Below are 72089 nucleotides of genomic sequence, written 5' to 3'. Positions count from 1 at the left end.
TCTATTAAAGTAAATTTGCTTATTGTTAGCTTAATCACTATGTGTATTTAGAAGTATGTTTGGAAGTGTGAACTTAGGGAACAAAGTAGTCAGAGGCTTTATATTAGGAACAGTAGAAGAAATTTTTGAAAGGTTGTTTTAAAAATTATTCAATGGTATTTTTAATTCTAATAGCAATGAGATGGTGAATTGGAGTTAGATGTATCTAAAGCCTAGAAGTCCAGCTAGCCATTGTGATGGGGCATAAAACATCGATTAGGGCAAGGAAATGGGAATAATGAGGAAGAGACCAAGCCAAGAGACATTTTGGATATGGAAGGAACAGAAGTTATGACCATAGTAGGAGGTGGTGATAAAGGAAGAGTCAAGAATATCTTTTGGACTTCCCTGGCGGCCCAATGGTTAGGACTCTGCGCTTCCACTGCAGGGGACGCAGGTTTGATCCCTGGTCGGGGAACTAAGATCCCACATGCCACACGGCGCAGCCAAAAAACAAAACAAAACAAACAAAAAAAAGAATGTCTTTGACGTTTCCAGTTTATTTGAATTAGTGAAAGATTTTTATACCCTGAGATGTGGAATATAAAAGATGGAACAGCTTTTGAGGGGAAAGATGTGTTTTATTTTAAACATTTTGAGTGTAATGAACTTGTGGGACATCTAGGAAGAAATGCTTGGCAGACATCTGAAAATGAGAATCTATCATCTCATTACCTTTACAGTTAACAGTTAACCATTCAATTAGCAACTTGAATGGTATTTTTGATGAAGGTGGATTGCATCCTCTCTCCCCTTTGCCTTTCTTGAAATTACTCAGATTTTCCTCTAGAGAACTCTTTTCCATTCTCAGCTGAGCTCTTTGAATAGGACTAATCCACCCACCACTCAGTAGGTAAGCCTGGAGGACTTAAGCTCATCACCACATCCATCTCCTGACTTCTCAGGATTGATTTTGTTAGGAAGCTTTGGGTAGCAAGTAACAGAATATTTGACTAAAAGTGTCACAAGAAACAGGAGGTTATTTTCCCTCTCCACAAAAAGATTTCTAGAATAAGGTGGCTCCATGGTTTTTTCCATGACTCAACAAAGTTAGTTTCTGCATCAGCCTCTCTAAGATTCTCATAATCACAAGACAGCTGCCACAGCTCCAACTATTACTTCCTTATATAATAACATCCAAAGAAGGGTAGAGAGATTAGAGATGTCTACCTAAATGTCTCTCTATTATTAGAGAGGAAAATCTTTTCCAGAGGCTTCCAGTAGACTTCTCTAAAGGTTCTGTTGACCGGAATCACTCATGCCCTAAACTAGTCACTGGAAAAAGTAGTAGTATTACCATGATTGACTTAGTCCAGTTATGGTTGGTTCATCCCTGAAGACTGAAGAAGTGGCCCACTTCCCTGAGAACATTGCTGCTCCATTCTTAAACAAAATCGAGGTTCTATTACCAAGGAGGAAGGTGGTAATAACTATTGGATAGGCCACATATAGAGTCTGTGGCACTTGGTGTGTGGCTCAGTAAGCCATAAGTAGACCTTTGCAGGGGCATCCTCCTTACAACCACTTCCTTGCTCTTCCAAGAGACTTAAAAGCATTCTTTTTCTTTGGACCATGTAACATATGGCTCTGATTTCTAAAACTGCTGCAGCCAGTATTGCTGCTGAGGGGAGTGCATCTGAGGACAAAGACAACACACAGAGCAGGGCATAGTTGTGAGAACCACAGCGAAAAACAGCAGGAGCCTTGATGCACAGTTAACTTCTGGATCAAACTATACTTGAAGCTAGTTACATTTCAGAGTGTCCAGTTATAAAAGAAAAGTCATTCTCTATTTTTGCTTAAGCCATGGATTTTCTGTTACATGCAATATGAAGAATTTTTACAATAAAAGGGCTGGGAATTTGGGCAATGAGGCTGCCCACTCCTTTCCATCCTAATGAGGAGTACAAACCTCATTTTCAGTTAAATAGTGTTGAACATGACTGGCGAATTTCTAATACGCTTTCTCTCTTTGTGGCAAGGAAATTTTATTTACTCCAGACAACTAGAGTGATACCTCTGTATTTGAAGAAGGCAATGAGGACAAGCTGGCAATATTGCCCTAGAGACACATAACTTTGAAGTTCTGTAGAAATGTAAATAAACAGACTCTTTTCAAAATCTTCTATATTTATTTAATAGAGCAATACCATTTTTCATTTTCTTCCCTGCCCAAATGATTCTTCCACACCGTACTCAAAGTAAGATGCCCTATCAGAGATTAAATGAGGCATGCATAGCACATACTTTTAAATCCATGATCTGCTCTAATTATTAGGCCTAAAAAATAATGCCTTACTTGTAAACACAAATGTCAGTGTGTCTTATAACCTCTAATTTCAGCTCCAAGCATCTTTGTCCTCTTTGAATGACTGGCAACTTGATGATATTTTATTTTCATCTTTCTTTGAAGAGTGATTTAGTTTAAAATAAGCAAACAGGGAAGCAAAAACTGCTTTAAGCCTGCTTATTCTAAGTGAGCAATGCCCTTGTCCTCAGGGGCTGTCAGATTTATGTCCTTAGATGAACAATAATTACATTAATAACTTTAAGGGCTAATTAGCATTTTATAGTAAACACATTGTTCATCACAGTAAGGGGAGGGACAGCTATATTCTTTCTGCAGAATAATTGCTTTTCAAAATCAGAACCCATTTATCTTACTTCAGCAATACGTGCCGCTAACTGACCAAGTATTTCTGTGCTGATTTTTCCCGAGCCCGAGTCTTGTTAATTCTTACCACAAAAATTGCAGAAATTCAAACAGGGAAAAATGAATTAACTGTAGCTTCTACTTGTGTGAACCAAACAAAGCAACCAATAATATCTTGTCATCTCCTCTTCACACACTTCGCTTTTTCCAAGGCTTTTCCTACTTAATTTTCTGTGGTATTTCTAATGTACGTGAAGTTTGAGACTGTACTTCCTCCCTCAGTCTCCATGCAGTGCAGGCAATTGCCATGGTTACTTCTTTATTGCATCAAGTCCTGGAAATACACTTTGATTTCACTTTAGATTTTACAAGCTCAAAGCTAACTGTAGATAAATCCAAGAAGACTTTTCATCAGGATATTGACCCTCCTCCCCAGAATCCCCCTTAAGGGGTGTTCTCTGCCTGCAGCCACTTTCAGTACTTCCCTTACCCACAGTTGCAGCAACTCAAAATCGACAGTCTTGTCAGAATGAATGATCTAAAATAAACATCCACTTGTCTGCCTGCATTATTAATCCTGACAAGGATACTTTGCTTGTATCAACTGTGAGCCCATAGTCCTTAGAAGTACTTTGCTCATTGCCTTGGTCCAGCAGCAGATGGAGAGCAGATACAAGGCCGGGAGTCTGATTGCAACTGGTTCATGACATTAAAATGAAAATGAAATTCAAATGCAATCAGCAAAAGCAAACCTACTTGCTTTCTCCATCTTGGCAGCCTTCTTAAGTAGCAGTTATCTCATTTAAGCAAAACCCTTGGTCACTCACATTAGAACATCCCTAACAATAAGCACTTTATATACAAAGACTAGATGGGGGAGATGATTATAAATCTCAAGGCCACAGTTTTGCAGACTAGGTTTCCCCTCTGATGTTTTCTTAGCTACTTAATGAACACTAAAAACTTTGATATCTTTGGGATTCATACTGGGAACTATCTTCCAGTACCAAAAACTATTAGTTAATAATAGACATTCTGTCTCTTTGGTCCTGAAGAATATTTTGTAAGTTTTTCCTTACTCTTATTAAACTATACTGTGAGCCTGAAGAATAGAAAGAGAAAGGTTGCTAAGTTTGTGTATTCTGTCTATATCTTAAGACCAAGGAAACCAATGCAGTACTATGAGGGGATTTTTCTATTAATGCCTTTAAGATTTGGTGCCCTCAATAAAGCCATTAAAATTTCGACATTACATTTTCCCAAAGAGCCTTAACAAATTTTTTAAGGGAGCATAATGATGCTTCGAGACTGCTGAAATTATATGTGCCTAGCACAAATTAAGTAGAAATTGCTTGATTATTAGGCTTATCTGATCAATTAAAATAGCCCATTGAAATAAAAGAAATCCACTCTTGTGCTGTAATTATCTGAATTATCTGATTGTGTTACGGTCTGTGTCATTATCATTTTTATACATCATTTCAAGAGATACAGACAGCCTAAAAGCTTGCAAATTAGGTTTTTAAAAGGGAAAAAACCTAACTGTGGATGTTATTCTTGAATTTTTATTTTATATCATATTTATCTAGGTATCTCAGAAAGTCTTTAATACTATGCGAAAACTACTGAGAGGGAGAGAAAAAGGCCACTATCCAAATTTATCGCAAGATCTTCTTTAATTGCTACATGTTCTCTCTCAGACTGACTATTTGCAGTATATATTTCTATTCCTGGGAAGTGGCCTGAGTGTCTCATATTAATTGTGCCTGGAGTATGGTTGTTTCCTTAAAATATATCCCAAGTCACACCTAAGCTGATGTGTCAAATGCCAGTCCTTTAGAAATTAAAAAAAAAAAAGCAAAACTGTTTTCCTCATTATCTACCTGATATTTTTGTCATACTTGATCTAATTCAGAGCTTTTACTAAAGAGAATAAAGATAGTCATCATCAGTGATGGTTAATTTTATGTGCTAACTTGACTGGGCTACAGGGTACCCAGATATTTGGTCAGACATTATTCTGGGTGTGTCTATGAGGGTGTTTCTGGATGAGCTAACATTTGAATCAGTGGACTGGGTAAAGTAGATTGCCCTTCCCAATGTGGACTGTCATCCACTCTATTGAGGACCTGAATAGAACAAAAAGGCTGAGTAAGGAGGGATTCATTCTCCCTGCCTTTGAGCTTTGACATTGGTCTTCACCTGCCTATATATGTATATATGTATCGTATTGGTTCTGTTTCTCTGGAGAACCCTGACTAATACGTCAGCTAACTAAAGTCAACATAATTCTGACAATGAAGCTATGTCATAGTTCTATTGTGTTAAGTTTTAATTTTGAATACTCACAAAAGTATTTAATCTGACCCTGGTAGATTGAACCTGTAGTGAGCAATCTGCCATTTAGCATTTTAGTCTTTTCTGAAGTGAAGAGAGCTCTACTGGCCCTTGAGAATCTGCAAGAAAGGCAGGAGCATCAAAGGAGTAGACTAGATTCCCCATAGACATATTCAGTTTGGCAAAAGGTACACATTTCTCCTTCTTGGGCAGACCTTTACTTAAAGGGAGACCTCACATTTCAAAAATGTGAACTAGGGCTTCCCTGGTGGCGCAGTGGTTGAGAGTCCGCCTGCCGATGCAGGGGACACGGGTTCATGCCCCGGTCCGGGAAGATCCCACATGCCGCAGAGTGGCTGGGCCTGTGAGCCATGGCCGCTGAGCCTGCGCGTCTGGAGCCTGTGCTCCGCAACGGGAGAGGCCACAACAGTGAGAGGCCCGCGTACTGCAGAAAAAAAAAAAAAATGTGAACTAAATAACCCATTATTTGTTGGGACTGGGACTCAGTCTAATCCAAAAGATAGTAAGTGGTCTAATATGTGCAGGTCTCTGGGGTGAAGAGTAACAGAGATCCAGTACACAATTTTTTTCCCTCAAAGAAGGAATTTTGCCCCACAGTGTAAAAACAGGTAAAGAGGGGTAGGGGGAAGGGCAAGACAGGGGAGGGAATTAAGAGGTAGAAACTACTAGGTATAAAATAAATAAGATACAAGGATGTAATGTACAGCACAGGGAATATAGCTAATGTTTTATAATAACTTTAAGTGGAGTATAATCTATAAAAGATCAAATCACTGTGTTGTACATGTGAAACTAATATAATAATGTAAGTCAACTATACTTCAGTTAAAAAAAAACAGGTGACTGACAATAACTGGGGAACCCATAATAAAGTGCTCAAATAGGCACCTGGTTCTCTCCCAGTGCTGTTCTCCCCTTGTTGCTTTGTAATAGAGTTTATATGGGTACATGATTGCCCTGCTAGATATCACATTCCCCAGACTCCTTTGCAGCTAGATGTGGCCCCGAGACTCAGTTCTCTGCAGTGATATGTAAATCGATGTACCAAGTGTGACTTGTACAAGTAATTCCCTAGAACGAAATTACTGGTTGCAGATTTCCTTTTCCCACTTTCCCTATGAGAACCGTAGACTGGAAAAGGGATGTGGGGTGAACTCAACTTTGACTATGTGTATTCTAAGGGTTCCAAGTTGGAAGGAACACATGTCTCTGAATGACCTCATGGAGCAGTCCTGCCTTACTTTCTAATTGTTATAAAAGAGAAGTAAACTTCTATTCTGTATTTTTATTGTTGTTATATCAGCTTAGTCTTTATCCAGAGCAGCTAACAATCCTTGTTAATGGTACGCTAGCAGAATCCCTAGTTTATGCCATTGTCCCCTCTGATACCTCCCCTCCGTAAATAACCAGTTACATGCTTGCACACACCTATTCCTAACCATCATCTCTCTGCTGATCTTTTTGGGTGCTGTTACACCCTGAAATAGCTCGTTTGTAATATAAAGAAATGTGTGAATAAGTTAAAGTTAAACTTCCAAAGAGATATTTGAGACCTGTATTTTACCCATGGAGAAACCATCTGCAGAATAACCTTTCTTACAAAGTTCAAGGCTCAAGGTTTTTAGCATGTTTATTTTCTCTTCTTATTCTCATTCTCTCTTTCTTTGTCTCTCTTTGTCTCCCTCTTCGTCTCTGTCTCTGCCTTTCTGTCTCTCTCACACACACACACACACACACACACACACAGTAGGTATTTTAATAATAATGAATTAGAACAGCTAATAACAAAACCAATAAGAGGCAATTCTTTTTAAAGAAAAGATCAGGTTAGGAAACTTCAGTTTTTAAGAGAATTTGAAGTTTTTAAGCTTCAACACCTAAGAAGCTGTCCATTGTGTTTCATATTTAATACTAGAAATCTATCTCTTAGGTAATACCCAAAATACTACTGGTAGTTTGAGGAAAGGGACTTTCTGATGGAAAAATAATAGATGATGATATTTTATATCCAAATGTAAACTAAGTCTCATAAAAATGTACATGTAAAAATTCATCATGGCTATATAACCCCAATTCTTTTTCTTTAGAAAGGAACTGGTTGGTTTGTAAAAATGCTGCTTTTACAGAGTTGAGTAGTGCTGCCTTATATCTTTTATACATTTGATAGTAAAATCAGGATAAGGAACAAACTGCTGTGTATAGATCTGTGCATTCATTTGATGTGTGAACAGGATCTGCTGGAATAGACTTGGAGGTGAGTTGATTTCACACCTCATGATTGGCCTACAGAGAATATTGGTGGCCCTACTCTATTTTAGGGACAGAGGGCACATGCCAGTGTGCTATTATGAAGCTTCTTTTAAAAATATTTGCAAGCTAGAACTGCATTCCAGAACTTATATTAAAAAATATTCAATCAATGAAGGACATAATTCAAGTCAAAAAATAAAATATGTTTATATGCATTTTATTGGTCTTTAATATGATCAAATGACTCATATTTTCAGCAGATACTTTTCTTAAGTCAGTAGGTAACTCCTTATTTTCTCTGGGTCTGATTTGAGGTCAGACTGCTTCTCTGTTGAAAAAAGAGGCTACAGAGTTAGAGAAAGTATTTATTGGTTTATGACCAATTTATATATGACTTGATTTATATATATTTATAAATATTTGTTACTAAATTATACAGTATTTATCCCACATTTGGGGTTCAGTCATTCCCAACTAACCTAATGTTTTTGCTGTCTTTATAAAGGGTCCACGTTAAAAGAACCTCTTTCAGTATTGCTAAAATCACCTAAATTGGGTGGGCAAAACTGATAAAGAATAAAATAAGATGTTATATCCAGAGTGGATAGACCAGGGAAATAGCACCCTTTCAGCTGTGCTTGCTTTGTGTAGATAGGTACCTAGTGACGTAAATCTGAAATTGTAAGGACATCTCTCCAGACATGGATTAAGACATGTGTGGGCTTTGGACTGGGGAAGACAGTTTCCTCCACATCCGACGTGGGCTCACTTGGTCCCAGATACCAAGGCAAGGAGATGGGTGGTGATTTGCTGGAAATGGGTGATTCTGGTCCCAGCAGATTTAGGGTGGTAGGCTTTAAAATAGTCATTCTAATAGCAGCTGTCGGTTATGTTTTGTGTTACACTTTCTTCTGTTACCCCTAGGCCTTTATTAAAGGCTTGATCTCATTTGTGCAGTGGGGAATCAGAGTCTGTCCCACGCTTTGGAAAGAGCAGCCAGGAGAAGAGTAGTCAACAATTCGAAGAGCAGTTACTGTGGAAGGAACGTGGGCAGCAGAGTGACACTCCCTGTGGTGGAACAGAAGTTCATTAGGGAGCTCTTGAGGACAGCAGCCTGAGAAATGATGGGTGAACCTGATGGGGGCTAATTTCTGGCAGTTAGGTGAAGGAGTCTCATGCAATAGTAATTAGATACAAAATAAGTATAATCTGCTGGGGTCAGGAATATATAGGTTGTGTATGCACAATAAAAGTTATTCCTACTGGAGAGAATTAAAACAACACACAAAACAACAAAAGAAAAACAAAGAAAACCCCCAAACTCCAAAGCAGAGTTGAGTTGGGGTAAGATAAAAGAAGAGAAGACAAAGTAAAGTCCTGCCTTAGAATGAAGAGGGATTGATTTGGCCATGCGTTTATGATGGACAGAGCTGAGAATATATGACTTGATGTATTGGAAGATGCTGCTGTCTAAATCAGGGGACCTCAGACTTTCCTGTAAAGGGTCAGTTAGTAAGTACATTAGGCTTTGCAGGCCAGTCAGTCTATCACAACTACTCAACTCTGCACTTGTAGCACAAAGGCAGCCATACACAAGCCATAAATGAGTGAGTGTAGCTGTGTTCCAATAAAACTTTATTTATGGACACTGAAATTTGGATTTCATATAATTTTTTAATGTCAGAGAATATTGTTCTTTTTTTTCCACCGCAACCATTTAAAAATGGAAAAATCAATTTTAAGCTTGTGGGGTGTATGAAAACAAGCAGTGGGCCTCTGCTCTAAATTAGAGGGTCCTGTTGGGGAGTAATTATCCCTTTGGGAGCACTTGGGAAATTTTAGGAGACATTTTTGGTCTTCTAGTGAAGTCTTTCCTGAACATTTGTATATTGAAATACATGCTACTTTATTATAAAATATTTTCCTTTTACTAATAAGGGATTATCAAATTCAAAATGAGTTGAGCATTTTAATGGATCAACAGACATAGAAAACGTTTTAGCATGGGTATGTGCAACAAAGTAAAACAAAATCTAGGACTTTGAAATTATGGGGAAAAGAGATTCTGAGAAATTCTGGAGAGCTAGGAAAGACAAATGAAAATTAATAGTATAATACTCATTATTTCAAATTTTAAAACAAGTGAAACATCTTTGTTAACTATATCTAGTGTGCACTATTTATATACACACATATTTATACATGCACAAATATCTAGTGAGTGAAAAGTGTAAGGACTCTTATAGACTTTTTTCCTGACTCTGACCTCCAGCCTCATTTTTATCTACAGTGATAGTTTCTCAACTTGCAATTTTATTCCCACAGGGATCTTTAAGTACATGACCTTCAAGTGTGAGGAGGGAATGACTACAATTGAAATATTGTTCTTGTAGTCAGTACATTTCTGAATAGCCATGCTGTTTACAGGCGGCATCCTCGACTGGAATCGTCTATTAGACATGTTGACTTGCAGCAGTGTGTACTCCTATCCCGTAATGAAAGAAGGGAGACCATTTGGAAAATGTAAGGCCAATAATCTTACTTGTCACAAATTTAGCTGTAGGATATAAAAAGTCATTGCTTTCTAGCTCCTAATGAGCTATTTTCATTTGGCCATTTATTAGCCTTTCCTGAACCTAAGCCCTCTGGGCAGCTGTCAGTCATTATTGTATAATGACACATAGGGTATGGGTAAGAAAGAAAATACCTCATTTTTCTCTTTAAAAAAGAGAAAAAGAAGTTTTTTTTCTCCTTATATGCAAGGAAATGTATATTTTATATCCATGTGCATAAATGGATTGCAAAACCTGTGTGGCCTCATTTCCTTGAGTCTAGCCTCCTCAATTCAGTAAATGCCATGCTCCAATAATATGGATGGCAATCCCGACGAAGGTTGTAGTGATTCACTATACAACACCTATAATAAGACAGAAACCATTTCATTATCACCAGTTAATTTTTTTTCAGTAGGAAACAAAAACCCAAAACAAGCCAACCAGCACTAATGAAGAAATACTGGCCCTCTGCTCTGTCTCATCAGTTACAATGGAAGGCACTTTGACTGATGAGAAGAGCACAAATACAGCAAGTTAATTGCAGGTTACTAATTCCCATTTTTTCCCCCCAAACCTAGAAAACACTAATTCAAGAGAAGATGTCTCTTTTTGATGAATATTTCTTGTTCTTAAAATTCATTCTTAATCCAGAAGATCTGATATGAGATTATAGCCCTATAAATAAAGAGTTGAATTTAAAAGGGTGCTTTTGTTGTTCAGTAGATTTTATTACCCATCAGTAATTACTGCTGGAGCTACCTGTCTTGTCTAATATTTTTCTAATTGGAGAAGATTCCTCTGTTATTTTAAAAGAATGTCCTGATGATGGTTTTCAAGTTGAAAATTGATCTGTCATTGAATAGTTATACATTTTAAAGAAGATACTTTCGATGGTGATGCACTATTGGAGCAGCTAATATTGCGAAGAAAAAAGTAATATGGTGATCATATAACATTAGTTATGAAAACTGTCCTACATTTAGAGGTATTAGACTTAACTGGACCCGAAGCATAGATGTACCCACTTTAAAATAATCTAAATTACTAAATCAATAATACTCCAAATGCCTTGTGGAGAAGTACATGCCAGGAAGCAAGCATCCTATCAATCTCAGGACATCCTTAGATAAGATACACTACACTTAAGGTGAGAGACTTTGCGTTTTATTTCCTTAGCACAAAGAACTTACTGAGAAAATCAAAAGAACAAAACAACAGAACAAGCACTCTGTAAAGTTTTAACTGTCCTGTTAAGAGTGAAACCCTTAGTTACACAAATTCACAATTAAGAGACATCTCTTGGAGATGTAAATTTAAACCATAGGACATATATCCCTTTTAAACTATACTACCTGAAACTACTAAACTTAGCATATAACCACTAACATATAAGCTGGATATTTTTAAAGAGAATACTTAATTTGAATATATATTATGTGAAGAGTTATATACTCACATTAGAAGTCTATCCTGTAACTAAAGAGATTAGAAATCCATAGAATATCTTTTCTTCTGATTCAGGGAAGCAGCATGGAGTTGAGCATGAGCTTTGCAGTCAACAAACCTGAGTTCAAAGTCTAGTTCTGCCCCTACAAGTTATTTGAGCTTGGATAAATCATACAACTTCTCTGAGCCTGTTTCCACATTTAAAAATTCTACCTACCCTTATAGCATTGTTATTTGAAATATATGTACCATCTCATGCTTGGTAGGCCTTCATAATAAGCGATGCTGCTTCACTTTTTTCTCTTGCTTTTTTGTTTGGATTCAACCCACAAATTATAGTTTCTATAGAACATTTTCAAGTCCTAAGAACTACCTGTATTTTATGACTTATTTTCAGTAAAATTATTATAAATTAGGCTTATAAATTATTAAATGTGTGGCACAGCTTTTCTGTGGGGCTAATAGAATGGGAAAACATAATTTACAGAATTCCCAACTAATTTGGAACTTATTTGTTTCCTGGAAAAGAATTAGTCCCTATTTTATTTTTTTTTCCAGGATGGCTTTGTGTGAACTCCACATCTTTGTTATCAGTTTTTTCTCCTTGTTGACATTTGAAAAAAGGTTTGCCTTCTTCCCCACAAGAACGTTCGGGAAGTAAAGTTTATTAAATAGTGTACTTATACTTTAAATGCAATTGGTTACTAATTTGTTATTAAGAGATATGATATGTAATATTAGCACAATACATTTTTTTTTAACATTATCTGGTTTTTAGATGTAATAGTATTAACCTAAAACATAAAGTAGTCTTCTAGGACTTTTTGCTATATCCACACATATTTAAAATTTTAACTGTTTGAAAAATATTATATATATTACATCTATCTTTATAATTTCTAGAATTACTTATTTAACCCTAAAAATATATGTTGGCTCTAATTATGTTTACTAGTTGCTTCACTCCTCACTGAAACAGCAGTTCTTTCTACTATCAATTATCTAAAATATCTGAGGCATCAGCATAGAGCAAATATATCAGATTTCCTAACAAACACTTGACATTAAATAAAAAAGAGAAAGTGAGTATGATCAGTAGAATAACTCCCCCCACCACAACTCCCTGGCCAAAGATGTCCACATTCTTACCCCAGAATTTGAATACATTACATTATATAGCAAAGGGGGAATTAAGGAAGCAGATGCAGTTGAGGTGGTTAATCAGCTGGCCTTAAAATAAAATGATTATCCTGGATACCCACGTAGGCCCATAGTAAACACAAGGGTCCTGTTACGGGTTGAATTGTATCCTCCCTGCCCCCCCCCCAATTCATATGCTGAAGTCCTAACCCCCATTACCTCAAAATATGACCTTTTTTGGAAATAGGGCCTTTGCAGAGGTAATCAAGTTAAAATAAACTTATTGAAGTGGGCTCTAATTGAATATGACTGGTGTCCTTATAAAAAGTGGAAATTTGGACACAGGTACAGAGGGAAGATGATGTGAAGACACAGGGAGATGACAGTCCTCTCCCTGTGTCTTCACATCATCCCCTCACAGCCCTCAAAAGGAACAAACTTTGCCAACTCCTTGATCCTGGCCATCTGGCCTCCAGAACTGTGAGACAATAAATTTCTGTTGTTTGAGCTACCAGCCTGACGAATTCAGGTCCTTCAAATGCGGAAGAGAGAGTCAGGAGAGTCATAGAGTGATTCAAGGTGAGAAAGACTTGACCAGCCACTGCTGACTTTGAAGATAGAATGGTCCATGAGCCAAGAATGCAGGCAGCCTTTAGAAGCTGGAAAAGACAGGAAACAGATTCTATCATAGAGCCTCCAGAAAGGAATGAAGGCAGCTCTGCTGACACCTTTATTTTGGGGGAGCAAGACCCATTTAGACTTCTGAACTACAGACCTGTGAGATAGTAAATGTGCACTGTTTTAATTACTACTAAGTAGTAATTTGTTACAGCAGCCATAGAAACCTTATACGGAGAATAAGTTTAATTTCTCATAAGTGTGAAATTTGATTTCCTTAGGATCCTGCTTGGCCTCCTTTTGTTCTGGTTTTGTCTCTTGTGGATTCAGAGCTTTTGGGCTCTTGCTCATTCTTCCGTCTGCTATTTTGGAGAACATGTAAAACATTTTTAAAGGAACTCATCGTGCCTCTTCTCTTCTCACTTTCTTAAGAATTGCAAACTCCTTTAGGATGTTCACTTGCTGTACATAACAGGAAATGTTTTAAAAATGTGCACCTTTTCTAAAAAGGCTAGAGAAAACCTTTATACTAAGACACACAATAGACCCATTTTCTTATTCCTCTCTTCTTCTCTGAAATTACTTTACAATCCTTGATGTACCTGTTAAGTCACACCACAGATGGCCATTAGTATACTAAGAATTAGGAATTGACTTTACCTGTTTGAGTCCTAATATATTCATCCTGTATTCTCACAAGCCTCCTCAGTAATTCCACAGTTTTTCACAGTAATTTAACGTTGTGTAAAGTAACAGTTAATAGATAATCTTCAGGTAAAATACAAGCATGCCAGAAGAGATTTTTTTCACTCGTTCTGCTTTGTTTCACTATTGGAAATGAAATTAGAAAAAGGAATTATGAAAAGTTGTGTGTGTGTGTCCAGCAACGTTATAAATTTCCAAATAGCATTCACATTTTTCTAGACATAGCTGTATAACAAAAGCTTTAAAATTATAATTAAGGCATGCCTGAATCAGAGATGCTGTCTACTCATTACAGACTAATTTCATTAAAAATTAAGAAATACAACTCCCATTATTGTTGTAACCTATACCAGTTGCTATTCTTTTTTTTTTTTTTTGGCCGTGCCGCATGGCTTGCAGGATCTTAGTTCCCCGACCAGTGGTCGAACCCAGGCCCTCAGCAGTGACAGTTGCCATTCTTTAAAAAATATCAAATATCTGTTATTAAAAAACACAAGAATCTATGGGCATGTCCAGTTCTTTGATGCATATCTTGGAGAAATTATGTATGCCACATTCATATTTAAAACATTAATTTAAAATTTCTTAATGACATAACTCATGTACTTTAATAAAGTCTAAGGAAACTCAAAATGGTCAAAAGAAGGCCATAAGGGAAGCAGAAGCCCTTTCCTTCTAACTTTAAAAAACATCCTCAGTATTTGAAGTGCTTACCATAAATGCTAAGTACACTAATGATGTTGGTTTAGATTCCTTGCTTCATACCAAATGGCAGAATGGTTTATTTTTCTCTGGCCTCTGACATTTACACAAGAAATGAATAATATCTAGGATAAGAGAATTCAGGAGGCTAGTTTTAGAACCAAGTGAAATTTGAGAATTTAGTATTACAGATTCATTGATACAGATCTCACAATCATTTATATTTTTGAATGATCATCATGAGGATCAAATTAGATCATGTATATGAAAACTGTAAGAGGTTTAAAATGTGCATTGTTTCAAGTAGTGTTGTTTTGTTTTTTAAGTTGTAAATGTAACAATAAAACAATATTTCTACCAGAAAGTTTTTACTTAAGGAGTTTTAAATACTTTATAAATATTAAACACATAAATCCTCCAAGGTCAATTCCATTTTGTAAGGAGTTGAAGATTTGTGATATCTAGTGTGTGGTCAAACATTGTATCACATTGAAGTGTGACTTTTACTACTTAAGTAGCTTAGAGGTTTGTAGAATCCATGAGTTCCAAGAAAACATTTACTTGCTAAGAGACTCCATTTCCAGGAATCTGTAAACTGACTATAACTACAAGAGTTTCTAGGTTTGGAAAATGTAACATCTCAACTATGTAATCAACAGCCTCCTTTCTCTGATATATGTTTGAGAACCAAAAAATAAGTTTAAAAAAGAGGTGGGGGGTGTGATTCTGAGTTGCCAGGAGAGAGTTTAAAAAATTCTTTCATTAAAGCTCATATTTTTACTCACTGGACCCTTTTTACTCATGGGACTATCACTGGAAATCCATCACTATGCCAAAGCATCTGAAAAAAGTGTGGTGGTCTGGTTTCCCTTCAGATTAAAAATAGCTAAAACTCCAAACCTTGATATAGGAATTAAAAAACCCACAGCGGCTGGGACCAGCTATTAGAGGCAAACAGTCCTGCAATCCCGAGTAGAACCCGAGGGAATCTCTGTCTTGTAGTCCAGCTCAATAATGGATGTTCAAAATGGCGTCTGACTCTTCACTGAGAGAATCTTTGTGAAGGCACTGCAGTCGTCATGGTAAGGGCACTGCTGATTCACTCCACAAGGTTATTGATCACCTCCTCTGTGCGAAACAAAGGTGAATGAAACATACCTTCTGCTCCTGAGGAGCTTATGTACAATGTACTGGGGTGGCAGGCAGATGTGAAAAGAAGTAATTTCTAGATAGAAGGTTATGTACCCTGAAAGTGGAGACAAAATACTATGGAAGCACAGGCTTTCCCTAGTAAGAAATGGGATTTCTATCCAAATTAAAATAATAAAGATAGTTTAGATGCTTAAAGATTAAAGATGGATGTAAAACCTCAACTCTTGCTTAGCTATTCGGAATGACTCATTCCCCAGACATTCCTGTAGTCATAGCTTTATCATGTTTTTTCGTTGGTTTGTTTTTTCCCCTAATAGTTAAGTTACAAATATAATTTAAGACGTTTTAATTAATTTAAAGTAATTATAGAGATGACCATTGTGAGTTGGACTAAAGGTGCAGTTCTAAGCCGTTCGGACACAATCACACTTCGGCACTGCACTGTATAATGTCACTAACACTGCCTTGTATGAAGATGAGCTTTACTAGTACTTTCTTTTCCTTCTTTCTTTCTTTCTGTCTATATTTTCTTTTTAAACAACAACATAAAGAATCACCCAGAGGAGGACTATCCATCTCATTTCATTTAGATGATGAAGTTATACACCATCGAAGACCAATTTTTCCTCTGTAAGCTACCACCACCTTTGATGTAATAAAAGTCTGTTACTACCATCCAGTGGGACAAATTCCCTGACTCTTGATTTAAGTAAGATAAAATAAAATTTTATAGACCTTCTTCATAAATCCACAATAAGTCGTATTCTCTCTGTGACATGTAGCACAAGCCCAGAAAAGTAAGCATCACTTTAAGCCACGTGAATATTCAAGATTTACAGTCTTTCAGCTAAAAGAACAGAAGTAGTTGAAATGTACTGAAGCATGCCTTTTCATTTGTTAATTAAAATAATGCATTAAGGGCTGCATGTTTTTATTTTACTGATGTCTCTTAGGTTTTCCTAATCTTAATTCTTAACTTTGAGAAATACTCTTTTGTTCTGCCCCCTATAAATTAGCTACAATGGAAAGGATATTACAGCCTGCTTGTTATGTTGTTATTTGATGGAGAGTAGAATTCCCTAGTTCGAGAATTTGGGGGTCCCATAGAAAGTACACCACTTAATAAAGAGATTCCAACCCAGGGCTTTGGTAAAAACCTTCCCGGACGTGCCTGGCAGCCTTGCTCTGTCTTACAGCCAGTACTGCTTACCTTCATCCCAGATGACTCTTGGAATGGTTTAAATATGTTCTTTCTTATTACCCAAGCTGGACTGTAAACTCCCCAAAGAGGGAGGAGGCCACATATCTTTGTTTTCTCCCCAATTCAAGCACAGATCTGGGCATGTTAGGGGAGCAGGATAAACACTCGTTAATTAATCATAAAAGGTGCATCTGCTTTCTTTCATTTCTGCCCCTTGGATCATGACGAGGCAAGAACAGACATAGAACTTTTCCAGGGCATTCACACCTTCAAAGTCTCTTGTCTCAAAGGTTTTACCTTCTGCGAAGGCTGGTAAACTATGATTTTGCTCCTAATGCACTTCCATCATTGGTCAAAATTGATGACATTTTGAGAAACTCTGAATAAGTAAATTATATATGCATGTACATATTATATTAATATGTCTGTTTGAGCAAAGATTACTCTGTGATGTCTTCCATGATTACTCTACTTAAAATTGCTGTTTTCCTCTCTCTCACACTCCCCTTCCTCCTCTTTTAATCTGCATAGTGCTTATTACTGTCTGACATATTTAGTTGACTTATTTTGTATTTATCATTTGTCCATCCCCATGAGAATGTAAGCTATTAGAGGGCTGGAATTTTTGTTTGTATCCTTAACACCTAGGATAGCCCTTGGTGCACAGTAGGTGCTCAATAAATATGTGCTGTAAATAATGAAAGAGGCGGTGTTTACAAGTGGAAAGGACACAAGGTCAGGAGACATACAGCATCCATCTAACCTTGGCTCTGTCGATAAATAGCACTTATAGAGGTTCTCCCCCCACCCCACCGCCTCCTGCTATACCAGAGTAGAGTGTTTCTGTGAAACCTTTAGTAAGCTGAAATGGCATAAAGCGGAGGAGCAATTACCTTAAGACTTATCTTGCCAGCAGATGTGCAAAATAAATCGAGATAAAGCACAGATGCTCACACAGTTGAAAGCTACTGCGGCTTGATGCTGAGATGCTGAGTGTAGTTCCTGGGGAGGGAGCTTGGTGGTGCCATTCTTACTGCTGAGGGCGCACGATGCCTTTGTAACTGCTGGCTGCAAAACAAATGCTGAATGCTAATTTGATTTTCACCTTTTTTTTGTAAAAGCGAAAATCCTCTTTGGATTTTTTTAGGTTAGTGACAACAGATGCTAATGTAGGTCTTTCATCAAAGTGAAACGGCTTAAAGAGAACTTTTGAAAAGCCAGGGATACCTGTATTTTTAGGTCTCTGTTTTTCCCATCTATGTAATGGGAAGAGAGGTATGTACGTTATGGATACTTAATACCCCTGCTGGTGTGAAAGTCATGCATAAACAGAAGAGTATTTTTAAACCCTACAATTGAACCATGCCCTAAAATTAAAGAAAAATATTCCTTCCTCATGTTGGTAGATTTTCTTAAGTTTTCTGAAATGTCGTTTTTTTTTTAAGTGATGGTTTTGAGTTATGGAAAGAGAGAAAAAGCTTTCTTAGAGTAAGGGGCCACAGGTCCTTGTACTAGGTCTACCTCAGATTGGCTGTCTGACCTTTGAATGATTCACTTAACCTCTGGAGATGGATTTCTTCTTCTGTAAAATGGAGATTAACAATTAGAAAGGTTGCACTCAAGACCAAGGGAATGTCTGAAAAACATAGAGCTCTGTGCAACTGTAAATTAATATTGTAATTACTATTATTATAGGTCTGAGGATTATCTTAGGGCATCTTGAACTATCTGTGCTGATAGATCAGTTGCTTTTATTTTCTAATCTATTGTGTTCTGATGCTTTTATATAATACAATGAAAGAGACGATAGAAAAATGAAATGGAAAAAAATTGAAAATACAAGCCCCAATTTAAAATTTATTTTTAGAGCTAATACACAAAATATTTCTCTGTCAAATTGCTATAAATGTTTTTAAAGACTCCTGATTTCTGTACTTAGGTGGTCATGAACCATTGCTGGCTGCCATTTAGGCGGCCTTTAATGAGTCTTCTGGTTTTATTACTGTGACCAATGAATGACTGATCAGAGAGGTGCATTTTATTTAATATTATTTTCTGTTCTTAGCTCAGTGGTTGTTAGATTTTCCTTTATGCAGATATTTCAAGAGGCTAATTGACTTAGATGATAAAATTCATAAACAAAATTCAAGTAAATTGAAAAATAGATAAAAGAAACAAAAGTACTAATAGAAAAAAAACCCTGTAAAATCTTCTCGAAGGACAATTTGCCCCTTAGTTTTAAAATCCCAAGTGTACAGCACTGACAACGCTGGAATCTGTTAAATATGGTTGGGGGATGTCCTTAAGCACAGGTATTTACCCCCTTCTCCTTAGCTTCTTCTATAGGCTTCTGTTACCACCGTGCTTCCAGCCAAGGAGAAGGGTAATAACCACAAAGCAGTGGGAAAAAATGAGTGGAATTTGCTTTCGCAAACTAACGGAAACACTTGTAGTCACTATACAGGGCTTGTTAGAGACATTCTGAGAAATAGTCTGAACGACAATCATATGAATTGTCCTTAGACCTTAATGATCTAGTGCCACGGACCCAGACTGAGATTTATCATGCACACTTGCTTGAAAATTCTGAGACACAAATCGTGGTAGCTTCTCCGTTGCTAACATGAGTGTGGCAAATATGGTGTGATTTCTGCAAGTTGAAACTGACATGGCAAGGGAGAGTTTTGGATGTAGAAAAACATTCATGGTTTTGATGACAGCTTAAGGAAACGGTCTCCCACCATTTCTCTGCCTGCACCCAGCCCTGGGGCAGGCAGAGTTGGAAGCGTGTTGGATTTTTTGGCCTGGCTGCGCATTGGTACTCTTTGCTCCTTCTCCCTGGAATGTTCCCACCTTACGCACCAGATAAATTCTTACTCATTCTTCAGATGTTCTCTCTCTTGTGAGGCCTGACTCAGTGCCACCAAGCAGACCTTGTAGGACACCTGTCTCCAAAATGCTTGGCACAGGCTAGCTGCTCCGTAAATCTCAGCCCTACTCTCCATGGCCCCTGCTCTGCATTCCTCTATTACATGCTTGCCACTGGGGGTGGAGGCTGCTTGTGCATCGTTCAAGAGACTAAGAACTTCTACGGCAAGCATTGTTTCTTTCATTTTGTATTCTCTTCATAAATGTTAGTGAATAAAACATTTCATTCATTCATTTATTCATACGCCCATCTATTATCATCAGATTTGGAGAACAGGCTTAATTTTCAGTGCATGAGCCATGTCCCTCCCTTTTCCCCATTTAAATAGTTTGGGGCACCTTTTCTCAAAGTGTTGGTTACAGATCATCTACATCAAAACTACCTGGGGTGCTTGTTAAATGTGCATGCCCAGGTTCCACATCCCACCTACTGAATATCCAATCTTAGTTTAGCGCCATTTTCACTTCTACTTCCATGCTACCACCCTTATTCAGTGAGAGTAGAGCGAAAAGAAAAAAATGATTGCATTTTCAACAAACTCTTTAGTGATTCTTGCACCCTCTAAAATTTGACAGGCACTCCTTTCTTTGGGATGTTGTTAACCATTATTCTATTATCTCTGGCAGAGTTTACCTTGCTCAAGGGACAGCTGCCTGTGTCTGTTGTCACTCTGTGCATAGCGATGGAGCCAGGGCCCGATGCTAAATTCAGGGCATCAGCAGGGCAGCCCAGCGCTTAACCATGGAGTTGGCGCTGCCAGAGAAATAGCTGGAATGACGGATGATGCCTGATTACCAGTGACTAGAACCCATGGCCAGAAAGATCAATTTTGGTTCACCTGTAAGGAACAGCCTTTGTCTTCACACGTGTTTAATTCTTCTCAGTATATCCAAATGTTCTTGTCTCTTTAGAAAGAAACCCCAGGGTTAGGACAACTGGACGATTAAAAAAAAACAAATGTACGTCTCAGGTTTCTCAAGAAGGACCTATCTCAGTTTAGCACTATTTTTATTTCTACTTTACCCAGATAATCCATGCTCCCCACCCTTATTCAGTGAAGTTAGAGTGAAAAGAAACATGAGTTCTTAGAAGATTGGTTATGAAAGGTTCTCATTTATGCCTATGAGGAAAAGGGAAAAAGATTTCTAAGCTTGGTGCAATTTTTTCTTCTTCTTTTTTTTTCCCTGCTCTCCTAGCTTTTTGTCCCTGCAGTGGGACAAGTGAATATAAAGGAAAAATCTACACCAAAAAAAATCTTTAGAAGCTTTGCGCATAATAAGTGTTAAATCTTTGGGATAAGGAAAATTGAGTCCTTCTGTAATGCTCTGCAAAATGCATTATGGGGGAATGCAAAAAAGAGATAGAATAGAAAATTCACATTAAAGTCATTTATTATATCTACCAAGTTTGAGTCAGGGACAAAAATCAGACAGTCAAAAATATTTGTATTCCAGGGTTTAGAGATTTGTTTGACAGCAGGATGTGGAAATTTAATGTTTTAACTGTTTACTTCATAAGGGATCTAGAGATGTTTGTGAAGAATTATGTAGTGTATTCTCTTGGACTTTAAGACAGAAGAGGGTGCAGGACCAATAGTCCCTAGAATACAGAGTCACTCAGAAAATGTGAAAGAATTGTTCATGGCACAAATATTTAGAATAATTAAAAGTAGAGGCTTGTAAATGAAGGCTTATAAATGATGGGAGAATCAAAGTTCCATTGCGTATACAAAACAATCGGAAAGAATTTTCTCAAATACATTTTATGACCAAGAAAATCATGCTTACAAAAGCCAACTAAACAATATAGTAATTTAAGAAAACATGAAATGTAATTTAAAAATTCAGATAGAATCAAGCAGCATTATGCTGTGACTCATTTTAGAGTCAAAGATGAGTATCTAAGAATGCAGTGAAGAGAAGGGTTGAAAATTCAGGATAGGTCAGGAAAACCACTGATCCATTTGTTAAGCCAGAATCAAACTATATTAACTCAGCATCTCCCCTGTGCTAGGCAACGTCCAAGGCACTGGATGTAGCAGGCAAAAGACGGAAAACCTCACAATTATGAGATTATGTTCTAGTGTGGGTAGATAATAAGCACAAAAACAAAAACAATAAAATATTTCAAATAACAAAAATACTATGAAGAAAATAAAGTAATACCAACAACAAAAACAAAAGAAAATAAAGAGAAAGAGAGCAACCGGAGATGGGGTTAAAGCTATGTTTGCTAGAGGGATCAGATAAAGCTTCCTGAAGGAGTTGACTTCAGTGTAGAGGTCTGAATGATGTGAAGGTATGACCCGTGCAGTCATTTGGAGAACAGTCAGGCAAAGGGAACCACAAGTGTTAAAATCAAGAGATAGGAATGAGGAAGAGGTATTTTAGAGACAGAGAGGCTAGGATGGCTGGAGCATGGAGAATGGAGTGAAGGGATTAGGAAATGAAGTAACAAAAATCCCACAACACTTGATTTTCTTGTATTGCAGTAGCCTTGTGAAATTGTCCTAAACAAGATGATGATTACTGGGTGGGTATTCTGGGAATATGATTGTTTTCCTCATTAAAAGTGACAGACTCAGCTGGCATGCAGTACTTTCATTCTTTGAGGTTTCTCTTCCTTCTTGCCTGGCATATAGACGCAGTGCCTGGAGATAGAGCAGCCATTTTGTAACTATGAGGACAAAAGCCCACATGCAAAGGATGGCAGAGCAGGAAGTCAGAATTTGGTTCCTTAATGACTTTGTTGAGCAGCTGTACCAGGCCTGCACTGCCAACCTCTAGACTTTTTGTTATGTGAGAAAAAAAACCCCAAAAACCTCTTACTTGGTTAAGGGTAAAGTGCTTACATCACTTGCTTGTCAAAGTGTTACAGTGTTTAGGCCATTATAGTTGGGTTTTTAATTCATGTAGCTAAAAGTGTAAGTGGTCAGGGCCAGATCATGTAGGGTTTATTTGCCACAGAAGATACTTTTGCATTTTATTCTCATTGCAACAGGAAGCCTTTAGACGTTTTTAAGCAAAAAAGTGATATAATCTAGTTTATTCTTGGACAGTATTCTATCTGCTGTGTATAAATTAGACAGCAGTGAGGCAAGATGGAAACAGAGGGAACAATTAGAAGGCTGTAGTAAGAGATGATGTTGTCCCTTCCATTTGTTTTACGATAAGTATTTTGGTATAGTTACACCTTCAAAAATTAGATGTTGTAATAGTATTATTAGCTAGGCTGTTTGACAGGTTCCTACGTGTCTGGGAATATAGGATTAGAGGCTACTCTTTGTAGCATATGCTTCAAGGACTTGTGAGCAGTTCAGGGATACTTGGATATCTCCTTTTGGCTTGCAGACGTTTAAATGACGAGAGTTAATTAGTGGTTATGTACTCTGTCTCCCTGCCTGATCTAGCTTATCCTCACCATTGTAAATCTCCTTATTTTTTTTCTCTTTTTTTGTTTCCCTTGTTAGGGATCATTAAAACATTAGCCAGAGCTTTCAGCCAAACTAATTGAAGGCCACCTGCCTTAAGGATCATCCTAATGAAAAATAAGGAACTTTGAAAATTGATCGAATTGGGTTTCTTAACTGCCTGTGAATTGCTATGAGCTTGGGAATTAAGGCCCCAAATAAAATGATAACATATATTAATCCCACAAATTATGGATTAGAAAGTTGTTTTTTTCATGTATATCTAGGCTGCAGAGGAAAATAAGTATTTTCTTAAGAGATAATATATGCCTCGTCTTAGTATTGTTATGATAGGTCAATAGAAGAAAGATTTTATTGAAATATTATTTAACTTATAAATACCTAATTACAAATATCTGATTTCAAGATTAAGGAAAAAATAATCTACATGAGAAAAACATGAAAAAATAAGCAGAGGACATGAGTAGGATAATACTGTAGAGTGTCTTTAAAATGTCTTAAAAGTAGAAGGTGGGTGGTATACGCTTGCTACATATTGTAGAGATTCAAGAAATAAATGACAATTCCAAAAAGTTTATTTCAATCATAATTGATAATTATATTTTCAATGAATAGAAGAAGCTTAAGTATTTCCTTCTAAACTTATATCTAGGATTACAGAATTTTAAAGCTGGAGAACTCTTGGGTTCCAGTCTGTCTGTGTAGTCTTTGAGGGGTCATGTCACTCCTTACTCCCACCCAAGTCATCCCTGGGGACAAAGATTGCTCCCTGGATGAATGAAGAAACAAGTGCAGAGATCAGGAAGGACTTGACCAAGGTTCCAGGGCTAGGTAGAGGTGGAGCCAAGACTTGGTCCCTCTCTCCTGGTTTCAGTCTAACATTATTCTTTCATCTCTTTCTTTCAGTCTTATGCTATGATCTTTATCTAATTTTTAGCTACATTAATTTATAGGACTTTTGGTCTGATTTTTGCCCAAATTTATTCATATTTCTGAAGATGAAAATCCATGAAAACAGACTTCCACATAAATCTTTGTTTTATTTTATTTTTATGTGGGCTTGGCAGTGCTACAACATCATCTTCATTTTTTAAGCATCTGCACTTGATTTTGTCTTTCCTTTTTTAAAAAGTAAGGGCTCATGTTCTGTGTTTTAGAGTTTTACAGGGATTTTGTTGGTCCAGTTGCCATAGATGAATGGCAAGTGATAATTCAAGACCACTAGGAGCTGTAGGTTTCCTACAAATTGACACTTTCACAAATAAAGTGATATATGTTGGATAACTTTCCCAAGTAAAATTGCTACATGTATTCTTTCCTTTGTTGGAATCTTAAAATGGAGATACAAGTCATTGTGAGCTTTTCATGTACAAGGAAGACTTTTGTGAACATCCTTATATAACAATAAGAAAGTCCATATATAACAATAAGGAGTCCTTATATAACAATAAGAAAGATACTATATCCAAATTTTGTAAACTCATTTATTCTGCTCATATTTATATAATGTATACATAAATTTTATTTCCATTTGTATTGTGTTTTCTTTTTCTGAAATAAAAAACTGCTGTATTGGTCTATTTATTGAGTGCTGAAAACAGTAAGATGCTTTGAACTTAAGTAAGATATTTGTTGCTTCTCATGATAGCCTCGTGAATTAAATGGAGTAATATGGTCTGAAATTATATAAAATTTAGTCAGCATATTACCGGATTTTTGAAAATAGTGCAGTCAATCTGGGGGACGTTCTCTAGTGATGGGGCAATAGTTCTGGATATGATCTTTTATGGACAAACTTCTATCCATCCTGGGGAGCCTTGGATAGTCCCAGTTAATACTTGTGCCTCAGCATAATTTTTATAGCATTCCATTTCACTCTGAAAAGTGTCCTGGTTTGGTTGACAAATTATATAGTCACTCAATTTATAGACAACACTTAAATCAGGAGTACTTAAAGATGTGCAGGTGACTCAAACCTAGGATAGGATATCTCAAAAGATGCCAGAGTTAAAAACTGAATATCTCGATAAGCTAGATGGATGGGATAAAACAGAAGATATAAACTGTATTAGAGTTTAATGAGGGGAAGGGGGTTGCCTTTAGATCCCTAAAAGTAATCATCTAAGTACAATATGAAGGGACCTTAACTTAAAAGCTGTTCATTAAAAAAAGATCTGGGGATTCTAATTAGCCAGAGGCTCGCATGCTGTTTGCCAACAGTGTGATGTGGCTAATCACACAGCAAGGAATGGTGTCTAGACCTGCACTCTCCAACAGAACTGTCTGCAGTGATGGAAATGTTCCAAATCTGTGCTGTCCAGTATGGTAGTTACGAGGCACATGTGGCTACTGAGCTCTGGAATGTGCCTGAGGAATTGAATAAGACTGAGGAATTGAAGTTTAATTTCATTTAACTTTCATTGATGCGAGTTTAAAATTGAATAGCCACATGTCTGGTGGCTCCTGTATTGGACAGAATAGGTCAGGATCAAGAGAGATCTAATGGGGGTTGTGGTTGGAAAACTGGAGACTAGTGGCTAAAGGGTTTTTGATAGTTTATGTGCGTTTGAGGGACCATTTAATTCAACTGAACACAGTTTTAATGAACATTAAACCATGTGCAAAGCACTGTGGTAGACACTATAGGGTATTCAAAAGCAAGTAAGGTTGTCTGTACAATTATAAATCTTGTAATGTCCTACTGAAACCAATAGGAACACAAGTAAAAAAATCATTAGTGATGGTATTGCAATACAATGTCCATTTTAAGGGAACCCAGGGGATGGAGAAGTGAATACCAACCTATGGATTTGAAAAGGTTTTGTGGAAGAGGTGAGCTTTGAAAAGTAGTCAAAGAGACAGAGATGAGCATTTCGATGAGAAAAGGCCCAGGGTCAGAAAGAGTATGGGAATGGAGAGAGGATTTGTACTGGTGTGTGTTGTACAATAGAGAACACTGTGGGAGAGAAAGCTTGTTTGGAAGCAGATGGTGGAGATGCTAATGCTGCTCTAAACACGTTGGGCTTTGTTCTCTAGACAATTGAATGTTTCTAAGTTTCTAAATTGATGTATCAGACCCTTCTTTTGTAGAGGCACACATCGTGGAGGTGACTGGAAGTGAGAAAGCCATGGAGTAAAAACCATGGGCAGCAGATGAGGGTTACTTCAGTGGAGGCCAACTGGGAGACCATGCTGCTCTCTTTATGTATTTGAAGAGCTGTTATAGCAAAAGGGGTGAGAATTATTCTGTGTAGCATGGGAGGACTGAGATAGGGTTGTGGAATATGAAGGTAGATTTTGGATCAATAAAATGAGTAAATAATGAGCACTTCTATGAATGGAACAGATAACTTGTAAAATGGTGAGTAAGCCCTTGGCCACCGAAGACTCTGTGCTGGGATGTTATAGGGAAGAGTCCATTTGGCTTCCAGATTTTGAGATTTCAAGGGCTGGTCAAAACCAATAAAGGGAGGAGTTAGAGTTGCAAAGTTTTAATTTTGCCAAGTAAGGATATTAAACACTCTTCCCAACCTAAGCATGTGGTATTATCACTATTTAAGATAGGAAAGGAGGGGCTTCCCTGGTGGCGCAGTGGTTGAGAGTCCGCCTGCTGATGCAGGGGACACGGGTTCGTGCCCCGGTCTGGGAAGATCCCACATGCCACGGAGCGGCTGGGCCCGTGAGCCATGGCTGCTGAGCCTGCGCATCCGGAGCCTGTGCTCGGCAACGGAAGAGGCCACAACAGTGAGAGGCCCGCGTACCGCAAAAAAAAAAAAAAAAAAAAAAAAGATAGGAAAGGACATTGCAACACCCCCTGGCCCCCAAAATAGGAAGAACATAATTTTAAAATAAAGCATTTTTATTCTTTATTCCCAAGAAAAGATAGTGGTTACCCTGATTTCACCCCTACACCCATTTTCCCCCATGATGCTATGCATCTCTGAGAACTTCTACCTCCCTCTTCTCCTCTGTAGTCTGGCTAATGCTAATAAACAGTGATATTTAAGTTGAAATAATAATTAGTGTTTGTTTAACTGAGAGGCAGCTAATGCAGTCCAGCAGCTAAGGTAATTACTATTTCTTAAATTTAGATTGGGAAAATCATTATTATTGAAACAGTATTACGATAAGCCCCCAGGAATTTGACAGGGCAGTTACAGAAATGAAATGGTGGTCCAGGTACGGAATGATGTAATAATTAGTACAACAAGTGTCATTTATAAAGCCTCCAGAAATAGTAAAAAGAGAGAAATACCAGACACAAATAGTTATCACAGAGGACAAAACTATCCATTTCTTTATTATCATAAATCGTGAAGCTCCACTGATGCATATTTTATCACAGCACTCTCGCCATATGTGATCTGAAGTTTCCAGGTGTATCCCCAGGGACCACAGTTACTGATATAGATAATCAAGAATTCCTTTTATGCTTCTCTCAACACTGCCACAGCTCAAATTGAAATTAGCATCTTTTACAATGAAATACCAGTTGCTATCACAAACAGAGTTGACAGCTGGAGAGAGAGGCCTGTTTATCCAGTTATTCTTCAGGTCTTCAGTTCATTGTGGTTTATTAAGATGGGTACTGTAAGTTCCCGAATGAAGAGATGTTGAGTTTTTACACAGTGATTATCATTTGAATAAAAGTATTGAGAAGCTGTTCTCAGATGGGATTGAAGGTCAAAGATAAAAAAATCACCCGTATAAGCATCTGATTGAAATGATAATCATTTAATTCTCCCAAAATATGTCTTTCTAAGATTGCTTTTTCTCACTCACATAGTTTGAAACATTACTTTCCATTGTAGAATCATTTTGAGCGGAACTTGGTAACTGCATTGAGCACCAACTGCGTTACAGGAACTATGCTAAGAAGCTTCTATGTGTTATCTCATGACGTAGGTAGTCATGACCTCAATCTTGTGACATAGATAATAGGAATATATTTTAAAGAAAGATATGTCAAGTTACTTGGCCAAAGTCCACAGCTTGTACGTAGATTTAGGCATTCCAAAACTGCTGCTTTTTAAACTACCCCATACAACCTAAAAAATCATTTTTTAAAAATTTAATTTTGCAGTTTTCTAAAGCAATTTTTATATTATATTGGAGCATAGTTGATTAACAACATTGTGTTAGTTTCAGGTGTACAGCAAAGTGATTCAGTTATACATATACATGTATCTATTCTTTTTCAAATTCTTTTCCCATTTAGGTTATTACAGAAAATTGAGCAGAGCTCCCTGTGCTATGGGTAATCTGTTTTAAATATAGCAGTGTGTACATGTCAATCCCAAAATCCCAATCTATCCCTCCCCCGCACCCTTCCCCCTAGTAACCATAAGTTCCTTCTCTAAGTCTGTGAGTCTGTTTCTGTTTTGTAAATAAGTTCATTTGTATCTTTTTTAAAGATTCCTCATATAAGCGGTATCATATGATATCTGTCTTTCTATCTGACTTATTTCATTTACTATGATAATCTCCATGTCCATCCACGTTGCTGCAAACGGCGTTATTTCATTCTTTTTAATGGCTGAGTAATATTCCATTGTGTATATGTACCACATCTTTTTTATCCATTCATCTGTTGATGGACATTTAGGTTACTTCCATGTCTTGGCTATTGTAAATAGTGCTGCAATGAAGACTGGGGTGCATGTATCTTTTTGAACCATGTTTTTCTCCAGATATATGCCTAGGAGTGGGATTGCCAGATCATATGGTAGCTCTATTTTTAGTTGCTTAAGGAACTTCCATACTGTTCTCCATAGTGGCTGTACCAATTTACATTCCCACCAACAGAGTAGAAGGGTTCCCTTCTCTCCACACCCTCTCCAGCATTTGTAGATTTTTTGATGATGGCCATTCTGAATGGTGTGAGGTGATATCTCATTGCAGTTTTGAATTGCATTTCTCTAATACTTAGAGATGTTGAGCATCTTTTCATGTGCCTCTTGGCCATCTGTATGTCTTCTTTGAAGAAATGTCTGTTTAGGTCTTCTGCCCATTTTTTGATTGCATTGTTTGTTTGTTTTTTTGATGTTGAGTCACATGAGCTGTTCGTAAATTTTGGAGACTAATCCCTTGTCGGTTGCATTGTTTGCAAATATTTTCTCCCATTCTGTGGGTTGTCTGTTTGTTTTGCTTGTGGTTTCCTTTTCTGTGAAAAAGATTTTGGGTTTAATTAGGTCCCATTCATTTATTTTTGTTTTTATTTCCATTACTCTAGGAGACAGCTTGGAAAAGATATTGCTGCGATTTATGTCAAAGAGTGTCCTGCCTATGTTTTCCTCCAAGAGTTTTACAATATCTGGTCTTACATTTAGGTTTTTAGTCCATTTTGAGTTTATTTTTGTGTATGGTGTTAAAGAATGTTCTAATCTCATTTTTTTTTTACATGTAACTGTCCAGTTTTCCCAGCACCATTTATTGAAAAGACTGTCTTTCCTCCATTGTAGTCTTGCCTCCTTTGTCACAGATTAATTGACCACAGGTTCATGGGTTTATTTCTGGGCTTTCTATCCTGTTCCATTGATCTATATTTCTGTTTTTGTGTCAGTACCATACTGTCTTGATGACTGTAGCCTTGTAGTATAGTCTGAAGTCAGACAGCCTGATTCCTCCAGTTCCATTTTTCTTTCTCAAGATTGCTTTGGCTATTCAGGGTCTTTTGTGTCTCCATACAAATTTTAAGATTTTTTTCTTCTAGTTCTGTGAAAAATGCCATTGGTAGTTTGATAGGGATTGCATTGAGTCTGTAGATTGCCTTGGGCAGTATAGTCATTCTGACAATATTGATTCTTCAAAACCAGACAAAGACACCACAATAAAAGAAAATTACAGACCCATATCACTGCTGAACATAGATGCAAAAATCCTCAACAAAATACTAGCAATCTGAATCCAACAATACACTAAAAGGATCATACACCATGATCAAATGGGATTATCCAAGGATAATAAAAATCCAAGGAGTTTTCAATATCTGCAAATCAATCAGTGTGATATACCACATCAACAAATTGAAGAATAAAAACCATATGATCACCTCAATAGTTGCAGAAAAAGCTTTTGACAAAATTCAACACCCATTTATCATAAAAACTCTCCAGAAAGTGGGAATAGAGGGAACATACCTCAACATAATAAAGGCCATATATGACAAATGTATAGGTAACATCATACCCAATGGTGAAAAACTGAAAGAATTTCCTCTAAGATTGGGAACAGGACAAGGATGTCCACTCTTGCCACTCTTATTCAACATAATTTTGGAAGTCCTAACCATGGCAATCAGAGAAGAAAAAGAAATAAAAGAATCTAAATTGGAAAAGAAGTAAAACTGTCACTGTTTGCAGATAACATGATACCAGACATAGAAAATCCTAAAGATGCTACCAGAAAACTACTAGACCTCATCCATGAATTTGGTAAAAGTGCAGGGTACAAAATTAATACACAGAAATCTGTTGTATTTCTATACACTAACAATGAAAGATCAGAAAGAGAAAGTAAAGAAACAATCCCATTTACCATCACATCAAAAAGAATAAAATACCTAGGAATAAACCTACCTAAGGAAACAAAAGATGAAAATTATAAGATGCTGATGAAAGAAATCAAAGATGACACAAACAAATGGAAAGATATACTATTTTTGTTGGCTAGATATTGTATAGAGGCAAACTACACATAGTCCCTATGTTCTTCTGATAATATTTGCAGTTAGCATTTATTGTGTTTCCTGTGTTTTAGTGAAGGTGCAAATACTTTATATAGATAATTCAATATTATTCCTTTGAGATTGGCATTATTACTCCCAGTTTTCAAATGAGTGAGCTTGCTTAGAAAGATGAAGTTAACTTGTCCAGGAATTTAAGTAACTTGTTCAGGGAGAGTCAGGAACAGTGATTTAAAGCAACCAGACTCCAACGCTATTGACTAATCCTCCAACCAATGCTGCAGGAGCTTATCATCAGATGGAGAGATGGACACCCCCGTTCACAGAATGTGGGATGGGTTGTGGTCAGTGGTTCTCGATGTATGATCCTGGAACCAGGATCATCAGCTGTACCCAGATTGTCTGATTCCTGAGACAATGCACTTAATATTACACAGCATTGCTATGTTGTGTCTTCTGAGAGTCATCAAGGAATTTGCATTTCATGGTATAGGTAACATGGAATTACTGACAATTACTACCCCTCCGCTATGCCACCAAATCAGGGAGTTCACCCAAACACCAAAATCCTTCTTAGTAGTAAAGAAAGGGTTGTGAGCTACATCAGAGACTGACCAGGTGCTAATGAGTCCCATTTCCTCTTCCTGGGCACACAGAAAGAGTACATTTCCCAGTCTCCCTGTTATCTTTGGGTCATGTGGCAGGGTTCTGGCCAAAGAAAGGCAGCTGGAAGTGGCATTACCATTTTCGTTACTAACTAGAAAACATTCTGAAACATCCTTCACACTTTGTCTTTGCCTCTCTGCTAACTTTGGGCAAAATTCTCTGCCCCCTAGGTGAGGCAGAGCTACAAGGTAGAATCAGCCTGAGTTTCTGAGTCACTGCTTGGAGAGAAAGTTCAGAAGGTCCACCTGACATGAAATTGAACTGTGATGTGAGTAAGAAATAGACTATTACTGTGTTAAATCACTAACATTTGGTGTTTTTGTTATAGCACCTAGCAGATATTACCCTAAATACTATTTACAGCAATGGCCTTGGGCCTTCACACTGCACCCTTTTTCTTTCCAATGCACAACAAGCTTCAGTTGTCCACTCCATAGCTACCTTGACATATCAGCTTGAGACGCCTGGGAGTCCAGCTCTAGAACCAAGGGGATTATTGAAGGGAGTACAGTCTTGTTAGAAAGTTAAATGGCCTGCTAGAAGATGAGAATAGAGGCATGGAGACCACTAATAATTTTAAGCTAGAAATTTAAACAAAAATGACAAGGGATAGAACATAAAGCAGTAGAATGGAGAGAAAAACCTAGATTCTTCAGATATTTTGTAAGACTTAACAGCAATAGACATTGCTAAACAACATGAAATTTAGCGGCCACCTAAGCAGTACAGAGGCACTTTGGCAGGGAAGGGAGAGGGGGCACTGAATGGTATTGGCAAGAACAATGGCATGTGGTCCTGGAATCCAGTCTCAGGTTAGTCAACTACTGTGTGACCACTGGGGAAGTCATTTAAACTCAGTGGGTTCAAATATCGTTCAGGGATTCCTTAATGCTTGAGTCACTCTAAATGTGACAAAACAATAATAAGCTTTATTGGTTAAAATGTCACTTTTAAGGACTGAATGTATATGTCCGCCTCAGATTCATATGTTGAAACCCTAACTACCCAGTGTGGCTATATTTGGAATAAGGAAGTAATTAGGTTAAATGAGGTCATAAGGGTGGAGCCCTAATCCCATAGGATTAGTGTCCTTATAAGAAGAGACACTAGAACTCTCCCCTCCTCTCCCCTCTTCTCCTCTCCCCTCCTCTCTCCTTCTCTCTCTCTATCTCTACTTCTGTCTCTAGACACATACACATGTGCATGCGCACGCGTGCACACACAAAGAAGAGGTCTCCAAGGGAGAGCCCTCACTAGACACCAACTCTGCTGGCACCCTGATCTTGGACTTCCATTTTCACCCCCCAGCCTATGCTATTTTGTTATGGCAGCCTGAGCAGTCTGATATGTGACCTTTGCCCTGATTCTCTAGTCATCCATTTAAATCATCAGCTCATGTTCATTTGTGAAGATATAAACCAGATTACATTGTGGCAAGCTACAGTGTGAGATTGATCAAAACATCCAATTTTGATATTTTCTTTTATCACATGCATGTGGCTATTTAGGAGTTTATATAGCACTTTGGTCTTATTTGGGATGTTGCTGCATTTGGTTTTTAGTCTTGGTTTGGAGAGGTACGGCTGGAATGAACACGTTCTGATTCTCGGTGCAGAACCTGTAGGTGCTGAATCTGTAGATATCCACGGAAAAATTATTGTTACTGTACTGTGTAGGAGAGAATCTCTAAAAAGTTCATGCTAACAACATTGAAAAGGGTATACTTCTTTACATGGTCAAAAACAGAATGGAGTCATTACAGAAGCTGTAGGAAACACTCATTATGAACTCAAATTCCTTCTAAATTAGCCTATTTCCTGGATGTCTCATATTCAGATATCTCATCCTGGGAAGACGTATTTAGAGAAGTACTTGTAAATGAGTATTTCAAACTGCTAATGGTTAATAAATTTCTCTAGTTTTCCCTGGGAAGTGCCAATCTCCAGGACCTAAATCCACCTGCTCATTTTGGATTTGGGTTGGATTTGCTCGTAGGAGGCAGATGGTGAAGGTCAAACAGAAGATTTTTTACCTGGTAGGATACAGAGAACATATTTGCCAGAATGCCACCTGGTGCATGGAATTCGGAGATGGACACCATGGCTAGTTGTTCTGGTAATTCCGATGTTTCTTACAGCCAAGCCTAAAGAGCACATGTTTCAACTTTTGCAGTCTTCAACCTTTAAAGCACAGCCCACATGCAGTTTAAAAATAAGTTTTCTTTCACCAGCATGTCACAAAGCTATACCTATATTCCAAGGAGTAAACATAAGTGTAATTATTCACATGCATTTTTTAAGAGTTGAAAACTTTCCCTTTTCCACACAATTCTACTTTACTGCTCCTTCTCAAGGCCCTTCCTAACTTTCCTTTTTCTCTCCTAGTGCTAGTTGTACTCTTGTGCCCCTCACCTTCTACCTTTGTGGCTCCTCCTTTCCTGAAATGGCAATGACCCTCTGGAGTTCTCATCTTTCTGTGGCTGTGTCGATCAATGAGCTGAGGGGAGTGTGGACTTAGAACATGCCCAGCATCGAGCTGGCACAGCAGAATGTTTCAAGATGGAAAAGAAAAAATGTTGCAGGGATATCATAAAGCACCAGGCCATTGATGTTGATGAGCCCTCACCGTTCAGAGCAGGGAGCTCTGTGCTGTAGAAAAGGAAAATACCGCATCTCTCCTTTGAAGAGGTTATGACTCTTATGGGGGAGAGAAAATATACACCTGAGACAAGAACCATCACTGGTAAAAACAGCATCTCACGTGGTGCAGAAATGTAATTTGGTGTAGGGGAGAACAACAGAGTCTTGGGGGTGGGGCAGAAAAATCTATAGCTAATGGTGGTCTCCTTCAGGAAGATAAGTTTTGAGTCATCTTTTGGGAAAAAGGATCAGACATAGGTCCCAAAAAATGTGGTTTCTTCAAGAAGAGGGGGTGACGAGCAGGGCTGTGGCAGAAACAGGGGACCGAAGGAAGATTAAGGAAAGTGACTTCTTTGTCTTGGAAGCTCTGTATTTTCATTTAAAAACTTTTGTTGAAACCTAAAATGTTCCAGTGGACGAAATAAATAATATGAAATCAATTGTAGCCAAGAGAAGGGTTGTTGGCAGATGCTGCTGAAAACATGAACTAGCACATGTGGAATTAATTTGCAAAGGCAAAACTCTCTTCACCCAGGAGGTATCTTAATTGCTATAGTCATCAGCTAATGAAACTATATTGGGTTCTTTAAATGCATAGAACACTGGAGGGAGGACAAATAATAATAATTGGCTAAAAAATACACCGTGAATTTTAAGGAAACGTTAGCAACATGTCCATCTGAAAAGGAAGAGAAACATGGTCTATGGAATTTCTCAAAGTCTCTAAAAAGCTATGTTTCCCCTTCTTAATGTTATTGAGAAAACTCTAGATTATCCTGGAGGGAGGCCATGTGAGGAGAGGGTAGAGAAGAGATAAGACATACTGTGGCTGCTCCGAGGAAGATCATTATTTCAAGTTTATTGACAGCATCTCATCTCCTTAATTATAGCTTTGTTGACAGCTATTCACTTTGCATGCACGGGATCCTTTTGAAACAATTTGTATTCCAACTTGCCTTGGAACCAGAGAAATATTTAAGAGAGATGGTGTTTTTTGTTTTTGTGTTTTTGATAGCGGTAAAGAGTCTGGGGTCTGTCAGACCTGGGGTTGTGTCACTGGGGCAACTTCCTGGGTTAACCCTCTCAGCACCTCCTCTTATTTCTTGCCCTCCAACCCACACATTTATAAAATCACGGGAGCTCTAAGGGGATAGGAAGCAAGAGCAAGAATACAACCAACGAACCATCCAGTTACCTGGCGTCCTCAGCAGAAAGTAAGCTCAGCTCTGCTCTGGTGAGTATGGCCCACAAGCACCCCAGGACAAGTAGGGAGGAGCTGAGCTAAGAAAGGAGGGGGAAAAAGAGAAGTTTCTAAGCTTGGGCATCTAGACTTCACTTAGGAGATTTCCTTATCTTTTTTTTTTCCATATAGGCTTATTTATTTGTTTTTTTTTTAAGTAAAATGAGTTTATTTATTCCTTCAAGAATGCATTAAAAAATCATCTTCAATGTTCCTATTGAGATTTCCTTATCTTTTTAAAAACTGAATTGCTAGATCCCCAGGCTTACCTGTATTCAAGTCAAAGGCCAAAAACTCTTCTTTAGTCAACTATGAATGATTTGGAATCATTTACAATTTCGCGTAATCCTGACCTCCTGTTCTCTCAATTAGGGTAGCTAATGGTCATTGAATTAAACTATGCAGTTAACCTCATATCTACCTAGATTTCCCTTTTATGCCAAGCCTCAAAGAGAAATGTATGTGTCAAACTTGCATTTTATTTTAGCATTTTTGTGTTCCTTGAAAAATTCTACTTACACTCGTAAATAAAGAATACTTGTCAGAAGCTATGCTTTTCAATATTTTAAAAAACAATTTTTCTGGGCTCCTTCCATAAATTGTTTATTGTTCAATATGGCTGTGACTTTTTGATGCACTTACTTATTTTTGATGTCTTTAATTTGGCTTAAATATTTCTTTTACCCAGCACCAAATGTATGAAAGTTTTCCTTTTATCTTAAAGGTGCAAGAGTTATCTTTGGTATCTTCTGTAGGACGTGAATAATAGTAGGGTTGGGATAGGAAAGGGAAGGTAACATCTCTTTTAACTTGAAGGCTGCATATTATAATGAAACAAACTCCTAAAATGACACATTTCCTCTCTACCCTATGATATTATAAGGCCATGCCTTTGTAGTCACTCTTTTTCTCCTCTGTACTTCCTTTACTCCTGGCCCACTTATTCAGATCCCTTAGCCAGTGACTTCTAAAGGTGCCATGACTTAAGGCCGTCTATGCTTCTCAGAACTGTAAATGAGGGTACAGATTGATGCCACTTGGCTTTTGACACACATTGACTCAAGGAGCTTGAAGTCCAGGGTCAGGTACTGGCAGCAGCATTTGCCTGGTACATTCTTCAGTGCTTGTCGATGTCTCCTTCCCAGGTCAGTTCCTAATTTTTTCTGTCCAAATCCCCTGAATAACCTATCAGATCCTACATTCTGGGTAGCTCACATATGATTGAAGACATGGTTTCATGGTTTCACTCTCTATGTTCCATAATTCTTCGAGTTGTAGAGATGTTTCCCATGACTCATGTTCATTTAGGAGACGTCTTGGTTCTTGATTTAGAATATTTCCCACCATGAAGTATATTGAGAACACTCTTTTTATAAGAGTTTCCCTTTATGGAATAATGTACAAACCTGCAGGGAAATTTGTGAATAAAACAGTGCGCTAATCTCCATTCCACTTCACAAAGTCATATAAATGTTTTTCAAGCCACAATTTGACATGGTAGAATGACACCCTGATGAGAATATGTTATGGTAAGAGGCTCAGCAAGGCAATTATTTTAGGCATGAGCCTTGCTGGGCTGTGAACATACAGCACAAGACTATTTCATTATCAGCAGATGACTTCGATCATCCTCTTCTTGGCACTGCAAGCCACAGGGCTCAGTGAAGCCTCCTTCCTTTTGGCAAAACAGCTGCCCTGAAGAGAGCTGCATAAAATGCCACTTGAAGTTCTATAAGTGCTTGGACCCCCGCCTACAATGGCCTTGATGTTTTGCAAGAAAGATAAATATAGAATTATGGACTTCAATAAGTGCTGAAGTCATGTAAGCACTAGGGTAGCAATAAGTTTAGAAAGCAAATGCAGAAGAGTGTTTTAAGTCTTTAGCCAATTGTTGTCTGGAATGGTGGGCATGAAGCAGTACTTCCTAAGAACAGGAAGTCACCAGATTTAATTTGCAAAGTTGAAGTTATCTTCAGGTAAATCTGAGTTACAAATGGGCTGAATCCATTGCTCTCTGGCAGAATGCTTTAGAGCTTTTCAGCATCATTTTGGCACTGAAATAATAAAGGCAGAGGAAGTAGTTTTAAAATCAGTTTGGTTTTGTGAAATATCCAATAAGATAATTGTAAGACAGAAGATCATCCAACAGGATAATCGTGATCAGAAGAGAGCCTGATCTTTAATGATATAATTGGGTCAAATAACTTGACCATTAGAATTTCCAAATTTATGGAAATTCACGGTCCCGTTTTCACACTAGTACTTTCAGCCTGGAGACCTGAGTTCTAATTCTCTAATTTACAGAACAGTGTCTGAAATTCCAATACCAAGCTTTCGTCTAAAGACATCTAAAAAAAAAAAACCAAACCCTAAAACCCTATTTTGCTTATTTACTTAAAGTTGACTCATAGCATTGCACTATTTGAAGGGAGCAACATCATGGATAATAGAAAAAGCATATAATTTTTTTAAATGACGTATTTTAGTCTTTGAAAGGTGTTTTAGGTATTTGCGTTTAAATTAGCCACATGTCTCAACTCTAGAAATTGCCAACGTTTCAAACAAAATAGTGTACTCCTCCTGAAAGGATGAGGTGGTGTGCTACAGTAGTTATATTCATCTGAAAGGCATGTTTTTGAGCCCCTCAGAGGCCAGTGGCTATTTTCTATAGATATGACGCAGGTAGAGCGTGATGCATGGAACAGAATAGGACATTGCAGGTGCCCCTGACCAAGACAAAGCAAAGACAGGATCGACTCATCCCTGGAAAATGTGGGTATCAAGAGGCCTGAGTTTGAGTTCCAGCTCTGCTTTTCCTTAGCTGAGATAGGCCTTGAGCAGGCCACTCGATCTCTACATGGTTTGTTTTCCTCATCGGCATTGTTCACCGTTCATCTTATTAGATACAGCCCATCCAATCAGCCTTTTTGATCATATTTCTTCATGTAACGTATTATCTATTCCTCTGGTTTCACTAAAGTTATAAATATGGTCAGCATACTGTCAGGTGCACATCAATGCCTCTAATTAAAGGAAAATGTAATACCTGTCAAGTCTAAACAGAGGCCTGCGATAGAGCGTCCAAAACCTATACTAGGTTAACCATAATTTCAGTCATTTATTAAAGAAGTATTTATTGAGCACTGACTATGTACAAGGTATAATGTTGGGTTCAGGGGATATTAAGATGAACAAGAGGGTTCCCATCCCTGTTCTCTGGGAACCTGGAGTCTACTGGACAATCTGTTAATTGGCATTTCTGGGTACTATGGCTTAAAGCTTTTTCAACCATTATACTGATCTTCGTTGGTACAAAAATATAATCACAGCACTCTTTTGATCCAAAGGCTCTCTTTGGGCTCCAAATGAAACAAGTTTAGTAGGAACAGAACTGATACTAATAAATGCATGTTGACTTAATTTTTCTCCCAAAGTTTTGTCTCATTTTTTTTTTAAAACAAATCATCTATAACGTGGCTAACATAACTATGAGACGTACCTATATTATTATTTAGAAAATGAATGACCTAACCTTAAGTTGAAAATGTGTGCAAAATAAGCAATACATGGAGGTTGAACTTTGCTCTGTGGCAGTGGTTCCTGATCGGGGTAATTCTGCTCCCCAGGGGACACGTGACAATGCCTGGAGACATTTTTGGTTTCGTGGCTGAGAGGATGCTACTGGCAATTTGATCTCCAAATGTTTGCCAGCCCCATGAATCAGATGATAGCCTCTGTGCTTAGCTGCCTGAAGTATTACACTGAGGTGTTGAACTGCTAAATGGATTAATTTTTTAATGACTACTCAAGGATTTTATTTCCAAATGTGAGTATGCCTCATATATTTAGACTGAATAAATGTTCCCAATATTATTGAGATGAATGCATAGCCTAAGGATAAAGGTAGATACAACTGTAACACTTCAAAACTATAACTTTAATGAAGATGTGCTTTGACTGCTATATTCTATTTGCTTTAAATACAATTTGTAGTGAGATTAACGATAGCAAATAATAACAAAAATCTTATTTAATATTTATTTATAATATGAGCATCCTTGGGAGTTCTTGCCAGTTTGTGCAAAAAGTATGGCACAGATTTAGAGTCTTATTTAATATCCAAAAAAAGGTTACAAGACACATGCTCTCAAGTGTGGCTTCTTCTTTCAATGATGTGATGATGATGCCTTTGCAAATGCATACTTCAGATGAGGCCTTTGATGCAGGGGATCAAGTAATTTGAAAAAGAGAGATACTGGAACTTGTCTTGTTTTTTTTTTTTTAACATGTTTATTGGAGTATAATTGCTTTACAATGGTGTGTTAGTTTCTGCTTTATAACAAAGTGAATCAGTTACACATATACATATGTTCCCATATCTCTTCCCTCTTGCGTCTCCCTCCCTCCCATGCTCCCTATCCCACCCCTCTAGGTGGTCACAAACCACCTAGCTGATCTCCCTGTGCTATGAGGCTGCTTCCCACTAGCTATCTATTTTACATTCGGTAGTGTATATATGTCCATACAAATACAAATAAAATGAAGATAAGGGAACCTTTGGGTCTGTGTAAGGGTGGGCACAGAGATGAGTGTAATGTTCAGTTGGTTTTCCCCCAAACTTAAAAAGTGGGAAGTAGGTGATACTGCCCATTCTACATGTCTACTCAAAACATTTGCATAGAAAAAGATAGTAGATGTGAAGATTGAGTGTTCACTTCCATCTGTTTGATACTCTTATCAGAGTGCTAATAATTTTTCAAATTAAAAAACACCTATTTGGTTGCCTTTAGAAATTACATCTAAATGAAATTCCTTTAGCCAATTTCTAATTAAATTGCTAAATGAAATTACTTCTGTTGGTTTTTGAAAACAAATTATAGTAAGTTCATTGATTATTTATAATATTTGAAAATTAACCCCATATTAGGAATTGATAAGGGATTCAAAGTCATTAGCTTTATAAAATGAAAGAAAGTAATAATGAATATGATCTAAAATGTACGTTATTCCTTCAGAAAAAATATTATGTGTACAATATCTTTAACCACAAATTTTTATAAATACATCTAAAATACTTATGCTCAACTGTACTCTTAAAATGTGTATCCAGCAATTTACATCAGCTACTATCTAATAAACTCTGTTTCAGTTTACTGGTGGAAAGTGGAAACCAAAGTTTGGTTCCATCCAAGGATATCAGCTAGGTAACAAACAAGCTGCACTGCACATCTTCCCATCCTATTTTGACCACAACCTTAGCACCAATCCTGGTAAACAACTGCCTCTGGGAACAAGGGGTAATTGAATCTTCATGCTAATTCTAGCCTGGTTTTCTCTTGACTGTTAGCTCCCAATTATGCCAACATACTACACTATGTTCTGTTGTCTAGGAAAACACTAAGACCATCTTGTTCTTTCAACTAAGGTCAGACCTAAAAGAAAAAGAAAACAGTCTGATGATTTACCTATAGACATTTCAGTTCCTTATGGGCACCTGTTTTTCATTTTGGTGGAAGGTCAACATAGCTTGTTTTAGTTATAAATCAGGTGCAGGGGCAGATAAATGTAAGTATATTGGGCAGAAGTAATTTCATTGTAGGTTTCTGTCCTCCTGCGGGAGGTTGAACACTGCTGCAGTTGCACGGTTGGGCTTGACCATTTGGCCGTATGTCAAACAAACTTCTATGACAACCAGAGGTAGCCATTGCCTTGGAATGAAATTATTATTTTATTAATTACCCTTTAATTAGTTGCCATAGCAGCCTTTTAGTCATAATAGGTCTAATAGTACTTCAAAGGTGGAATCTGTGTGACGGCTTCTTGAAAATAATAACCATTTGGTGGAGTGCCATCTTTGCTATGAAGAGATAACTGTGCATTTTTATCAACTTAGGTATATACATAAACATACTCAGTGGTTAGGTGAAACTAGAGAAGAGGAAAGCCTTTAAGTTTTTCCTCTTTTTTTACCTCCCTCATACCCAGACCAGAATATTGCCAGTAATTATGACTACTGGTCACAGGCATATCTTGCCAGTTTAGAGAAAGAATTTGAAGCAACAAAGATCATTCAACTATTTGACATATTATAAATTCATCTATCTTGGAAATTCCATTAATTCAATTTCATTTTCCTTATAAAAATGAAATAATAGATATTTATTGAGAATCTACTATGTGTAAGATTCCAGCTAGGAACTATGGAACTATAAAGAAATATCTCTTCCATATAAGATACCTCTTTACTCTTAACGTGGTCATGGCATTTGTTGGAATAAATTTTAAACTTTTGATCAGATTGTCAAACATTCTTATAAATAGCAAAAATACTCCCATTTCAGGCAATGCTGTGTGTGTCTTTGACATTTGAACTTTGCATGGTATTTGCATGACCAGCCCTTACTGCTTTGGAAGAAGAAATAAGCTGTATTGCTATAACTTTACTTTGCATATATTTAAAAGATCTAACAGTTTATAGCTTCCCTTACTCTTTTATTGTAGTTATTCATTGATGTACTCCCACACCAAATGTTTGTTCTTTTATGATTCCTTAAACTTAAAAAAAAAATTATATATACCTTGAGGCAAATTGGACCATAACTGTTTTGCACTGCACTTGAGTGATGCTTTGATTTGAATATTCTTAGGGTTCTAAAATTAAGTTAATCCATATGTAATTAGGAATATTCTTAACTAGACAGTCCTGGTTAGCAGGAGATTGGCAGTTTATTCTGAAAATCTATTTAGCAAACCATGAATAGCAATTAAATGAGAAAAGGCTAAATTTCTCTTTAAAATGGATTGTTTCCATAATTTAATGTGGCAATATGATTTTCTATTTTTAATTGCTGTAGACAGTGCATTTTGTAAAGTAGAATTTTGTCTTCGGAAAACTCGATAGTTCCGTAATTTTGTACCACTTATGCTTTTTTAACATTTCAGTAAGTTTTCTTCCTTTGCAATCCGTTTTGATTCATGGTGGATAAAAGAAACTAAAGGTTAGTAAGGACAGTTTTGTACCTCTTAAACTGAGACAAAATGAATATATCTTGGAGAAACTAAGTATTTCTCTCTATTGAGACTTTATGACCTTATGTAATTTATTATGCTTTCTTTGTAACATAGTGCGTTTATTCCCAGAACAATTATACTTAATGTCGACACTTAAAAATGTTCCTTTTTAAAATTCAAATAAAGAGAATTTGCTCCATATTCTATGTCAATATTGGGATTCAGGGAGGGTTTGAACTTAATGAATACATGGTTCTTCCTTTCCTCCACCCCAGACACCAGGTACTTAATGCTCTCTGTTCCCTTGCTCATTTCTTCATTGTAGAAGTCATTTCAGAAGGGATTTATGACAGTGCCATCTTTTAGTAAATAACAGTAAGTCACAGTCTACTGCCTGTAATAACTGTAGATGCTCAGCCTTTATCACTTAAAATACATTTTCTTTTGTCTCTAAATTAGTATGAAAATACAGAGGAGGCTGTTTCTTCAATTAAATGTGAAAGATTAATCACTACGCAATTTATTTCACAATAGAATATAATTAAACATCAAAAATGGAATATTTACTTCTTAAACTTTATATGTCTATGAAAAAAGTGTTGGAGAAGCACAAAAATCTAGTGCTATTTGCATATATTTTGATTGAGCTGACACTAAGGTTTGCACGTAATAAATCTATTAATTAACACTGGAGTTACCTAATGCACTCATTCCCACTGTAGTTTCCCATGCTGATTTTAGAAGATGAGAAATTTTGTCCATAACCAGAGTAGAACCTGGAGTGGGAAAAATGGCAGCAAGGGATCTTAGATCGCCAGTGTTCTCAGTGTTCTGTGGATATGAATATACTTAAAAAAAATAATAAAACGAATCAGGATTTTCCTAAATACCATCAGAGTAAAACAAGTGAAGATAAAAGTGATGTGTTACTTTTCCATTTCTCCCTTGCTCTTATTTTCGCTGCTCTGTCCTACTGATTACAACACAACCAGATCAGAATGAACAATTAACTGTCTAATTATTCTGGTCACACCAGCCCACAATGAAATCTTTATTCTGTGTTTACAGCAATCTTTGGCAGAGGCTGTCTTGCTGTTTCTAAACTAAGAAGAACTGCCCTTTGGCTCCTCTCGGCATCAGCTGCCTTGGTTTCAGCCTTGGTTGCCAATAATCAGACTTCTTTTTCTTCCAAAGTGGACATTTTTTTAAGGTTGAAAAGACCTATTCTCATCATTCCCCCATATATTCTGGCTGATTTATGTTCTAGCTACTGCAGCTCTTCCTTCCGTATCTCTTTACATTTTTCCTCTCTCCATAGAACACCATCAGGCAGAACCCCATTTTAAGTCCCAAACTGTAGAAAATGCTTAACCAAACAGTGCTCACTACTATGAGGGAAAGAAAAATACAACTGCTGGTTTATGAGTAGAGGGAAGTCAAGGAAATCCCTCCTGCTTTTCTAAACTGCTAATTTTCTAGCTCAAAAGGCATTCAATAACTTCTCCACCAGGGGAAAACATACCCACTTTTCAGTGGCTCTCTTGATTACTTCCAGCTATGTACTTAAATTTGCTAACAGCTGCACGTCTCTGAGAAGCTTCAGACCTTGGGGAATATTTACAAATATATAAGGGACTAAGAGAGTACATCTGAATCTTTTTGAAAAGGCAAGGGAAACTATTGCACTGTACAGGCAGGGAGAGAGAAGTTAACAGCCATCAAAAGATAAGAGCAAGGCAATACCTTTACCAAAGGGAGGAGGGCAAAACACCTTGGTTAGCCCTCTTTGGAACATCTGATCAAGTTCTAGTCCTGAAATAGAGGGCAGACAACAGCCGGTGCTGGGTCTATTGCCCTATACTGCTCAACTGTTTTTTTCCAGAACATTTCCCTGCTCTGCAAGGATGATAGCATCTTTCTTCCCATTCCAGTCTCCAAATCCTATGTGATGGTTCCCCTAACAACCCTTCCATCCTGCCTCTCAGCCCCCAGCACTTACTACATTCCCATTGCCTTTCCTGTGAGAACTGGGTCATAAAATTTTACTGGGGAGAAAGGTAGAAGGGGGCGTTTCAGTAGTATAAACACTGATTAAATTCCCGGGCAACTTTCCGCAAATGAAAGATAATTTTTCTACAAGTATGCACAAGAAAGTCAAGAATGCTGTCATTTTTATGTTTGTACTTTCCTTTTCTATTTTAATTTTACACTGCCACATGGCACACATGCTAAAAATGTATCTCCGTAACCTGCAGTTTAGCAAACTTTCCACAAAACATTAAAATTGAATATTTTATAGACTGTCCTTTCCCAGGATGCTCAAAGCATTTTTGGGATACACAATTAAATCATCTCACCCCCACAACTGTCCTATTAGAAAGGCACGGCTGCTCGTGCATTGGCAAATAGGGAAAATCAGAAGCACTGGCAAGAAAAGGTCATACCAAAGTCAATGGCAACAGCCGAAAGTAGACTCTGAGAGCTTGGTTCCAATTTAAACTACTTCCCATTTGCTCTTCATTTGTCTCTCTCTTTTCTCTGGCAGGAAGGGATGTGGCCAGCAAGGAGGCTTGACCTCATCTCCTGTACTTGGCTTAACTCTGACACACTGTTCTCCCACACTCTTGCCCTGTTTTCTGCGTCATCAGCTGGCCAAGCCTGCACCCTGGAGCAGCTCTGACCAGGGCCAAGCCAAGAGGAGGTGACCGCAGGTGCCCTTGTGGCTGCCTCGGGTGTTGGGAACTGGAGTCTGCCCCTGCCAGGTAACATGCCCAGTGGGATTGCGAGGGTCACGACAAGAGAAAAATGAATTTCCAAATTGTATAAATACATGAAAAGAAAAAGCTGGGTCAAGTATAGGTTCGAGACTGGCAATACCTCCACCGTTCCGGAGCCAGATGAGGCTGAGGAAGGTGAGCCCATAGAAATATAACATTCATCTTTAGCGTTGGTGCAAGCACATTGTGAAGTTGCGACTTTTTGTTTCTGTTGTTCTCAGGTAGATCCAATTCCTTAGCTGGGTCCCTGGCTCCGCCACAGCTCTGAGGAGTAATTTTCCTTGGTGGAGAGGAGCATCAGAGATTAGAGTGGGGTCAAGGGACATTTTGGGGGGGGAGGGGCAGACTTAGTTTCCAGGCGACCTATAACAATCAGAAGAAAAAAATCCTTCCTGGTATTCGTGCCAGTAACAACAGCATTAATGATAGTAATAATAAGGGCAATAATAATGGCGCGGCACACTCCGAATCTACTAGGCGACCAACCCCCCAACGCTCTGCTGCTAGCCCTTTGACTCTCTGCCTGGTCTTAGCAGAAAAAAAACAGCTCTGGCGCTGCCTCCGGGCTGCCCTCCAGGTTCCAGCTTCCACCCCCCCACCCCCCCACCCCCCGCCGCGAGGTGGATAGCCAGGCAGAGGCTTTTGCTTCGGCGTAAGTCCAGCCCACAGTCTCTCCCTGTTGCTAAGGGCACGTTGCAGCTCCGCGAGAGCGTTTCCTCTACAAATCTGCAACTTTCACCCCATCTGACCCCTCGCCGCCCCCTCACCCCCGGCTCTCCCTCCACAGCAACTACAAGGAGCAAAGCCCAAACAACTCGCGCGCAATTCAGAGCTTTCCCTGGGAGTGTCAGGGCCCGGAGACAGGAAATCCGAGGAGTTGGCGATGTCCGGCAGGTGGCGGGGACGCGAGGAGTCACCACCACGTTCTCCTCCCACGGACGAACTCGGGCGTGGGTGCGGACTGGGACCAGACCCGCGGGCGCCCGATCCTCCCTGGAGCCTAGGTCTCTGGTCCCCGTCCCCGGCGCGCATCCTGGAGCCGGGGACGCGGCCAGCCCTCTCCCACCCGCTGCTGGAGAGAGGCGCAGCCGCCCCGGGGCAAGCGAGGGCGAAGGCTGGGTCAAGAGCCCTAGAGAGCCGCGCTCCTGGGTCTCCGGTCCCCGTCACCCGGGCGCTCAGCTGCGGCTGCTCGCGCGCCGCGCCCTCAGGCTGCTCCACTGCGCTCTAGCTTTCAGAGAACGGCTCCCCAGCCCAGGAAGCTCCTTCACATCCCCTTCCCCCCAGAGTACGAGCAAGTCCAACTCAGACCCGCTCGCAAGGTGGCCGCGGCGGCGGGTAGTTGCGGGCAGAGAGCGGCGCGGAGCCGGACCGCGCGCGGCGCCCGGGGTGGCTCCCCGGGGGAACGGGCTCCGGCGCCTTGCGCAGCCCTGCGCTCGGAGCCCAGGGACAAACGCACGGGGCCCCACCCGAGCTCTCCCCTTTACCTGGCAGGCCCGCGACTCTCCGGGGACGTTCGGTCCAGACTCCTCCGGGGCAGACGTCCGGCTCACATCGCTGCCTCCCCCAGCAGGCAGCCGTGTCCCGCTGGGTCCCTTCGTCCCCGCTCTCGGCGCTGCCCCCGCCCCCCCACCCCCCTACCCCCTCCGTCAAAAGTGTCACAGCTTTTCTGCCTTCGGATCTTTCTCAAAGTCTCCGCGCGGTCGCCAGGAGTTGAGCTGCGATGCCAGGCGCGCCAACCCCGCCGATGCACTGCCCCGCCCTTCCGCGGTCCCCTGCGCTCCGCCCGGCCGAGGAGAAGAGCCGCTCGTCGCGGTCACCGTCCCCAGAGCACGGCGCGCGGTCCGCTTCCCCTCCCTCGCGCCTTCCTTAGCCCGAGTGGCTGCCGCCTGCCTGTGCCGCGGGTCCTCATTCCCCTGCTCATGAATATTCTGACAGAGGCTAATGCCGTTGAAGTAAATTGAATTGGCCAATTGGTGCCAGGAATGTGTGCTCCTTCCTTCCTAGGAGCTGTCTGGAACCCCACCAGAAGAAAGCAATTAGCGTCTGCTTGGCACCCTGTGGTTTAGACCAGTGAGGGGCAAAATGGGTTAATTCTTTAAACGCAGTTTAGAACCGCATTTACATGTTTAAACTCCTCTGTTGGCTGAGAGAGTAAGGAAATGTTAAGAGAGAGAGAGGGGAAAGGAAATGGGTAAGCAGGTGTACGGGGCGCTTCTACCCCCCAAACTCCCCCTGAACTTGAAATGACTTATTCTGCATAGATTATGAATTCTGGAAGAGGCAGTTGATGTGAACAGTAAAAGATGGGCAAGCCGGGTTGGAAAGGAGATGAATATCAACCTGGGTTTAACTTTGACCTTGAGGATGCTGAGTACTCTAATACTGTTCAGTAGGAGTGGGGAGAGCTGGCAGAGGGAGAGGAAAACCTCAATTATCTACTTTTAGGACTTTCTCCAAATGTTCAGATTGCCCTCCTTTGTCCTCATAGCAAAACCATAGTTTTAAGCCTTTGGGTGAAGTAAGAATGGGGCAGAAGTACCTAAAGGTCAGAAGTTTCAGAGGAGGAAGCTGAGACCACACTTGGATGAAGAGAACCTCTCAAATCACACAGTAACCATGGCAGGGCCGTTCTAGAAGGCAGTTCCCAACTACAGTCCAAGCTTCTCTGTCTGGGGTCAAGCAGACAAGGTGGACAGGAGGAACACGCTCTCTCTTGTCCTGCCTCCTACCCTGGAATGCCAGGGCCTTCACAGTTATTGATTACAGCTTGGGTTTAGCCAGTGGGAGAGGGGGAATCTTTGCCCAGTTCTGCATCCGAATCTCTCTATAATCTTCGGGTGTTTTAATATTTCCTCCCCCCGCCCATCACCGATTTTCTAAATACAGAAAGTTATTTTGATTGAGTTGATTGTTAGTAAATGATCTATGTATATAAACAATGGATAAAACTGTGTGTATGAGTAACTGATAGAATTCCCACATATGCCAATAGAAAGAAATATCCTGGCTAAGGCAGTTGTGCCATATTTTAATAGTAAGGCCTAGAATTGGAGCTCTCAGTAATAACAGTAATTATTAATGTTAGAGCAGCTAATGTTTTCCAGTTACTTAGTGTGTGACATGCATTCGACAAGTCACCTCATTTAATCTTTCCAACTACTCTATTCAATATACACTACTATTTCCCCATTTTGTGGGAGGAGACAGAAAACTCTTCTTACTTTGAGGGAGGGGCACCCCTCTTCCTTATCCCTAGGTGTTTTTGTTTCCCCCTCCACCCCCACTCCTTTTAATTTATTTGGTTGTTCCGGAGGGAGGGGGGAGGGGCGGGTTGGGCGGGAGCTGTCTGAGGTGCTGATCTGAGGCCGGACCAGAATTCTCCCGGGAGGGTACCAGGGACTGGGTTGGGCCTGGTGCCGTGTCCAAGGTGCTAATGATGCGGGCCGACGGTGCGGGCCGCATTGTCTGTCTGTCCTTCTGTCCGGGAGAGAACTAGCGCTGGAGGTGCCTGCAGAAAAAAAAAAAAAAACTTTATAAATTTTTTTTTATAAATTTACTTATCTGTCTATTTTGGCAGCGTTGGGTCTTTGTTGCTGCGCGCGGACTTTCTCTAGTTGTGGCGAGCAGGGCTACTCTTCGTTGCGGTGCGCGGGCTTCTCATTGCGGTGGCTTCTCTTGTTGTGAAGCACCAGCTCTAGGCACACGGGCTCAGTAGTTGTGGCGCACGGGCTTAGTTGCACCCCGGCATGTGGGATCTTCCCACACCAGGGCTTGAACCTGTGTCCCCTGCATTGGCAGGCGGATTCTTAACCACTGTGCCACCAGGGAAGCCATCATTTTAATAGATGAGGAAGGTGAGGCTCAGAAAGGTAAATCGTGTGTCCAAGTCACATAGGTCATAAGTGGTGGAGACAAATTCTGACCCAAAGCAGCCTAATTAATATGCTTGAGCCCTCAAGTCACCAGAAGCCTCTACTGCCTCCTTACCTAAAAAGAGAACCAGTCAATTGATGTTTTGTTGAAGTGACTTGTCCTTGGTGATTAATTTCTTACCAAATTTAGAGGGGAAAAAAGAGGGTTTTTTTGGATGGTATGGTTATTTTTACATGCCAACTTGATTGGGCCACAAGGTGCTAGAATATCTGGTCAAACATTATACTGGGTGTTTCTGTGAGGATATTTTTGGATGAGATTAAATTTAAATTGGTTGACTAAGTAAAGCAGACTGCCCTCCCCAGTGTGGGTGGGCCTCATCCAATCAATTGAAGGCCTGAATAGAACAAAATGGTTGACCCTCCCCTGAGTAGGAGAATTCTCCTGCCTGACGGGCTTAGAGCTGGGACATCAGCTCTGCAGATTTTGGACTTGCCAGCCTCCATAACTGCATGAGTCCATTCCTTATTATCTGTCTCCTGCTGGTTCTGTTTCTCTGGGGATCCCTGACTAATACAGATGGATACATTCAGTAAATGCTGTTATTTGTGAAATTCCCATGAATGTCTGTTTCCATCTCTCAACACATTGTCTGGTACATAGTGTACAATAAATATACATTTTTTTACTTAAGATTTTCCAGACATTATTAATAAGAGAGGAATAATTATATATATGGATGAGACTTTATTAGATTTAAATAAAATTTTACCTTTGAAGAACTGAAAGTTGGACTATAATAGATTGGCTTAAAACAAGATTTATAGATGTTATATGAGGGGAAATTTTTTATTATTACAAATTTAGGGGTAAGAATGATCAGGTTAAATCTCTGAAGTCAACAGTTGTTGAGTATCTGTTAAATGCAAGGCACATTTCTATTCAAATATTTTCTATTGAAGTTCACAGCTAAATCACTTAAAACAGTTGAGGATCTGCTGTATTTTATTCTCTGAAACTTTGGGTAGTTTAAAACCCTTTGTTAAAAAAAGTATATACTGTTTTTTCCCTGTATTAAATATTTAAGATTTTCCTTATCACGATTCCTCCCTTATAAGGCTCTGTTGGATCCTTCTTTTATGGAGAGTATCCCCTTAGGATTTAGAGGCAAAAATTCACAGAAGAGTCTTCAGCTGTTGGAATGTTTACTTATATGAATATGTTAATATGATTTTAGGGCCATCAGGATGAGTGCTTTCTATATGTGCTCCAGAGTTGCAGCAGGCAGTGTCAGGGAAGGACCTCCAAAGTCTGAAGTGGGACACTGGCACTGGGTAGAGGGGGTGGAGCAACCTTGGACCAGCCATTCACTTTGGAGTGGACCTAGTTGGTGCCTCCGCCAGGTGGAAATAATAATACCGTATATATTGGGTGCTTTGATATTTACACATTGCTCTCCCGTATACTATATCAGTCCATCCTCCTGGTAACCCTATGAATTCAGCACTGTTATCTATATTTAATCGATGAAGGAATCTCAAGCACACAGAGATTCAGTAACACTTAGAGCTTCTCCTAGGAACAGATAGAACAGGGACGTTAATCCAGTGACAAAGTCACCTTCTCAGTGAAGCCGTCTTTGACATCTCTCTCTGTCCAACTCCCTCCCTCCTCTGCCGCTGTGCGCACACACATACACACACACACTTTTTTCCAGTAGAAATACAATCCCCTCCTTTGTGCTCCCTTAGGACTTCTAAGATGCCTAAGGAAATAATTAGAACACAATGTCTTGTCTCTACCACTAACCAAAAGCACCCTGAAGTCAGGAACCTTGTCTTCATCATTTTTGTATCCCCAAATTTAGCTTAGTTGGAGGTGCTCAGAAAGCCCATGAACAGCAGTTCTGCTTGCTTTCAGACATGTGTCCCATTGACTTTGCTGGGCTATTAGGATTAAATGAAATAATTGGCAGGTGATTTGGAAATTTAAAAACAACATGTAATGATTTTATTATTATTATTAAAAGGTAGACTCAGAAATAAATACAGTAATTTTAGCCTTGACCTCTGTCTGATAAACTCCATGGGTGAGAAAGCAGTTTGATAATTTTGTCAGCTACTGTTATTTAGGACATGGATGGATAACACTTGCTCAGATTATAATCATCTGGTTAATGGTAGTACTAAACTGGCCCATTAAGCAGGAAGGTATTAGTCTGGGAAAGGTGAGTGAATGTGTGTGTGTGTGCAGTCTTTCTGCAGTTTTAAGAGTGTTTTCTATGAATGGGCAGCATCAGCCGCTAGTGTAGCTGTATTTTTCTAAGGAAGGGATCTGCTTTTCTCCTATGGGATGATCTCTATTAAGGGCTCCCAAGGTCACAGAGTTAATGACAGAGCTGGGGCGCCTGATCCTTGTTCGATGCTATTTTCACTATTCCACATGTCCCTGATTGGCAGCCACTGCCCATACGGCGTGGTTTATGGTTTTACAATTGAGATGAGTGGATAAGCAGCTCAATACCTCGTTATAATTAGTCTCTTGAGTCAGCTAATACCCTTCTAATGGAATTTCATGATCTAGATTATTCAGTATTATCCATTCAAGATATTTTTGGATTTGAGATGATAATTATGTAGTAGAACTGATGACAATGGCAACTAAAAACACTTGCATGGCTTCATAGCCTGTCTTACCATAAATATTTATTATGAAACAGTTGTTTTGGACACACATGCACATTCACAAAATCAGGAATTCCTGTTAATTCTATATGTTCTGTACGTTCTTTATTTTCTGTAACATTGATGTAAAAATCAGGTGATGTTTCTAGATCGACTTACAAGGCCATTTGAGGTTCCGTGTAACCTTACTTTTGTTTCTGTGTAACATACACATTCATTCTGGCCTTCGAACTTGTGGGTTAATCAGTGACTTTCAGTCATTCTCAGAAGAAATTGGTTCCCTCATTGTGGATGTCTGTCAGTTCCTGTCTGTCTCACCGTGTTTGTGAATATAATAGAGAAAAATGCACCCACCGACCATCACCTCCAAGGAGAACTAGCCATAAAACATGCAGTGCTTGTGACAGCATTCTGGAAGATCACGCTGCTGATCCATTCCGTGGAATCTGACAAACTTGCGTACAGTGTCCTTGCTATGGACAAGGTGCTGCGCCAGTTATTGTAGATGTTTCAAAGAGACATAAAACCAGTGGCTCCTCTCAAGGAAGTTATAATCTGGGAGAGGGGCCTTGATATTTAGCAAAGTGAAAGATCTAAGGCAGAAATGAACAGTTTTTATTAAAGAATAAAAAATGAAATGCTGTTGGAGCCCCAGGTAGAGAGATTATTTTCAGTGGAGAAGGGACAGAAGAATGTTCCATGGAAGGAGTGATGGTTGGTCTAGGTTCTGAAGAATGGATATTATTTGGATATGGGGAAAGGGTAGAGGGGCCTTCAATGGTCAGAGGTAGAGAGAGGCCTGGGAAAGCACAGGACGATTTTGAGGGACTGCTGTGATTGCAATCAGCCCAAGTACGCATGACATTAAAAGGACATAAAATGAGAAAGGCAGGTGGAGCCCGGAGGGCCTTGGATAGCATGTGGAGAAATGTGTATCTTTTTCCATAGACAATGAAGAAGGTATCACTTTTGAGCCAGGGAGTGACGCAGCTACAGCTGTGTTTATATTTGAGTGTGGAATGTTTTGGAGGTGGGAGGATGGGGACCAGCCGGGAGACTCACAGTAGCTGAAGCAAAATGTGATAATGGCCTGGACCAGGCATGTGGCAGCAGGACCGGAAAAGGGAAGTAGAGATAGAAAAGAATCATAGTGTGTGTGTCAACAGTACATTGAAATAATGTTTTTTTCTGCCTGTCCTGGATGCTCCAGTCTCACTCAACAATACTCTCTCTCTCTCTCACACACGCACATGCACACGTAAGCACACACCACATATACACATGCACGCAAATAGGCACACTTGCATATACACGTACACACATGCATGCATATATGCATATGCAATATACACACAGTGAGCTCCTCAAGAGTATGGTTTGCGTTTTTTCTCTTTGTATTTATATTTCAGCACCTAGCACAGTGCCAGGCATTTTGTTGGCATTAGATAATCGTTTGCTGAATGGAATAAAAAACAGTTGATGTGGGGCATCAGAGAAAATGAGGAATTGCAAAATATTGATCCTGGCTAGTGCTGGATTTTGGTAGGCAAACTACAAAAATTCTCCTGTGTCCCTTATTAATTGGCATTGGAAAAAAGAGCATGTCTGGGGTTGAAGATGACTTCTGATTATAGAAATGTCTGAGAAGATGCAAAAATTTGGTGGACCTGATGGTTGGCACAGCTGGAAAGCCTCATGCCTAGAATATGTCTCCTCTCTGAGGTCTGAAAAAACTTCTGATGTGAACTTCAGGACATTTTATCAAGGTTTCCTTTTAATTCTTTAGAAGGTGTGATGGACAGAATAATGGTCTCTCAAAGATGTCCAAGCGCTCATCCCCAGAACCTGTGACTATGTTAGGTTACATGGCAAGGGAAATTCAGTGTGCTAAACAGCTGACATTCTAACAGGGGGATTATCCTGGGTTATCCAAATGGGCTCAATGTACTCACAAGTGACCTTAAAAGTAGAAAAGGGAGACGGAAGAGGCAGAGGCAGAGTAATGTGATATGAGAGACTCTACTGGCCATTGCTGGCGTTGAAGATGGTGGAAGGGGCCAAGAGCAAAGGAGTGGGAGTAGACTCCAGAAGCTGAGAAAGGCAAGGAAACATTTTCCCTGAGATCCTGCAGAGAACACAGCTCTGCTGACACCTTGGTTTTTATCCCAGTGACACACGAGACTTCTGACCTCCAGAACCGTAAGATAATAAATTGGTGCTGTTTTAAGTCCCTAAACTTGTGGTAATTTGTCATAGCATTAATAGAAAACTAATACAGAAGGATAACCAGCATGCTTACTATTTTGGATTTATTATTAAATATTAGGGTACATGATGCCCCAGACTACATGAGTTATGGTTTGTGTCATGTCCTAGATTCAACTACAGAAATGTGTTTTGTTATAAAATACCAAATCTTGGCCTGAATATAATATTCGTGACAGCTTTAGTGGTGTGAAGGCAGAGTGTATGTCCTTTGATTATGTCATTCCGGGTACAGTGAAGAGGCTGATGGTTTTAAATTAAGCTTTCTGTGCAGTCCCTCAGATAGTACTCCTAGAAGGGCCGCTAACATCTCCCATTGTGAAACACTGCATGAATGCACAAAAATCATAGTGTGTGTTTATAACCCTGTCCGAGACACCCAAATTGTGCCTTGCTGAAACAAAACAATCATTTAAAATTTTTCATTTTTATAGTTCACTTTCAAGTGGCATGTCTTTTGGAAGAACGTGTTTGATTTCTTTTTTACTTTCGTTATTGTTATTTGTATTGCAAGTGTCATGTGAGATGAGTTAATAATTCAAAAATGATAGTAGTAATAATATTAAACATTGTATCTTCATATAAAAAAATGTAAATTTTCAGTAACTGAGTGGGGATTTCTGTGTTTTAGCAACATATGGGTTTGGCCTATCATTTAGTTTTGATGCTTTTTCGAAGAAGAGAGTAAATGGCAGAAAAAAATGTTTAAAATATATTCACTGTTCAACTCACATGGACACTCAGCATGACACATATGCATAATGATCACTCCTGATTCATAACAAATCCTTTAAAAGCTGGGCAAGGTGTATGTTATTTAAAAAAGCACCAATTCCTAAAATTAGCATGGACTATAAATTAATATTTGAATATGAGCCTCTGGTAAGTAACTCCCCAGACATAGAATTGCTGTGATTTTTGATATTCAGCTGCACCAAATGTTAAGAGAACATAAAGCAGCCTAAAAATAAGGTATAAAATAGGATGACTAATTTTATGTGGAGAGGTTTTACAGATGAAGGAAACTCAAATTGCCAGCCCCTTTGTAAGTAAAAACTATTTGTTATTCTTGACATTATTCTGAAGTCCTTATGCAACAAATAATTGCAAGAAACAGGTCTAAAAGTGCTTATTGATAACCTACTAAAGGCAAAGTTGTACATGATTTAAATGAGAGGATTAGTGCTGTATCTGAAAAAATTAATAGCCACTAATTACATATTTTTCTTTCATTGAAGAGCATTAAGAAAGTGAAAGCAGTGGAACGTGGTGGCTGCTCCTGAAGTCTCACTGTTTGAATTTGAACCTTGGCTTGGCTACTTGCCCGTGACCTTGAGCAAGTTATTTAATTTTGTGCCTACATTTCCTCATCTGTAAAGTGGGCATAAATAGAACTACATAGGGTTCTTATGAGGATTAAATTAGATAACCCACAAAAATTGTTTAACACCATCTGGCACATAGTAAGCATACATTAAAGATGACCCACTATTATTAATAAAAGAGTTATACATGTGTTTCTGTAATTTTTTTTTTGATAGGTAAGAAATGGATTTATTTAGAGAGAAACACACTCCACAGACAGAGTGTGGGCCACCTCAGAAGGGGAGAAAAGGCACCAGGGTATGGGGTTGTCAGTTTTTATAGGGGTGGGTAATTTCATAGGCTAATGAGTGGGAGGAGTATTCCAGCTATTTCAGGAAGGGGCGGGGATTTTCCAGAATTGGGCCACCACCCACGTTTTAATCCTTATGGTCAGTCTTGGAACTGTCCTGGTGCCTGTGGGCGTGTTATTTAGCTTGCTGATGTGTTACAGTGAGTGTCTACCGAGGCTCAAGGTCTAGTGGAAGTCGACTTGTCTGCCATCTTGGACCCATTTGGTTCTAATCAGTTTATATCATGTCTTCGGGCTGTGTCATTCTTTTTTTTTTTTTTTTAATAGATCTTTATTGGAGTATAATTGCTTCACAATACTGTGTTAGCTTCTGTTGCACAAAAAAGCGAATCAGCCATATGCATACACATGTCTCCCTATCCCCTCCCTCTTGAGCCTCCCACCCATCCTCCCTATCGTACCCCTCTAGGTCACTGCAAAGCACCAAGCCAATCTCCCTGTGCTACGCTGCTGCTTCCCACCAGCCAACTATTTCACATTTGGTAATGTATATATGTCGATGTTACTCTCACTTCGCCCCAGCTTTGCCCTCCCACCCCATGTCCTCAAGTCCATTTTCAATGTCTACCTCTTTATTCCTGCCCTGCAAGTAGGTTCATCAGAACCTTTTTTTTTTTTTTTTTACATTCCATATATATGCATTAGCGTACAGTATTTGTTTTTCTCTTTCTGACTTACTTCACTCTGTATGACTTCACTATAGGTCCATCCACCTCACTACAAATAACTCAATTTCTTTTCTTTTTATGGCTGAGTAATATTTACCTATTTATGAAAAATATTTATCTATTCATCTGTCGATGGACATTTAGGTTGGTTCCATGTTCTGGCTATTGTAAATAGTGCTGCAGTGAACATTGTGGTACATGTCTCTTTTTGAATTATGGTTTTCTCAGGGTATATGCCCGGTAGTGGGATTGCTGGGTCATATGGTATTTCTTTTTTAGTTTTTTAAGGAACCTCCATACTGTTCTCCATAGTTGTATCAATTTACACTCCCACCAACAGTGCAGGAGGGTTCCCTTTTCACCACACCCTTTCCAGCATTTATTGTTTGTAGATTTTCTGATGATGCCCATTCTAACTGGTGTGAGGTGATACCTCATTGTAGTTTTGATTTGCATTTCTCTAATAATTAGTGATGTTGAGCATCTTTTCATGTGCCTCTTGACCATCTGTATGTCTTCCTTGGTGAAAAGTCTATTTAGGTCTTCCACCCATTTTTTAACTGGATTGTTTGTTTTTTTGATTATTGAGCTCCATGAGCTGTTTGTATATTTTGGAGCTTAATCCTTTGTCTGTTGTTTCATTTGCAAATATTTTCTCCCTTTCTGAGGGTTATCTTTTTGTCTTGTTTATGGTTTCCTTTGCTGTGCAAAAGCTTTTATGTTTAATTAAGTCCCATTTGTTTATTTTTATTTCCATTACTCTAGGAGGTGGGTCAAAAAAGATCTTGCTGTGGTTTATGTCAAAGAGAGTTTTTCCTATGTTTTCCTCTAAGAGTTTTATAGTGTCTGGTCTTACATTTAAGTCTTTAATCCATTTGGAGTTTATTTATTTATTTATTTTTAAAAGAAGATGTTGGGGGTAGGAGTTTATTAATTAATTTATTTATTTTTGCTGTGTTGCGTCTTCGTTTCTGTGTGAGGGCTTTCTTTGTGGCAAGCGGGGGCCACTCTTCATCGCGATGCACGGGCCTCTTACTATAGCAGTCTCTCTTGTTGTGGAGCACAGGCTCCAGATGCGCAGGCTCAGTAGTTCTGGCTCACGGGCCTAGCTGCTCCGCGGCATGTGGGATCCTCCCAGACCAGGGCTCGAACCCGTGTCCCCTGCATTAGCAGGCAGATTCTCAACCACTGTGCCACCAGGGAAGCCCTGGAGTTTATTTTTGTATATGGTGTTAGGTAGTGTTCTAATTTCATTCTTTTACCTGTAACTGTCCAGTTTTCCGAGCACCACTTATTGAAGAGGCTATCTTTTCTCCATTATATGTTCTTGCCTCCTTTGTCGTAAATTAGGTGCCCATATGTGCGTGGGTTTATCTCTGGGCCTTCTATCCTGTACCACTGGTGTATATTTCTGTTTCTGTGCCAGTACCATACTGTTTTGATGACTGTAGCCTTGTATAGTCTGAAGTCATGGAGCCTGATTCCTCCAGCTCCTTTTTTTGTTTCTTAAGATTGTTTTGGCTATTCAGGGTCTTTTGTGTTTCCATACGAATTGTAACATTTTTTGTTCTAATTCTGTGAAGAATTAGAGAACATGTTATATTTCTCCATCGGTTTATGTCATCTTTGATTTCTTTCATCAGTGTTTTATAGTTTTCTGAGTATAAGTCTTTCACCTCCTTTGGCAGGTTTATTCCTAGGTATTTTATTCTTTTTGTTGCAGTGGTAAATGGGAGCGTTTCCTTAATTTCTCCTTCTGATTTTTTATTGTTGGTTTATGGGAATGCTAGAGATTTCTGTGCATTAATTTTGTATCCTGCAGCTTTACCAAATTCATTGGTTAGTTCTAGTAGCTTTCTGGAGGCATCTTGAGGATTTTCTATGTATAGTATCATGTCATCTGTAAACAGTGACAGTTTTACTTCTTCTTTTCCAATTTGTATTCCTTTTATTTCTTTTTCTTCTCTGATTGCTGTGGCTAAGACTTCCAAAACTATGTTGAATAATAGTGGTGAGAGTGGACATCCTTGTCTTCTTCCTGATCTTAGTGGAAGTGGTTTCAGTTTTTCACCATTGAGAATGATGCTTGCTGTGGGTTTGTCATATATGGCCTTTATTATGTTGAGGTAGGTTCCCTCTATGCCCATCTTCTGGAGAGTTTTTATCATAAATGGGTGTTGAATTTTGTCAAAAGCTTTTTCTGCATCTATTGAGATGATCATATGGTTTTTATGCCTTGATTTGTTAATGTGGTGTATCACATTGATTGATTTGCATATATTGAAGAATCCTTGAATCCCTGGGATAAATCCCACTTAATATCATGTTTGTCAAGAAAGGAGATTGAAATATTGTCTTGAGTATCATTTGTATCATTGTTAAAATAATAATATCGCAGAATGTTCCAATACAAGGGGTCTTGGAGACAGTCAAACTCAGCCCTCTTATTTTATTATTGAGAAAACTGAGGTAAAGATGGTTGAAAGAACTTGCCCAAAGTCACACCATTTTTCCTCTCCATGTGAATATAGGGTATTTCTCCCTTTCATGTGGATTCGTGAACCAAATCAACTTTATAGAACCAATCAGTCTGATTCTTGCTCTTGCAAGGAGGAGCAAGCTTTGTCAGTGTGGGATACATAGAGGGGAGAGACAAAAGAATGGAAATTGAATGTTTTTCACAGGAGGGCAGCGTGCACTGAGCCATCCCACTGAGAATATTTGAAAAGGACCCCTTTTTTCTTATTGGAAAAGTGGTGAGATCATGAATTTATTGCTGTTTCTATTATCAGATGGAACTTAGGCAAAGTTCTTCTTTTCTTTTGATTGCATTTTCTCATCTATAAATCTAACATCTGATAAAACTACCTCCCAGTGTGGTCAGGATCTCAAAACAGTTTCAGCTGTGAGAGATGTACCAGAAAGAGGTTGTAGATATTACTAAAATTGCAAAAGTGGCCTAAGGAGTAGATGAAGGCAGTTAGAGCTTGCGGTGGGTCCTGTTCTTACAACTTCTTGGGGTCAGTTATCTGCATGAGTGTCCTGTTTGGGAACAGACGCATTTGGATCTGACTTTTTAGCTAGGTTAGAGTCCATTACAGTGGGAACTTGAAGAGGAGGAGACAGCAGAATGTGGAAGAGCTGGGTGAAGGTGAGGAAGGGTGAGGAATAAGAGAATGAGGAGGGAAAGGAAGGGAATGATTTCACTCCTAATGGATGCTTTGTCTGTTTTGCCTCTCATGTATTATAGGTAGAAAGGAATAGAATAAATAGAGAAGTAAAGAAAATCTGGGAAGTTTGTGAAAGAGGAAGAGAACACCATAAACATGGCATCAGAGGTACATTTGTTGCAAGGACTCTTTTAACAAGGGGGGGGGGAACAGCCGTCCAACAAGAGGTTATATGGCTGTGCACCCTGACTATCAGCTCAATTAGGATGAACCCAAGGGAAGTATTTTTCAATAAACCAAATTTTTCCCAATAAGAAGTTTGATGTGAGCTTTAGATCAATAGAGAATATGGATTTATTCTGGAGATCTTATAGGAGAAAAAGGGACAGGACTCAGGAGAAATTTGTTGTGATTTTACTTAGCATGTTTAGGACTAAACATTCTCACCATTCTTTCCAGAAATAAAACAGTGGGATTGAAGCAATTGAGGCTTCTTTTGGGATGGTGATATTTTTGGAAAAGAAAAAGAGTATTTAGGGATAGAGAATCAAACCCCAGGGAAGAGGGAATTAGAATGACATTCCAGGAATTTGTCACTTAAAGAACAAAGAAGGACTACAGTTTGTATATGACAGAGCTGATGATGTTGACGATGACACCAATGATAATAATATCTAGCATTTATTGCTTGTTTACTATGGCACAGAGATGGTGCCTAACATTTGTATACATTATATCATTTAAATTGTATCATCACAGTTTAAGGTGTCTACTACTATTATCCCCATAGATGAGGAAAGTGAGGCTTAGCGAGGTTGACTAATTTTACCAGAGTCCAAAGACAAATGGATTATGGGTGCAGTTTAAGAAATGATTCCAGTAAATAGACTGTTAGCAGAAGTCTTTCAGGTGTGGCGAACAAGGGCACAGCAATGATCTCTTTATATAGGTGGTGTAGAGTCTTTGTGAGGAAGAAGCGTGTAATCTGCAGCTGAGGGCAGTCCGGAATGAAACTGCAAAGGACAGAGCTCGTGCCACCTACCCTTACCGATGCAACAGCGCCACCTAGAGGTAGAAGGCGAGATAGTACTAGGGGCCACAGAAAATACGGGGAAAAAAATACAGGGTTGATGGGGAGGGAAGAGAGTCATGGAAGGGCAGTGAATACCATAAAGATGAGCCAGAAGAGCTGTCAAGGATAGTGCCAGTAAGAGAGTTCCTGCTGAACAAAGGAGCTGAGAATCCACTGCTCCAGAAAGGACAGGTCCGCAATGGGAGAAAGGAAAGGAGAGACCTTTGGCAGTCATGAGCTGGGAGTGGGAGACCCAAGACAAGTGGGAGACCCAAAGATTAATCTGTAGGACATGGGACCCTAATCCCCGAGATTAGAATAAAGGAGAGGAGAAACAGAAGAAGAGGGGGGAAGAAGTCATGCATGCCTGTACAGAAACTGTAAGGCAGGTGATTCAGGAAGGTGGGAAGCTACTGGAGGCTGAGCTAGCCAGGTGTGGGGTAAGGGGCGCTCAGCCTGCGCGTTCCTGCGCACTAGGAAATTAGGCGTGTGGTTTGATGACGCTTGCCAGTAGCATTAAGTTTATGGCTAGGAATGGGCTGGTTAGGGTTGGGGTCAGAGTTAAGTCACCGATGGCCCTTTCTTGTCCACTTTCCCACTCTCTCTGTGGCTAGCTGATTGGCAAACTTCAGCTCCATCTTCAGCACTTCACTTCCTCTTCTTTTGAGACCTCTTTGATCACTTCCTACTAAAGGAGACCTCTTGGGTCCACCTCTCTGGTCCATCGTGTTTCACTGGATGCAGTTGTTTCTCTGTACATCTAGCTTCACAGTAGGGTGTGGACAGTAGGTCTTTCCATCATCTGAATATCTCAAGTATCTAGTACAGTATCTACTAGATATAGGTAGTAAATAAAGGGTTTTTGAAAAACATTTCCTAACCTCTGAATGAATACTGCATTTTTCCTTAAATTTTAAAGATAAAAGTCAAATTAATTTGAAGAATCTGGAAAATTTAGTTACTATCTGTGGTGGAAGAATAAGTTCACTTTAGAATATGTTAAAATTAAAAAATACAAGCCGAAATTCTATTTAAAAAGTCATAGAAGGGTGGAACATGTCTTAATTCAGCAAGAGAGACAGAATGTTTACAAGACGGGATGAGACTAAAGGCTTTCAAAGAAGAAATTTATTTGTATAGGAAAGCAATGAAGAAATTGATCATGAATGAATAACAGGAATCAAAGAGCAATAAAGGAAGATTTATATATAGGATGAAGTTGATGGAGAAAGAAAAGAAGTCGAGCAATGGCAAATCCATCTGATTTGCAAGCAGAGAAGGGGGTGCTTGACTGGAGAGGAAAACAAATAGATTAAATGGTGCTGAAAGAGTTAGTAACGTGAATAGTGAAGTACTTTTAAGAACCGTTTCCAGAGCAGGAAGAGCTACACTCTGAGATTAAAGGTGGTGGAGAAATGATGGAAGAAAGACCAAAGAAGTAAAGCCGTTCATGGCAAAGAAACCTTCAAGCTCTGAGAGTGGGGAAGAGGTAGCGTCTCCATAACAGGAGGGTCAGCTGGACCTTGTTGTCCTGACTCCATTTCCTTGAGAGGCACCTGCTTTTGGGGATTTTCCTCATCATCCCACTGTTTTCACTGGGTAAACCCAGCTTACTTCATAAAGTCAAGCCCAGATACTCTAGGCTTAGAGGACAGGCATAATTACCAAGAGAGAATGTTCTAAGAGGGTCTGAGTGTACGGAGATGTGTGTGTGTGTGTGTGTGTGTGTGTGTGTGTGTGTGTGTGTGTGTGTGTGTATGAATGTTTTAAGGGAAGCCAGTTAGTTTCCTGCCATTGAAACAGTTCTGCAAAGAACATTATTGACAGTGTCTTTTGAAATATCATGTACTCTCAGCTCCAAGTTAGCAATGTGATCAAGTTCTTAGGGATGGCAAACAATTCTAACTTAGATGGTTTTTTTTTGCATTTTTGAAGCTGGGAAGAACAAACATTCAGAGTTCTTCATGGCACATGGGAGGGAAGTGAGATGATCTGTAGAGAGAAGGAGGATAAGGCAGGTAGTAAAATGTGATTTCATGGATATTTCCAATGCTGATTACCCAGAATTTGTGGGAGAATTCTGTCTCCTGTAAAGCTTGGCAATACCAAAGAGTGTTAAACAAGTTTCTAAGCACTTCTCCAGATCTTGTTTAAGTGGCGGCAGACAGATGACTGATGTTGGTCTTAGGGAAAAAAACAAGGGAAGGTGCCAAAGGAAGGAATTCTGTTGGGTTTAGACTGAGAACAACTTTTGGATCCGGCAAACACAGTTTTTCTTTAAGATCATTCAAAGCCAAGTTACTGTAATGTATGAAGAGTCTACACAGAAGTGAAAGGCATCCATCTTTACTCTCAATGGTGGAGAGGAAAAAAATTACAAGAATGAGAGGTGTGTTATAGCCCCTGTCATATTGTGGAGTTTGGATGTTTTTCAGAGGCAAAAGCCAGGGAGATAACCAGTTATCTCATTTAAGGTTGATGGATTGTAAAGGTGGAAAAGAAGTATTGGGTAGCCTAAATCCCATATTAACATATGTCCCATAAGTAATAGGAAAGAATAAGAGTCAGTATATGAAATGTAAGAATTATGCCAGGAAAACTGACTGTGTGATCCTCAGACAAAGAGATAAATCCTAAACATGTAAGAAAATGGAAAGTATTGAAAATTCTTTCAACCAGGGCAAGGATAATAGGAGTTTGGGCATGCAGTTTAGAGTGATATAAGAGGTAAAATTAGATAGAAATTGAAATAAAGATGTAGAAAAAAATATTGGACATTCACAAGCAATTATTAGAGAACACAATTTTAATTTTGTTCGTTGAAAATTTTATGTTGAGCCCTATGGGAAATCTGGGCAAATTTAATGACACATTTTGCTACAGGCTACAAGTAGTGATGAGTTGCTACTGGATTTTGTACGATTCTCTGTTAGGGGAGTGAAATGTGATGACTGGGGGGCCGGCTTCTTGTTTTACCTGCCTACATAAAGGAAGGTCTGCAGGAGAACAAATGTTTTGGAAAGCAGGAAGAGACAGGCAGCTAGAGGGATGTGGCGAGGGAGACGATGCAACGGGGAGATAAAGGCTGAATTTCTTACAGGGAAAACCAGCAAAGTTTCACAAGGAAGTGTCAAAGAAGGTTAGTACTTATAAGACAGAAATTGAGGGATTTAGAGTGAGAACATTCAAATCATCCTTAAAAAGCTTCAGGAAATAGAAAAACTAGGACAGAGTATTGATGTCATAGAAGGTGTTTTATACAGCAGGTTTCTGCAGGAAGCCAACGTAATGCTCCTGAGGAGATTCCGTTCACCTAGGAAAAGTGTCAGGAGGAAGCGACAACAACACCCCATCTCCCCACGTATCACACAGTAAAATATTTTCAAGTCAAGCAGGCAAGATTATCAGGGAAAGAAGAGGCATGTAGAGTGACCAAAAGAAGGTTCTTCTTCAAGAGAAAGTACAATACGTGAAAACAACATTTGAGGTGGTGACATCCCTTTAGCTTGGTATAGCTTAAATGTGGAAGACCATGAGTGATTTAATAGACTCCAGAAGTACTAGTAAGATGGGTAAAACAAATAGAAAAGAACAGATAAAACAAGTGATGACTTAAATAAAATAGAATGTGAGCATACTGAGTTTGTAAGAAATTGATGCAGCATATTTCTAGAAATACAGTTTTGGAAAAAATATAAATCTGTAAATTATATATAAATTATTTTTTCTAATTTATCCAGTGATAGGAAATGGAGGGAGTTATTTAAATTTAAAAAATTATAAACACAAGGAATCCTCTGATATTTGGATGTAAAAGGATCCTAGTCATCCTGTATGGATCTCCACATGATAACGTTTCTATGATTAGATATGTTAAAAGTAAGATTTTTCGAACCACAGTTTTAATTAGGTTTCTCTGAAGACTCAGGCATGCTCTAGAGTGGCTGGAGATACCGCATGCCACTCAGGAGACTCCAGGAAACCTGTCAAAGTTAGACATAAATAGAAAAAAATGAGTGACCATTTCTATAACTCATACTCTATGTCAAGCCAAAGTAACAAACAACAACAAAATCCTGTCAACCAGTTATTTCATTTCGACGACCCCCAGACCATAGTTGACTAATTTTTTTCCCCATCGGAACTGGCCAAATCTTTAGGTATCATATAGAGAATATTTTTGTCTTCACTTGGAAATGTGCTCTAGTGGTTGGATTATGCCAAAAAAAAAGCCCTCTAGAAAGTTTGTTTCTTAATATAGTGAATAGTAATGTCAATTAAGAACAAATAATGGGCTGCAGTTTGGACAGACTGTTCATGAGATGAGTAAGTAATTGAAAACTGGAGCATCACAGGAAGATACTGTCTCCAGGGAGACAAGTCTCAGGTAATACGAACACAAGGTGACTGGTACGTTTGTGAGTTCTATCTAGCGTGGGGGACAACTAGATAGCCTGTTCCATCAGAAGTGAGCTGGCATGTGCACCTGCAGGCTGTTATCACAAAACCAGCTCTTCTCCCCGAGCCTGCAGAGCTCCAGCTCACCAGATTGCAGGACGAAGAGCTAGCTGCAAGAGTCCTGGGCTGTTACCCTGTGGCGGTTGTTGGCTGCACCTGTCGCTCTTGTCTCAGGGCTGTTCAGTAACGGGGTTCATCTCTTAACACACCAGCTGGTGGATGTGAGTCAGGCTCCCACAGGAAGTGCACTCTCAGCGTGCCAGGGCACTATGTGTCGTCATCCCGGAGAAAATGAAATCCAGCGACAGCACGTTCCTCCACCGTTGGTGTGAAGGATGGGGCAGGAGCCTCGGGGCCCTGGGGAGCACCTCCAGTCTCATTCAAACCAGGCTTTGCTATGCAGATTCTCTGTCACCATCAGGCGCCTATTTCAATTGGACTTTGTCACTCAGATTATACTTCCCGGCATTGTCAGAAAAGACCAAGTCCTGTTTATTTTGTTTGTTTTTAAGAGAGAAATAGAAAGAAAGAGAAACTGGAAGAAAAATTATTTTTTCAATAACCTGAAGTTCAGTGTTGAAATACAAGGATGGTAGCAATAACTACAGAGCTCCGTGGAAATCAAAATTTTAATATAATTCCTCCAAAAGAGTAGTCACTCAAAACCCTTTCATGCATCTTTTCAGGATATGGGATTTGGGGCATTCAGACAAAAGAGTCACCAATCTTTAAAGAATAAAAGATTACCATGATAGGGACAGGAGAAACAGCAAATAATGAAGATGATTAACATATTAGTTAATATTTTTACTACACACCCTTGAAATATTGCCAGTAAGTACATCTGTCTTGCCGGTGAAACTGATGAATGTGATATTCCAACACCCAGCACTGCCCAGCAATGATTGCCCTACGTTGTTGTGTTCTCTTTCAGAGTGCTAGGCAAGGATTTTTCATTAAATGCATCATTTACAGCTCACTGCAGTGGTTCCATGAAGTCAATACATATCCTTAACAGAAAGCAAAGAATGAAGCATGTGAAAGAGAAAGAGAGACAGAATGTGGGCAATTGTCAGGAGCCCTGGGCATGCATTTCACTCATTCCAGGCTCACTGCCAGCACTTCGATTGCAAGCAAAGAGGAAGGGCCTGTATTTGCATATCTATCTACCCTGTTCTGGGTTCATTTGACAGTGGGGTTCTGGATCTGGGAGTACAATGGGAAATAGTGGGCAAGTACAATTTTGAGGGAAGTTAATAGACCAGCTAGGATAGTCTCATCGCATTATAATCCCCCAAAGTAACAGGAAATATTTTGCTGAAATGGAATAAAATGACCATGAATGACTTTCTTCTTTCCCAGCAACTGTCAAAACCTAGTGAAAGGGGAAGCATAGTAAATTCCTTCTCAATCATAATTTGGGCATCAATCTATGAAAGTTTGTAATGGTTTGAGCTGACGTTTTATGAGAGAAGTTGCTTTAACTGATCATAGATCTCTAAAATGATGCCAGGTATACATCAGTAACTCAGATGATAATTCACTATTTCAGAAGCAATTTCTGAAGCATACTATGTGCCAGATACTGTGTGAGGGAAGAGGAATAAAAATAAATAGTAATAAAAAGCAGTCACTTTCCTCAAGAAACTTAGGGTTGAGCTAGCAAGCTATCATAAGGCTAGAACCATAGGAAGAAGGCATTTGTCAAGAATATTGTACAACACGGGGAATATAGCAAATGTTTAATAATAACTATCAATGGAGTATTATCTTTAAAAATTGTGACTCACTATATTGTACACCTGTAATTTATATAATATTATACATCAACTATACTTCAATTAAAAAAAGAATTCCTGACAAATAAGTGTATTAAGATAAATGTAGTTCTGTTTACAAGGACATAGTTACATCAGTAACACAGGAAATTTATCAAAAAATTTTGTCTTAATAGAAGGAAAAACTCACTCTGATTATTATTATTGTTATTATATTATTATTTTGCTTTATATAGACTGGTGTATCTATGAAAATGAAACCATCAGTTTTCTTCTATAAAGAATTTAAAATTTTTTAATGATTTAAATTTACTGTGTTATTAATATAGCAGGCAAAGTAAGTTAGCCATGTGTTCAAGGAGAAAAGAAATGAGTGTGATCCCCATGGACGTTTGTCCATAGACCTTGAGTTAATTCCTACTCTTTTAGTCTTTTCAATTTCTTTACTTTGTTTTGCTCTTGGTGGTTTGAAAACAGTGTGAAGGGACAAACCCATGGAGTGTTTATGGAAAAAGCGAGGACACCCGGAGAGCAGTATTTTAACATAAAAATCTTTCACCAGCACAGACTTACTTTTTCGTCTGGGTTCCGACCACAGCTGCCAAGGTGTCAGGGAATCTCTGGGAGAAATTGGGTTTTACAGGTGCCTTCAATGCTTTCCATTTGGCCCTGGCTTCTGAGAATTTACTAGAAAGTTGAGGGAGCGCTCTGGTGAGCAGCCTATCTGATCTGAAATAAAAAATAGAGTTAGGATTCACAGGGGGCGATGTGGCGGCTGGCTGCTTTGACTTTTTAGTTTGCTTCTTTGTTCTCTTTTGTGCTCAGGGCCCCAGTGCGTGCCACCTTGGCAATAACCCAACACCATTTAAATCTCTGCACTTGCCGAAGCACATCCAAATGTTTTTCGTAAAAGAATTTCCCATTTGGACATAGATTTTTAAAGCCCTTTTTTCTCTTCTCTTTTCTTTAATTTTTTTGGTTACAAATTTTACCCATTACCTGCAGTCTTTGGTGGAAGATGGACGTGAGAGCGATTGCTGGTGGAGAGAAGGGCAAGAGGAAGCAGAATTTTATTATTTTGTGAAAGTCATGGGAAATATAGTAGGATGATGGCATTGGTAGAGCTACTTAGAATAATTGTCTCATGTCTTCTGAGATTCAAATATGGCTTTTAGATTTTGTTATTGGGCTTAAACCATTCAATGCAGAATTTTATTTCTGTGTTTTTAAATATGAAATGCTAAAATCTACATTAACAGAACTGCTCTGCTGTCACTAAATTATGTGTTTCTCATTTAGAAAACTTTCTAAGTTGACTATAAATAAATTAACTCTAGTTTTGAATAGATTAAGACATTTTTTGTTGGTATTCTCAAGGTGCCTTTAAGGTTCCAGGGTTTCAGTGACTACTTCTCAGGTAAAAACTTTACATCTAAAACATTTTATTCATCTAAGTTAATTTTACCTTTTCAAGGAAGCAGTTTAGTCAAAATAACATTATGGACTTTAACTGCATTTAACTGTTTCACACACATGCAAAGTTTCAAATGTAAAAATGGTATACGAATGATGAGAAGAACAAGAAGAACAGAGTTATATTAGAAGTGCCAGAGTTATGTTAGAAACTTAATAAATATCTGTTGAGTGAATTAATAAATGATAATGACTGACATTTTTCAAATATTAGATATGTGGCTGGCACTGTGCTAAGTATCTTTTTAGAAACAGCTTTATTGAAATATAACTCATTTACTTACAGTTCTCCCATTTAAAAGTGTAGAATTCAACAGTTTTTAGTTTCTTCATGGATATGTGCGACCATCACCACAGTCAATTTTAGAACATTTTTATCACCTCAAAAGAAATCCTGTGCCTTTAGCTATCCCATCCTTTCCCTCCATCTCAACCACCAGCCCTGAGCAACCACTAATCTACTTTCTGTCTGTACAGATTTCTCTATGATGCACCTTCATATGAATGGAATCAGAGTGTGTGGTCTTTATGACTGGTGTCTTTCACTTAGCATAATGTTTTCAAGGCTCATCCAAGTTGTAGCATGTATCAGTACTTTATTTGTGCCAAGTATCTTACAATTAACCACCATAAAAACCTTCAGAAGGGTTCCTGTTGTATTTCCACTTAACACTGAACGGAATAAGCCTCACGATAATTAGGTGACTTGCCCAAGGACACGCAGCTAATAATTTTCCAGAACTGGCACTCTTAGCCATTCCTCTGTTGGTGAGAAGCTTCTTTAGTCCTGGGCAGTTTGAGACTTTGATGCCCTTCTAGATACTGATGCAGAGAAGGGTCTTAGGTATTCCCTGTTGTCATCGGGGCTGTCTTGGGAGAGAGCAGGGCCATAATGCCAGCTGAATCTTCATTCAGGAAATGGGAAGAATGTTCTGGGTGCACTTTGGAACACAGGCTCCTGTGAGGAGAACTGAAATAAATAGATACTAAAACGGTGATAGAGTCTTCTCAGGATTAAGGTCGCAATTTTCCCTGGGGTGTTGAAGGTAAACGCACTGTGGGGATAGAGACTGCTGGTTTGCCGTCAAGGTCATGTGGAGGGCAGTCTGAAGTGGGAGGAAATGATTCCCATTGGTACAAGAAAGACCTTTCCCATGCCTCCTCCAAAAGCTGGATTCTCATACATGCACTCAGCTCCTGCCTTCACTCACTAAAGTGAATCATGTTAGCTTTTATAAATCTCCCTGAAAATTTTTTTTGTGCTTTTTTTTTTCCCGCTTATGGCCTCTTGCTGATTTGAACCTTGTTTCACTTGCATGAGAATACTAGGTTAAAAAAAGGGTGGGGAAGACAGTGATGTCTAGACTCTCATTTGCTCAGTTCTGTGAAGGACTTGTAATACCTGGTCAATGTTACATCTTCGAGTAACTGAAGAACTAAAGAATCGAGGTGGTGTAGAACAGTCCTGGAATATCATCATGGGCTTCAGAGGGAGAAGGTCTCCCAACTCTGAAAGCCCTGCAACTCTGGAGGTGGTGGGTGTGGGGAATTGTCACTTCTCCAGTCACACTGCCTTCAGGGAAAATCCATGCCCACTAGACTTGGGTTGTGGTCCACCATCCAGGGTCCTGTTCTGGTGGACACTCCATAGAGCACCAGATTTCCATGTGACACATTTATTGGCCAGATGATTCTCAAAAGTGAAGAAATTTTTGTGGTCTTATCCACACTAACTGGTCAGTTCTCAGCAGTAGAAGATTGTGCACTTCGTTAATTCAGCAAAGACCCACTGGGCACCTTTCATATGCCAGCACAACCCCAGGCACGTGGAACATGTCTGTGAGCTAAAGATCCCTGTTTTTGTGGAGCTGATATTCTAGTGCTTTATGAATGTCATGGCCCTTGCTTTTTTATTCCTTTTTTTATATTCTGGTCTGTATGTATTTTTTAGGCATTTCACTGATAATTAGAATCTCCATCAGAGGGGAAGTTGGTTGGGTTAAAAAAATTGAAATCATTTTTCTATTTCAGTTCTGTTAAAAAGAAATTATATGGAGTTGTGGTTTCACCTAACAGACAAAACGCTGTTTTTACATTATGCTCGTATTTCAATTATCTACGCTAACCCTTATGCCTATTTCCATGCATAATAGCTGGCTTCACTTCTGGAGCTTATTCTGAATGGGTTTCATTTTCGTTTTGCTTCAATATCACTGTCAAAAAAGAATTGGGAGATTTCCTCAACACATTAATAGAGAGGGAAAATATTTTGTAGTTCCTTTTTTCAGAAGGATGATCTAGATAAATTTGTACATATTTTATTTCTACCCATCACAGCACAGCACAACACAAGCCACTTCAATTACTTCAGCAACAAGCTAGCAATGCAACTTTATCATTTTAATTTTTCATCTTTTCTCTTTGAGTTGATGTGTGTTCTATGCAGTATATCAGCAAAATCTCATCAACCCCAGCCTCCTTTAGGCTAATAAATCTCAGTCACAAATTAATCTCATACAACAGGAAAAAGCTGATGGCCACAGTCAGTCATCACTGTATTTCTCAAACTCAATTCTCTCAAGCCATGCTGTGGGAGTTTCAGTGTCAAACTGTTATCACATTGGGCTATTACTTTCATTGTTTTGACCATCATGATTCTGTGGGAGCAACATGACCTTTGGGTAATTGTTTATTCAGCCAACGAGGTCATTGGTGTACCAATCATATTGGTGACAGTTGTTCACATAGCTTAAATGATGATTGTGTTCCCACTGAACTTGGATCTTTTACACCAGTCTTCCTTTTAATGTAAGAATTGGATACATTTCTGTCATTAAGATGGAAATTTCCCTTCAAACACCTAGACAGACCCAGAGTCTACTCCCATGGCAGTGTTAGTTTCCTCTTACTCTTTCTTGACTGGGAAACTCACTGATGTAAAAAGTCTCCAGGCAAGAGCCTACACCATCATGTATAAAGAAATGAAAAGTCATATTTTGAAATCATGGCACACTACTAAATGTCAGAAGAAACAGAAAAAAAAAATAGGATGTGGAGTGTTTGTTTCTTTTTTCTCAGTGTCCAAAGCAGAGGCCAATGTCATGAGAAAATACTGCAAATGAGGGCATTAAAATACAGCTTTGATTGCACCAACTGTGTTTTGTTAAACATAAATGATCTCTCTGGAGCATTTTGCCAAATGAGTGTGGTACAAATGTCATCATAACCAAGAGGACATGGTTACCTTTTAAATAAATCTTAAACCAGAGTCACCAAAATGTAAATCTTATTTATAACACATTTGTGTTTTTAAAAGTTCTAAAGTGGCTTTTGTCACAGGGTACTAAGATGTTTGTCAATCAAAGGGAAATAAGCCCTGAATGCATTCTTTACAATACTGGAGAAATTTGGACTCTAATTAACGTTATATGGTATTTGAGGGGCCAAACTCAGGTTTGTTAAAAATCTTTGAAGTCACTAATTAAAAATGAAAATCATTAAAATATAAACACATGGTGTTTTCTTTCTATTTTGGTTCAGTACATGAAGCCATCAGATTAAATTCTCTGCCTTAAGCATTGTATTCAGGGTTAGCACCTGCAATTAAATTTTCTGCCGTTTGTTTCTTCAGTTCTCCCATTAATTGTGAAAAATAATTCAGAGGTGGCCCAAAGGAGACAGGATGCTGGTGTCACAGACAACCACTGATGTAACTGTAAAATGTTCTTGTTCATTTTTACATGCCTTTGTTTCTCTCTCTATCTCTGTCTCTCTCTCT

The 72089-nt window shown here is 39.0% G+C and overlaps 1 long non-coding RNA gene across 1 annotated transcript; it reads right to left on the bottom strand.

Moving 5' to 3' along the window:
* Positions 1 to 13776: 13776 nt before the first annotated feature.
* Positions 13777 to 46733, bottom strand: LOC132436653 (uncharacterized). Its single transcript, XR_009521827.1, has 3 exons — positions 46680 to 46733; positions 17713 to 17887; positions 13777 to 13887 (listed from the first exon to the last, which is right to left on the bottom strand). It is a non-coding gene; the product is annotated as an uncharacterized lncRNA (long non-coding RNA).
* Between the last annotated feature and the right edge of the window lie 25356 nt (positions 46734 to 72089).

Source organism: Delphinus delphis, chromosome 13, assembly GCF_949987515.2.
Source record: "Delphinus delphis chromosome 13, mDelDel1.2, whole genome shotgun sequence".
Classification (NCBI taxonomy): Eukaryota; Metazoa; Chordata; class Mammalia; order Artiodactyla; family Delphinidae; genus Delphinus; species Delphinus delphis.
The sequence above is the reverse complement of the archived record's forward strand: the minus strand, read 5'-3'. Positions and strand labels throughout refer to the sequence as shown.